This window comes from Ambystoma mexicanum, chromosome 9 (genome assembly GCF_040938575.1).
Source record: "Ambystoma mexicanum isolate Mex_15411 chromosome 9, UKY_AmexF1_1, whole genome shotgun sequence".
In the NCBI taxonomy this organism is placed as follows: Eukaryota; Metazoa; Chordata; class Amphibia; order Caudata; family Ambystomatidae; genus Ambystoma; species Ambystoma mexicanum.
In genome coordinates, this window is record NC_090931.1 from 1,522,279,258 (window position 1) to 1,522,351,346 (window position 72,089).

At 48.8% G+C, this 72,089-nt stretch overlaps 1 protein-coding gene across 1 annotated transcript; it reads right to left on the minus strand.

Moving 5' to 3' along the window:
- Positions 1-6,796: 6,796 nt before the first annotated feature.
- LOC138487554 (putative zinc finger protein 286B) lies at positions 6,797-34,415 on the minus strand. The gene is made up of 2 exons (XM_069614035.1): positions 33,662-34,415; positions 6,797-9,913 (listed from the first exon to the last, which is right to left on the minus strand). The coding sequence occupies exons 1-2, from the start codon at positions 34,413-34,415 to the stop codon at positions 9,105-9,107; spliced, it is 1,563 nt and encodes a 520-aa protein (XP_069470136.1). The 3' UTR covers positions 6,797-9,104.
- Positions 34,416-72,089: the final 37,674 nt, after the last annotated feature.

Here is a 72,089-nt window from a genome sequence, read left to right on the forward strand (position 1 = left end):
GGTCTGCTATCAGCTCTCTCCGACTCACAGGGCCGCATTACGACCCTGGCGGTAAGTGTTTAACGGCGCCGTAAAAGGCTACGGCGCCGTTAAACACTTACCGCCTGATTGCAAGTTTCCTTGTGCGGGATGGCGGTTTAACGCCTGCTTTTTGCAGGCGTTAAAAGCCATGCCGCAAAGGGACCTTGGTGCTAAGTACGGTGCCGCAATTTGCGGCACCGTACTTAGCGCCTTTCCCCATTCCCATTATGCAATATGGGGCAATAATGGGAATGGGGAAGGGCAAAATGGGAAATGGGGATTTACCGCGCCATTCAACTTGGAATGGGGCGGTAAATCCGCCATCCACCATGGCGTAAACGTAGTTTACGCCATGGTGGTAAAGTACGACCCAGACGGTAACTTACCGCCTGGGTCGTAATGAGGCCCACAGGCTGTGCTGAAACCGTTGGCTTGTCTTGCTTCTGGAGTCAAGGACAGCACCATGGTAGCCAGCATGCCTCCCCGCCTGGGTTTACACTGCGGTAGGCCCCTGTGCACCTTTGACATCTGTTCCACCGCACACCAGCTGTAAATCCCAGTCTTATAATTCTTTCCACAGACGCTTTGCGGGTATGGGTTGAAAAAGGCACGGGCACTTCCATCCTTGTCTTCTTCTCCTATCTCGCTGCCTTTCTTCTCCATTTGAACTGCAGGTCTGGAATAGCTGCTTCCTTATACGTTCGCCTTGCTCGAAGTGTGCTCTCGTGCTCCGCCTTTTATCCCTGTGGGGAAGGGAAAGGACCATCAGGTGTGCGTAGTTTTTGTCAATTGCCAGACTCTGCCTTACCCTTGTGTTGGGATATGTCAGGTAAATGGCTTGGGTGTTAGTACGTTGTTTGTCACTATGTAAAAAAAGTGTTTGTGTTGGAAAAAGGGTGCGGGGTGGGTAGAACTTCTGCATATACTACGTTGTAGGATGGGGAAAAGGTGTTATAAGAAAGGGGGTACCGCATCTCACCCGTCGGTGTCCCACTTCCACTCCCAGAGGACCCCATCCAGGTGATCCGCCCGCACTGGTCCACCCCCAGGAACTGGATCCAATAGCGATGGCTGTGTCCTGGCCACCTGGATGACAGATCCCCGGAGACTAGTCAGGGAGACACCTTCAGGTTTCTCACACAACCCCCCTGCCCCCAGGATTGTTTTTATCTTGTGAATGTCCCAAAAAGTCAGGATAGTAGATATGAGCGTGAAGACAGCCTGGTAAACAAAGTTGCCCATTGGTTAAGGTCCAGGAGGGGCTGCCTTTTGGTAATTCACAGCAATATTCTGTCACGTAAAAGACTTATAGAGCCCGAGGCAAGGACGAAATGAAATTATCCTGAAAGACCCTAGCCTGGTAAGGGGTATTCAAGAAATTGAATAGCGGTTGCTACCTCCCACTGAGCTGTCGATAATGATTAAGATAACCCCTCCTGAATGGTATTATGCACCGCAGCAATTAAGCTTGGGGCGCACTCATGGTTGGGGTGGTAAGCCATATGGCTATGTAAGAATGCACCATCTGCCCTCTTTACCTTCTCGCAAGTGGATTAGCATATCGAACAAACCTACAGGCAATTCCAGCCATAGAGTGGGCCCAGTGATGCATTATCTCAGAGGGGGGGAATCCAGCACAGACTGTTACAGCTTAGTGGTAGTGCTTCGCTGATACCCAAAAATTGAAGGCCTGGGCGTCCTGGGCAGGGACAGAGTCATGTTCCACCTGCTCTCACCCCAGCAATGGATTCCGGGGTGCTGCGAGCAACCTTGAACTCTCAAATAATAATAATAATAATAATAATAATAATAATGGGTAAAATAATCAGGCTTTAATATAGCGCTAACTCGCCCAGAGGCATCAAAGCGCTGGATAACCGTTGATATTATCATCCGACAGCGTGGTCCTCAATTTATCGACCTCAGAAAGATGAAAAGCTGAGTTGGCCCTACCGGCTCGGGTTCTATCATGGAATATTGCTGGGGTAGACAAGTACCTCTCCAATACAGCCTGGCTTACTTTTGTTCGGGACTTGGGGGTGATTTGTCTTCAGGAATCTTGGGCTCTGGAACCCCTGTACATTCACAGGTATGTGACTCTCTTTAAAACAGCAAGTAAGGGGGTGAGAGGGCGCCCGCCTGGGTTTGGTGACTTGGGGCAATGTTGCCCTGTTTAAATCGGTTACTCAGATCGATATGGACTCACCAGATGCCTTAGTGATTCGTCTAAAATTATGGGACGATTCACTCATTTCATTGATCAACTTCTATAACAGGGTTTCATCGGGTAGGGGTTTGGAACGTATAGAGAGGGTTACAAACAAAATGCTAGACTGGATAAGTTCACATAGACCTTTGAAGATTTTAGTGATGGGGGATCTCATTCTCCAGATTCAGCCTCTTTGTAGTCTGATTGACATCACGTTCGAAGAGGATAGTCATTAGGGATTGGGACCTTCGAGTTTGGCTTTCCCGCTGCGACAACACAAACATGCGGAAGACGTGGCTGTTTTGCTTATGTCTGCTAACCTGAGAGCATGCAATGGCCGTTTCCTGGGTGACTCCCCAGCAGCCTCTACTTTTGATAACTTGGCTGCAAGCAAAATCGATGACATCTTTGTAAATTTGGAGGCCTGGGACTTAGTGAAGGCATTCTCTGTTCATGAGAGAATTGAGAGCGATCATAACCCCCTCCTTTTGGAGTTGTGGGAGCGCTCGGGGGTAGCACGCGGAAGAAGGCCGACTGGCCCAGGGGAAGGCGCAGTCATTTGGAAATTGTGGGGTATGCCAGGAGAAATATTAGATGGGGGGAGTTGATTTAGGGGGAGTTTTGCCATCAGATTATGAGAATATAATTGAATCCCTGGAGGATCATGCAGTGGCAGACCTGTGTGATGCGGTCTCCCTAATATCCCTGCATGAGCCAATTACGGCTCTCGTCGGTCAGAAATTTTCTAAACCAGCAAAGGCTGTCTGTAACCTTGCAGAAACAGTAAACCCCTGCTATGATAAGGACTGTAGACAGGCTAAGGGGAGGCTTATAGCAGTTGTGAAGGGTCCTGGCATATAAACAGGTGGTAAAGTCAGGCTGGCCAGAAGGGAGTACCGGAAGACGCTGAAGGACAAAAAGAAGGCGTAGCACAAAGGTGTTTGGGAAAAACTATTGCAAACAATAGGCAGTGGGGACTCAAAAGGTTTCTGGGCTATGATGGGGGTGGCTAAAAAAACAGGGCCCAATCTTTTGCAAGGCAGTATCCCGGAACAGCGGTGGGTAGAACACTATGGGAAACTCTATCATGTTGAAGTGGCAGTGCCACTGGAAATGAGCTACTTCAGAGTGGGTGCTGGAGGTGCAGAAAACTGTCTCCCACTAGTACTCACAAATAATGAGGTTGGACGAGCGCTCCTCAATCAAAAATTGGGCAAGGCCCCAGGACCGGATAGGGTCCCGATAGATTTCCATAGAAACAAATCTACTGTTTGGGTCCCTTATTTGACAAAACTGTTTAATGCCACTCGGAGTAAAAACGTGGTGCCTGTGTCTTGGACCACTGAGTAAGGGCAGTCAGCATGATCCATAGACCATCTCATTAATGGACGCAGGAGGGAAAATATTTGCTAGGGCACTATTATTCCATCTAGACGTTGGGCTAAGAATAATGGCATCATTGACCACCGGCAGGCAGGATTTTGTGAAGGCTTGAGTATGATCGACCAAAGCCTCCGCCTGCGGCTCGTATGTGATAAATAGTCGGTCCTCAGAAAGGTTAGTGTATATGCAGTTTGTGTGGACTTGTGCACCCACTTTGATACTGTACCGAGGCATCAGTTGTGGGAGGTGTTAGGGCATTTGGGCATTCTGGAGGCTCTACTATCTGTTATCCAGAGCCAGTTCTATGTAATTTAATCGACAGTCTTTTTTTCAATGTGTTTTTTAATGAATATTTTCCAATTAAAAAACTCATTGAATTACTTTTTTTTCTTTTTGGGTGATGTTTCCTGCAAACCCTCATCCCCTATTGTTTTTATCTATTTCCGACACCCCCGCCCCTTAAATACACTTTCCTGCCCACCCCCTATATTTTTCGATGAGTTTTTTGTTGCTAGATTTTCGGTAAAAAAGCCATCGGAAAAAAGATGAAAGGACATTGTACCCCAGCGCCAATACATTAGAAATACTGCAGTTGTCTGGTTGGGAACTGACAGGAGTACAACGGGTAACATAGAAATCAAGAAGGGCGTACAGCAGGAGTGCGTACTGGCCCCGAAATGTCTGTATTTTTGCCAGTCGCGGACAGTGTTATATTGGGTTTGCTTGTGCATCTACATAAATACACAGAGGCGATGATGGATGTTTTGTCACAGCAAGGGGGTATCACAATGAAATGGGCAACCCATGTCAAAGGTTCGTTGGGGGCCCCTGGGGATGTTATGGCTCCTCATTCTAAGGTCGTGGTAAAGAGGGCGGTGTTGATCAAAGTGGACCGGGATGTAGTCCTGAAATCTCGGGCTTCTGAATCCTTGGCTCGTTATCGTACCATAAAAGAATTGGTAGGTTCTGAAGATTACTTGAATTATATTACCCTCAACCAAGTAAAAAAGCTATATATTTAAAGTCTAGGAATTTTGCCTACTGCAGCATTTTAACATAGATGGAACATTGAAGTGTCTGCAAAGTGTATCTCTGCCATCTAATGTTCTCATGCCCTGACACAAAACCATTGAGGAAACGTTTCCTGAGCAGCTCTTCGTAAATCGTGGCTGAAGGACTACTAGGGAAGCCATGGCACTGTGCTTAGACTCAGCTGAGGTACCTGTTGTGTTCGCAACTAGTGGCTGCTACCTTTAGTGGGTATGGTGGGTTCACTCAGAGAAACCCTCCATAGCTCAGTTGGAAAGATATTGGGGCTCATTACGGGTCTGGCGGTAACCCTGCCGGTGATACCGGCGGGCTGCCGCCAGACCCGAAAGAAATTACTGGCGCCTGACTTCCCGGTAACACCGGGGTATCACAACCCCGGCGTTCCGGAAAGTCAGGCGCCAGCAATTTGTAATTCCCCATTCCCATAGAGTCGCATAGGACTCTATGGCAATGGGGAACAAGGAAGCATTGGCACCGTTATTAACAGTGCCAGTGCTTCCGTGAAGGTCTGCCTACCGTGGCCGCTGTGCCCGGCAGTGTCAGACCTGCCAGGCACATCGACTCCGGCAGGCAGACCCGTAGTATGCCGGTCCGGTAACAACGGTACCGGTAGGCTTACTGGACCGGCCCACTTGTAATGAGGCCCATTGTGTTGTTTTGGTTTGGGAAGGAGGCATGTATCATATTTTAGCTGTTGTTATGATGAATTGCTGATCTGATTAATTGATGTTTTATATTGCATCAAGTATGTTTCATATTATTGTGTGATGTATTGTTGCTTTTATGACATTAAGTCGAAATAAAGCCTATGAACAGAACTAATGTGAAGCCACCCACATGACACGGTATGCGCACCGTCGCTTGGTGATGTCACCGAAAGTGCAGACTAATGGATGGCGGCCATATTATATGTCTAGAGTGCAAAGATGTTTCATTGTGGGTGACTGAAACTTCATAACAAAATATTCAGTTTACAGAGTAACGCTTCAATAATTCTTACTAATGCAGTGCAGAGAGATACAACAAATTATGTAATGCAATCTAAAGAATTAGTAAAATATTTTGCAAGGGCATTGATATAATTCCAAGAATCCTCATCACATTATTTGCAATCACGTGTTGTAACACAATTGTTTCAACATACAATGCAAAGCGATAGATTCAACATCAAAATCAATTATGGCTCAAAACAGCTTAGTCATTACCCTGTAACGTATTGACCTGATCAATTCAAGATAAACAGTACGGGAGCTAGTGGATACAATATCAAATGATATTACATAGTAATAAGGTCCTATTTTACAGACAGATCACATGCGTTATGCATATATCAAACAACGTTAAGGTTAGCTATAAATCAAGAAGGCTTAGTCATGTTTCTGGGCCTACCATGCAATAACATCATCCACCTATAAAGGACAATACAATAAATATAGCCTCAGATGATGTCACACATATCGTCTACATGCAATAACATCATCCACCTATAAAGGACAATACAATAAATATAGCCTCATATGATGTCACACATATCGTCTACATGCAATAACATCATCCACCTATAATGAACAATACAATAAACATAGCCACAGATGATGTCACACATATCGTCTACATGCAATAACATCATCCACCTATAATGGACAATACAATAAACATAGCCACAGATGATGTCACACATATCGTCTACATGCAATAACATCATCCACCTATAATGGACAATACAATAAACATAGCCACAGATGATGTCACACATATCGTCTACATGCAATAACATCATCCACCTATAATGGAGAATACAATAAACATAGCCTCAGATGATGTCACACATATCGTCTACATGCAATAACATCATCCACCTATAATGGACAATACACTAAACATAGCCTCAGATGATGTCACACATATCGTCTACATGCAATAACATCATCCACCTATAATGGACAATACATATACACCCTGATTCATGGAATTATTTGCGTGTAATACGCACATTTGCGCACTATTCCGCCCGAAAATCCCTGTTTGAGGTATGGGGATTTTCAGGCAGAATGGCGCGCAAATGTGCGTTTTAATGCGCAAATAATTCCATGAATCATCCTCATAGCCTCAGATGATTTCACACATATCATCTACAAGCAATAACATATTTCACCTATAATGGACAATACAATAAATATAGCCTCAGATGATGTCACACATATCACTTACATGCAATAACTTCATCCACCTATAATGGACAATACATATAGCCTCAGATGATGTCACACATATCATCTACATGCAATAACATCTTCCACCTATAATGGACAATACAATAAATATAGCCTGTGATGATGTCACACATCGTCTACATGCAATAACATCATCCACCTATAATGGACAATACAACAAACATAGCCTCAGATGATGTCACACATATCATCTACATGCAATAACATCATCCACCTATAATGGACAATACATATAACCTCAGATGATGTCACACATATCTACATGCAATAACATCTTCCACCTATAATGGGCAATACAACAACCAGTGGTGTCTTGTCAAATAAAAGGGCCTATACTAAAAAACCTAGTGCCAATCCTTACCTCTAAATACAAAATAGTGTGGGAAATAATGTTATGAAAAAGAAAGAAGTGTTCAAAAATGATGTCATGTTTTCAGGCCCTTCCTTCCCCACGTTTTAGCACAGGACAAGGCGGTTCACTGGAGCACAGCACAGTCTCTGGCTTCTCAGCACAAGGTTACTGTTCACTCATCAGCATCAGAGACTCCAGAGCGTAAGTCTCCTTGCTTCTCAAAGTCTCTTCACTCATAGGGCCTGATGCACCCAAATATACAAGTTCTTTTTCCCCTTTCAGATTTCCACAAGTATCTACTTCGGGTGATTCAGTATTCACCCTGGATCCCCCTCAACTGGGCTCAGATAGCTTTAGCACACAGTTCCGCTCAGGCTTCACTCTGCTGGGCTCGAGCCTGTCTTTTCGCCTTTCACTTTTTACACAATCTTCGCAAGTTCTTCCTTTTTCAGGTGACTCACGGTACACCCCGGACGCCCCTCTGCCGGGTTTATATCCCTTCTATACCATCATTCTCCCTCAGCCGGGCTCGGACCAATGTCAATTTTACATCAAATATTGAAGACTTTCTAATGTGCACAGGGTTTGGCTTGACCCGCTGCAGGACCACTTCGATTTCACAATTCACGTCAGCACCCTTCCGGAAGGATACCTAACAGAAAACTTCGAATGAGCACCCACGTGATGCCGGAACTCTCTGTCTATGGTATAGTATTTTAGCTTCAAAGTTAATTCACTCATCTGCTGTATTAATAATCTTCTTCATACGATGTTGCTGCTTGTAACCTTGTTTTCCACACAGACCAGTCTGGTATCCGTCTCCCCAACTCACCGGCTGTGCTGCTTTGTTGTAAGAGCCAAGCATAGTACCACTGTGACAGTTCGCCTCTCGTCTTGACTATCAGTGCCGGAGAGCCCCAGGTACCTTCCGACACACAATGCAGGATTCTTTAGCTTCAATTCCGGGTCTTACGCTTTCTACTTTTGAAGGCTCATGAAGGATGCGGTTTGTCAGTGAAAAGGTTGAAATCCTCTTCGGTCTTTCCGTCTTCCACCTTCTTTTAGACTGCCATCTTGGAACTGCTGCTTCCTCGTGTGCTTTGCCTTGCTCAGAGTGTGCTTTCGTGCTCTGTATTTTATCCGTGTGAGGAAGTGTGATGGAAGTCAGGTGTGTGTAATGATCAGTAATTGCCTGACCTTGCCTGACCACTGTATTGGGACATGTCAGGTATACGGCTCGGGTGTTAGTCCGTTTTCGCTCACGTTGAGCTGTCCATGAGAAAGTGTTTGTGTGGAGAAATGGGGGCGGGGGGTCAAACTCCTAGGTATCTCACCGGGTAGGATGGGGTGAAGGTGCCACGGGGAAGCGGATACCGCATTTCACCGTCCGGTGTCCCACTTCCACTCCCCAAAGACCCCCCCCCCCCATCCAGGTGATCCTCCTGCACTGGTCCACCCCCAGAAACTGGATCCAAAAGCGATGGTCGTGTCCTGGCCACCTGCATGACAGATCCTCGGGACCAACGGGTGAGACACCTTCAGGTTTCTCACAGTTCTCTGACCTACACCTTGGGTAGATGTCCTGTTCTCCTTCAGGTTTACTGGCTTTATCTGCTGAGATACTCGGTACACTGAACCCTGCCGAATGCTGTAGATTTTCATTACATTTCCAAGCACAACACAGTGATCCATGATACTGGCATTCTGATTCTCATACAAATGTACCAGGCAGAGTAAAACAAGGTGTACCGCATGGGTTGTTGTTGGAGTCTCACTTGTTGTTGGGATGTCACTTGAGCTGGTCATCAATTCTTCAAGCACCCCATGCCACCTCCCCTACCTTCCCCAGGCCTCATCACACTTCATGCTCTCCTAAGGTTTGTTCACAGGATGGATCTTCTGATGCCTGTACACATTCTACCACTGAATCAATCTTCTCCCTTGCATGGACCTTCTGATGCCAGTTTAGACTAGAGTAGTAACTAAAGCGTTTTTGACACACTGTGCATTCATAGGGCTTCTCCCCTGTATGGAGCCTATGATGGCGCTTTAGAGTGGAAGAGTTTGTGAATGCTTTCTTGCATTCTGTGCATTCATAGGGCTTCTCCTCTGAGTGGATCCTCTGATGATAGTTCAGATTGGAGCAGGAACTGAAGCATTTCTGACACACTGTGCATTCATAGGGCTTCCCCCCTGTATGGATCCTCTGATGATAGCTCAGATTGGAGCAGGAACTGAAGCATTTCTTACACACTGTGCATTCGTAGGGCTTCTCCCCTGTATGGATTCTCTGATGACGCCGCAGGGCGGAGGAATAAGTGAATGCTTTCTTGCACTCTGTACACTTATAGGGCTTTTCTCCTGTAGGGATCCTCTGATGGCAATTCAGATTGAAGCTGGAACGGAAGTGTTTCGGGCACACTGTGCATTCATAGGGCTTCTCACCTGTATGGATTCTCTCATGGTTCTGCAGATTCAACCTCTTTGTGAAGATTTTCTTGCATTCCGTACACTGGTATGGCCGCCTCCCTGTATGGATCTTCTGATGGCTGTACAGGTTCGACTTATGAGTGAAGCTTTTCTCACGCTCCGTACACTGGTATGGTCGTCCCCCGTATGAATCCTCTGATGAGTGCCCAGATTTGCGCTTGTAGTGTATGTTTTCTCACAGTGATTACACTGGTATGGTCGCTCCCCAGTATGGCTCTTCTGATGCTGGTACAGATGTGATTTGAAAGTGAAGCTTTTCTCACACTCTGTACACTGGTACGGTCGCCCCCCAGTATGGATCCTCTGATGACTGTACAGATTTGAGCTTGTAGTGAAGGTTTTCTCGCACTCTGTACACTTGTATGGTCGCTCCCTAGTGTGGATTCTTTGATGACTTAGCAGACTTGAGCTCTTTGTGAAGGTCTTGTCACACTCTGTACATTTGAGTGTTCTCTTTCTAGCGTGGGATGCCTTCTGTGTAGTTCGACTGGCTCTGCCCGTGAAGCCCTCGTCCCTCACACTGCATGTCGATACTTTCTTGTTTGAGTGGATCCTCTTGTGTTTCATGAGTTGGGAGCGCTCAGTAAAGCTCTGATCGCAATGTGTGCATTTTTCAGGGCTTCTTTGGAGGATTTCAGTAGTGACTCCATTTTCTGTTGAAAGAAGCAAAGGTTCCAGATATTATTTTCTGTTATTGCGCAACTTAAAATTCAACATACCAAGAGTAGCGCTGTAAATGATTGTACCCATCCCCCAGTAACACACTGAGCAATCTCGAGGGAATACCTTTGTCTCCCTGGTGATAGAATATCTTCTGTTGTGATCAATATAATACAGAAATCTCTGCCGACTTCACACTTACTCTTGTGCACTTAACCCAGGGCCCTGCAGGAATAGACTTGTTTGTTCCACCCCACCCACTTCCCTCTGTATGCAAGCTTGACCTAAAATGTAGTAGGATAGTTTGTTCGTTTGTCCTGTTGTCCCCGTCCCCCTTTTTTGTCCCCCCTCCCTAGCTCGTTTGCAACTATAAGACTTCATGCACTTCCACTAGAAGAAATGCCGTCAGACCTAGTACGCTAGTTTTTTGTATAAGCGCTGTATAAATAATTACAATTACACGTTATTATAATCTAAACATGCATTTTAAAAAAGTTTAATTCTTGTTAAACCTGGAAATCTGAATAAAAAACATACTTGATTTCAGTAATAATTTTAAAAAAAATTAGTACAGGAGCAAACATCAATGAGTGCAGAAGAACACATTAATGAGTACAGCAGAAAACATTAATGAGTGCACAAGGAAACATTAATGAGTGCAGAAGGAAACATTAATGAGTAGAGGAGCAAATATTAATGAGTGCAGAAGGAAGCATTGAGTACAGCAGCAAGCATTAATAAGTGCAGAAGGAAACATTAATGAGTACAGCAGTACACATTAATGAGTGCAGAAGGAAACAATAATGAGTACAAGAGCAAACAATGAGTGCAGAAGGAAACATTAATGAGTACAGGAGCAAACATTAATGAGTGCAGAAGGAAACATGAGGACAGGAACAAACATGAATGAGTGCAGAAGGAAACATTAATGAGTACAGCGGTAAACATTAATAAGTGCAGAAGGAAACATTAATGAGTACAGGAGCAAACATTAATGAGGGCAGAAGGAAACATTAATGACTACAGGAGCAAGCATTAATGAGTGCAGAAGGAAACATTGAGTACAGGAGCAAGCATTAATGAGTATAGCAGGAAACATTGAGTACAGGAGGCCATGCAATTGGCAAAAGACGCCTATAACAAGACCTATAATTTAACATAACAAACCCGATGAAATGTGACCATCCCGTCTACCAAACAGCATCGATTGAATGGGAACGACCTAGTTACAAATCTTGCTTTCAATATTTTGTTTAAGTGTGGTTATCATATATTTTGTATTTTTTTTAAACGATTCCTAAAGGAATGTGGATCTTATTTCAACAATTCTGGTTTCAGTTGAGGAAATGCACATTAAGAAGATGCCAATGGGAAGACTGAGCTGCACCAATCAAGAGGAAAGGCTGCAGGGGCGCGAAACACACACTCACAATGGGCCTCATTAGGACCCAGGCGGATTTCGCGGTGCTAAATGCACCGCGAAGCATGGCGGAAAGCCGCCGATAGCGCCATGGGGGTTGGCGGATTTACCGCCCCATTCCGACCTTGGCGGGGCGGTAAATCCCCAATCCCCATTCTGCCCTTCCCCATTCCCATTTTTGCCCCATAGGGTATAATGGGAGTGGGGAAGGAGTTAATTACGCCACCGTAAAATACGGTGGCGTAATTAACAACGAGGTCCCGTAGCGCCATGGTTTTCTCCGCCTGGTAAAACCAGGCGGAAAAGGCCGCCATGGCGCTACGGGAACTCGTAGTATGGCGGAGAGGTACGCCATGCACTACGCTGGCGTGAAACCCTCTCCGCCAGGGTCCTAATGAGGCCCAATGAATACAGCACGTACCTCTACTGCACAATACTGGCACCCTTACATCACGCCTCCACAAATACATCCGAAAATCCCATAGTGTGGCTGGAACATGACCTCCACCAGGCAAAAGACTAGAATGTGAGTGAAACCTCCACACAAAGAAACACCGTGCAAGTGCCTCGTGTGGAAAAGGAAGCAGGTGTTCCAAGCTCTCAAGAGCATACCGGAAGTACATAAAGACAAGAGAAGGCCAGGTGCGCATGCCACCCTCTAAAAGACCAACCGAAGGTCATGTATGAATAACAAGAGATGCCCCCCACAGAAGTGTGATGACAACATGCACACCACAGACAGACACTTGGAGCTGACCCAGAAAGAGCGTGCCACGCAACAGTCACTCCCAGATGAAGCCACCCCATTGCTGGCCCTGTGCCACCGTCTCTGACGCACCTCCCCATCCCAGAAAATCCATCCAAGATGAATTGCTGGCGCCATAGAACTGCCAATATACATCACCCTGCAAACTGCTGGGCCGGATAGGCCTGCACACCGGCAGCTATCCTGAATGAGAGGGGACCACCTGGCTGGACACTCGGAGGTGGCAGCGCCACAGGCAGCCAACACTTCGGCCTCGACATCCTGCCCAAGCCACCATTGAAGAGGTGCATTACTGCATGTCCAAACCCATAGGGCAACACCATGACCTGCCATTCAGCAAAGCACAACCAACAGGCCTGCCAAATTGCACTGTACCTTCCCCAGCATTATACTGCCAGGAAATCAACATCACCCATAATGCAGTGCGTGTCTCCATAAAATACAGAATGAGGCCCGGTGGAGCAGCACCAGTCCATCAAGATCAGTGTTCCATGCAGAAGGTGACAGCTGTTGATAAGCTGTGTTGAAGACACAACACCGCTCCTTGGCCAGCAGAGCAGCACCAGTCCATCAAGACCAGTGTTCCATGCAGAAGGTGACAGCCAAATTGAAGACACAACGCCACTCTTAAGCCCGACGGAGCAGCGCCAGTCCATCAAGACCGGTGTTCCATGCAGAAGGTGAGAGACGTTCAGAAGCCGTGTTGAAGACACAAGGCCGCTCTGAGGCCAGCAGAGCAGCACCAGTCCATCAAGACCAGTGTTCCATGCAGAAAGTGACAGCCAAGTTGAAGACACAACGCCGCTCTGAGGCCCGACGGAGCAGCGCCAGTCCATCAAGACCAGTGTTCCATGCAGAAGGTGACAGCTGTTGGTAAGCCATGTTAAAGACACAATGCCGTTCTGAGGCCCAGCAGAGCAGTGCCAGTCCATCAAGACCAGTGTTCCATGCAGGAGGTGAGAGCTGTTGATAAGCTGTGTTGAAGACACAATGCTGTTCTGAGGCCAGCAGAGCAGCATCAGTCCACCAAGACCAGTATTCCATGCAGGAGGTGCGAGATGTTCAGAAGCCGTGTTTAAGACACAACGCCGCTCTGAGGCCAGCAGAGCAGCACCAGTCCATCAAGACCAGTGTTCCATGCAGAAGGTGACAGCTGTTGATAAGCCGTGTTGAAGACACAACGCCGCTCTGAGGCCAGCAGAGCAGCACCAGTCCATCAAGACCAGTGTTCCATGCAGAAGGTGACAGCTGTTGATAAGCCGTGTTGAAGACACAACGTCGATCTGAGGCCCGGCGGAGCAGCGCCAGTCCATCAAGGTTAGTTGACCCAAGGTAATAGCAGCACTCTAAGTGTAATCACTATACTTAAAAATCCCACCGCTGTACACCAGTGTTAGGCAGAATCCTGTGCAGTACCCTTAGGGACCACTACACAAGATTAGGACTACAAGTGTCAGTACAATTTCACCTTTGGTACAAGCCCGTACTACACAGAAAAGGTGGTGGCAGTGGCTGAGCAGCCAGACTTATCTCAAGAGCAAATGAGCAGTAGTAGAGATTACACAAAGGACTACAATTACTGTGACTCAAGCAAGTACTGATTCAAGGTTTCAGGTAAAAAATATAAGTACATTTATTTTTAAACCATCTGTTCATAAAACACTTCACTTCTATTAAATCAAATCACACTGTAAATACACTACACACAACCAATTCCTCTTGTTCAGGCAAATTCAAGGTAAGTACATTAGGATTTGACAGACCAGTATTGTGAAACAAAGACGTTACCGGCGGTACATAAGCGATCACTTTTTGACAGTAATGACCGTTCGGTCTTACTAAAGAAACGCGTACCCGTGGAAAGAAATGCCACCGAAGTCAAACACGCTTAGCACAAAGAATTAAAGCAAGGGAATAGTTAGGAAAAATCATAGGCAATACTTTTGTCAAGGCAATAGATTCAGAGGACTCGCTCTAGGATGCAGATAAAGTCAATAGGCCTGCGCCAGTGTCACAGGAGCAGATGCTCTGTTGACGAGGATCACACGTTAAGAACAGTTCGAGATTCAAGATGCCAGGAGTACTTAGATATCGTCAAAAGGAGGCAAAAGTTATAAGAGGGAAGGAAGAAAGGTCAAGCCTTCGTGGAGGAAAAGGGTTCCCCCCGATTCCGTAAGGTCGGACAAAGAGAACGACCAAATGCAAACAGTACCTTATTCCGCTGAAGAAAGCTGGTGCCACGGCAGTTGTTCCTGGTAGTTCCTGCAGACTCACGGTTCCTGAAGCTTCAGTCGTGGGGACAAGACGGAGGACATCTGGAGCGATCTGCACTACCCAGGGATGAGGCCAGCAGCAGCAAAAGCAACAATGAATAAAAGGTGCGCTCCTTTAAATCAGGAGAGGGCTCTTCTGATGGCTATCCGGACCACTACAGCACTGTGCAGTGATTTCGACCCAGAAGAGGATTCTCTGGCTGAAGAAAGGTGAGCTGGTTGATCCCACCAGGCTCAAGGGAAGAAGACTCCAGACTGGATCTTCTCTTGTTGTTGAAGGGTAGATAGCTCAGGACTGCAGCAGGGCTTCACTGGGACTCGGGGTTGCAGCAGCAGTCTTCTTCTCCGCTTCTCTTCGGTTCTTTGCAGTTCCAGTGGCGACTCTGACTTCCAGCACAAGAGTCCTGCCTTTATGCCAAAATCCCCCATTCACACAGCCAGGCTGTCAATCACTCAGCAGGGGGGTTGTCCATCCCGGACAACCCCCTCAGCCAATAAATACAAAGTGCGACTTGGGTCTCAAAGGAGACCCTATGCAGGGGGTGACTACACCCCTCCCTCACATTCAGCCCACCTAGACACCCAGGCGCCAAAAGGAGGGCTTCTCTAGGGAAGACCGCCAAACGACGGTGAACAAAGGAGGCAAACCTGGTTTGCCGCGCAAAGTAAAACACAAGAAAGATTTTAACAAGAAGAAATGGCAACGAAACCCAACCGGAGCCAAATTAAAACCAATATGGTCAAGCGGGTTTCATGTTCGAAGCTACTATATTAGTCTAAAACATTACCACGTTATGTAATATAACCGCGGTAGAAAAGTTAGGGTAGATACCACTGCCACCAGCCAAGTCTTAATGTTAAGGGAGCGAAACAATGCTCCAAGAGGTACAGATAAAAAGGGATACGAGTTAATCCTTTCCAATACTCCATGTAAGATGGGGTGTGCTGGATCTGTGGTAAATGTGACTATATAAAGTTAATGGCATCTTTACATGTTTCTGGGGGATAGTAGTCAGCTCCAGAAAAATTGAGTCATTGGGAAGTCTAAAAGGCAACCCTGTGTCACTGCACTGAAGGTGCTGTGTAACACACAAATAAAATGATGATGCCTAGGGAGTTCGTGAGACTCCATAGCCCATGAGCACAAAAAGTACAAGACACACAAAAATACACTGTAAGAGTGGGAAAAGGTTCACACTCTTACCAAGTGGAAAAAATAAACCCCAGAAATCCAGCAAAGCTGCTGAGGGACTCACTAGGTAAGGGAAATTAGCCATAGAATGAGAATTCTCCCTAACACTCGCCAGACTAAGGGACAGGAGGATTCAATCCACTCCTGGATGAGTCTCATACCTCTAGTCGGTTATAAACATCCTAGAGAGACCATCAGCATTTTGGTGGTGACTTCATGCTCTGTGTGCTCAATGATAAAATCAAACCCTTGCAGGCAGATTGACCATTTTAGTAGTTTAGGGTTTTCCCCTTTCATTTGCATCAGCCATCTAGTATGGTCTAAACTTCTTCAGTGACCACACAATAGCAAAACATTCACGTCCTATTGTTGCCCACCTTGTCTCAGGATCCTTTAACTTCCTGCTGATGAAACAAATGGGATGTTCCCTACCTTTCTCATCCAGTTGACTAAGGACTGCACCTATACCTGCATTAGAGGCATCTGTTTGTACAATGAAGGGTTGGTGGTAGTCAGGAGCAGTTAGGACTGAAGCTTGACAAAGGGCTTTCTTCAGGCCTTCAAAGGCTTGAGTGCACTCCTCATTCCATCTGACCTTTTTAGGGAATTTTGGAGAGGAGATGACATTCAATGGAGAAGCTATGGACCCATAGTTCTCTATGAAGTTCCTGTAGTACCCAGTGAGACCTAGGAAGGCTCTCACTTGGGTTTGAGTAGTAGGGGTGGCCCAGTTTTTTACAGCTTGTACTTTGCAAGGCAATGGCCTTATTTCACCGCCTCCTACCTCATGTCAAAGGTAGACCACTTTGCTCTGACCAATTTGGCATTTACTTGCCTTTATGGTCAGATTGGCCTGTTCAAGAGCCTGCAAAACATACCCTAGGTGATCAATATGTTCTTTGCATGTAGGGCTGAACACTGCAATGCCATCCAAGTATGCCATGCAGAAGTCCTCCATCCTATTCAGAACTTGATTGACCATCCTCTGAAATGTAGCAGGTGCATTCTTTAGTCCAAAAGGCATCACCTTAAACTGGTAGAGGCCTGCTGGGGTGGAGAATGCAGTTTTCTCCTTGGCATGGTCTGTCAGGTCTATTTTCCAATAGCCTGACGTTAGGTCAAATGTGCTGAGGTACTTGGCTGCACCAAGTTTATCCACTAGCTCATCTGTCCTAGGTAAAGGATGGGCATCAGTCTTGGTGACTGCATTTAGAGCTCTGTAGTCCACGCAGAATCTTAACTCCTTGGATCCTGCCTTTGGTACAAGCACAACTGGGCTAGACCATGGACTAGTAGGGGGCTCTATAACCCCGAGATCAAGCATCTTGTTGACCTCATTCCTTATATGGGTTCTTACATTGTCTGACATTCTGTACCCTCTGTTTTTCACAGGCAAACAGTCACCAGTGAGGATATCATGCTGGCCCCAAGGGGTCAAGCCTGGTGAAAGTGAGAACAGGGAGGCAAACTGATACAACAGTAATTTGCATTCATCCTGCTGGTCAGATGGTAGACTGGAAGAGAGATTAACTCCTTTCATTTTCTCATCTAAAGGTAAGCCTCTGAGGAGGTCAGGCAGAGGTTCACTCTCCTCCTCCTCTTGAGCTGAAGCAAAGCTCCTATCTCAGGTCTAGAGACATAAGCCTTTAAACGGTTGGTGTGAAAGACTCTGGGAGCCTCCTTAGGATTGCCTAAGTCCACCAGATAGTTCACCTCTCCAAGTTTACCCACAACTTTGAAGGGTCCTATCCACTTGTCCGGCAAGGCCCTCTGCCTTGTGGGGACCATAACTAGAACCAGCTGGTCTTGAGTAAACTCAACCATGTTAGCTTTCTGGTCATGCCAATGTTTGACCAGAGCTTGACCAGCCCTCAAGTTACCACTTGCCTCTGGCATCATGTGTGACATTGGGCCTCATTACGACCCAGGCGGTAAGTTACCGCCTGGGCCGTGACTTTACCACCATGGCGTAAACTACGTTTACGCCATGGTGGTTGGCGGACTTACCGCCCCATTCCGACCTTGGCGGGGCGGTAAGTCCCCAATCCCCATTTACCCTTCCCCATTCCCATTTTTGCCCCATAGGGTATAATGGGAGTGGGGAAGGCGTTAATTACGCCACCGTAAATTACGGTGGCGTAATTAACTCCATGGTCCCTTAGCGCCATGGATTTTAACACCTGCTAAAAGCAGGTGTTAAAAGCGCCATGGCGCTAAGGGACCTCGTACTCAGGCGGTAAGGGTCGGCGCTGTTAACGCTGCCGTTAACCCCTTACCGCCTGGGTCGTAATGAGGCCCATTGTCCTCCGGAGACCTATCACATAGTCAGTCACTCTGACTGGCTTGGGGGAAGGAGCACTCTCCAACCCCTCCTTAATCAGGGCCAATGGACCTCTGACTGGATGGCCATAGAAGAGAAGTTCAAAGGGACTGTAACCTACTCCCTACTGAGGGACTTCTCTATATGCAAAGAGAAGGCATGGCAGTAGAAGGTCCCACTTTCTTTTAAGGGGTTCTTCTAAAGCACCTATCATGCTGTTCATAGTTCTGTTAAACCTCTCCACCAATCCATTGGTTTGTAGGTGGTAGGCAGTAGAGAACTTGTAAGTGACTCCACAGGTTTTCCACATGGCTTGCATGCAGTGGGACATAAAATTTGATCCCCTGTCAGATATCACCTCCTTAGGAAAACCTACTCTAGTAAATATACCAAGTAGGGCCTTAGCCACTGCCGGAGCCGTAACAGTTCTCATAGGTATGGCTTCAGGATACCTAGTAGCATGGTCTACTACAACCAGGATAAACCTGTTACCTGAAGTCGTGGGAGGGTCAAGAGGACCAACAATGTCAATCCCAACCCTCTCAAAAGGGACTCCCAGCACTGGGAGAGGCACCAAGGGTGCCACATTCTTGGCTCTACTCTTGCCAGAGGTTTGGCAAGTGTGACAGCTCCTACAGAACTTGTCTACTTCTGAACCCATCTTAGGCCAGTAGAAGTAAAGTGAGAGCCTTTCCTTGGTCTTTTTGAAGCTTAAGTGACCAGCCAAAGGTATCTCGTGGGCTAACTGTAGGAAATTGAGTCGGTTCCCTAGGGGTACTACAAGTCTTTTGCAGTCCCCAGGGGTTGACTCAGTCGGTTCACTGTAGAAGAGGCCATCTTCCCAGTGTAACCTATACTTCCCAGGTTCTTCCCCATTGAGCTGAGAAGCTGCCTGTAGGCGAAGACCTTCAAGAGTAGGACACTCTCTTAGTCCTCTGCTGAAGTCTGCTCTGTTGGGTCCACCTTCTGCCAGTAAAGACTGCAGCTCAGGATGTTCAACAGGGTTAAGATCTCCAACCAGAGTAAGATCTTCTTCCAGATCTGAGTCCTCAGTATCTGGTTGAACCATACAGGGTTGAACCTCACACTCAGCCTCAGCTGGTGGAGGAGTCACAGGTGTGACTTTGGACAGTCTCTGTGATGTCCTTGTAGGCACAGGGGTGCTTGCTGTTTTCTTGCTGGTAGACTTGGGTTTCCCCTTTGTCTCTTTTTGTCTTGCAATAGTAGTAAGTCCTGTGGACTTGGGGTGATAGTTTCTTCTATCAAGTCCCCAGGAGAGCCTCTCAAGGTTCTCTCCCTAGCAGACCTTGTGAGCTCCTGCTTCCTTTTACTGGGGGGTCTTGGGGTACTAGACACAACTCCAAGAGTTTTAAGGTCATTACCCAACAGGACTCTCCCTGGTACATTATTTTGCACACTTACAGGTATTCTAACAGTCATGTCATTGCACTGGATGAGAGCTGGTAACTGGGGAACTATTTGTACAGGGCCTCCAGCTAACATGGTTAGGTGTTTGGGTGCCTTAGCAACATCCTCTACCTTGAAAAAACATTCATCAACCACAGTTATGCTGGCTCCAGTGTCTCTGATGGCAGGGGTCTCCTGACCATTCATAAGAACACTATCTTTATAATACTCTTTAGTGTTATCTGGGATTGAGTTATAGACATCTAAGTTCTGTTGTTCCCAAAGACCCAAGGACACTAAAGAAGCACTAGCTGAGACTCTCATGGGTTCATCAGCCAGCAATTGAAAGTTACCACTTGTCATAGGTACTTCTTCCACCTGGGAGAAGGCTAAGGAGACCGTGTGGACCCCTGAAGGTTTACCCTTACATCTGGGATCCCCTTTCACATGGTCAGTAGCTTCACAAACAAAACATTTACCAAAGGTCCTACTGAATTTAGGCTTACTCTGACCTCCACCTGGTTTAGCACCAGATGGTATACAAGCCTGATTCGGTTTCCCTTGTGGCTTACCCTGGTTCTGTTTGGGGCCCTCTTTTGGATTGGAATTATTGGAATTCTCCTGGTTATCTTTCTTTGGCTGCTTTCCCTCATCCTTCTTCTGAGTTGCCCCAGAATCCTTGTGAGTGGCCCTGTTGGCAACCCACAAGTCAGCAGCCTTAGCTAACTTCTTAGGATCTATCTCCTTTGAATCAGCCAAGTGCTGTCTAAGCTCAGGAGAGCAGGCATCATAAATTGACTCCAACATAACACGATTCCTCAAACGTTCATAAGTGTTCACTTTGTAACCCTTAACCCAACCATCTAAGTTTTTCAAACAGTCACACATCCAGGTAGCCCAAGGGGTACCATCATGCTTTTTGAGGGTCCTAAACCTCTTAAGGTACTGGGAAGGGGTCTTCCCAAATCTAGATATCAAAGCTAGCTTCACACACTCATAATCCTGCTTATCCAACTTCCCCAATTCCATGACAGCATCACTTGCAACAGGGGGGAGCCTAGAGAAAAGCCAAGGAATCAACTGATTCCCTGAGATACCCTGAATCCCACGATTGTCCTCAAACATTGCTAACCAATCCAAAACATCAAGTTTAGTCTCATACATACCAATCATTTCCTTTGGCATACAGGGCCTCTTAGGACTGGAAGACCTAGAAGATCCTGGGAGAGAAGCATATTCTACAATTTTTCACCTCTAAAGCATGAGCCATCTCCATTTCTCTGAGCCTTAATTCCTGATGTTTCATGGCAGTTTGTGCATCAATACGTTTCACTTTCAATTCAAGTCTCATTTTCTCAAGTGCAATAAATTCAGGAGTGAGTGTAGGACCTGTTGGGGTCCCTGTGGACAGAGGTTGTACTTTCTGAGCAGGTAAGGGAGTTGTAGTGTTTCCTAACAAGGACTCATCTACTTCTTCTAATCCAACACTCTCAGAATCAGAAACATCAGTATCCACATTTGCTGGAGGGGTAGGCCCTTCTGACCCACTCCCCAGACTTTGTTTTACCAATAACTTAGCAACCAGTTCAGATTTTTTTCCTTTACCAGAGAGGCTCCTCTCTCTAAACATGGTTCTGAAAACCTCAGCAGTATAGTTTAAGAGACTCTCTTCACTGTAGTTTTCCATATTTGACATGATTTTTCAGTTAACGGAATTAGTGGTGTTTAGCCTTGTGGTTAGTTGACAAAAGGTAATAGCAGCACTCTAAGTGTAATCATTATACTTAAAAATCCCACCGCTGTACACCAGTGTTAGGCAGAATCCTGTGCAGTACCCTAAGGGACCACTACACAAGATTAGGACTACAAGTGGCAGTACAATTTCACCTTTGGTACAAGCCCGTACTACACAGAAAAAGTGGTAGCAGTGGCTGAGCAGCCAGACTTATCTGAAGAGCAAATGAGCAGTAGTAGAGTTTACAAAAGGACTACAATTACTGTGACTCAAGCAAACAGTGACTCAAGGTTTCAGGTAAAACATATAAGTACCTTTATTTTTAAACCATCTGTTCATAAAACACTTCACTTCTATTAAATCAAATCACACTGTAAATACACTACACACAACCAATTCCTCTTGTTCAGGCAAATTCAAGGTAAGTACATTAGGATTTGACAGACCGGTATTGTGAAACAAAGACGTTACCGGCGGTACATACACAATCACTTTTTGACAGTAATGACAGTTCGTCTTACTAAAGAAACACGTACCCGTGGAAAGAAATGCCACCGAAGTAAAACACACTTAGCACAAAGAATTAAAACAAGGGAATAGTTAGGAAAAATCATAGGCAATACTTTTGTCAAGGCAAAAGAATCAGAAGACTCGCTCTAGGATGCAGATAAAGTCAATAGGCCTGCGCCAGTGTCACGGGAGCAGATGCTCTGTTGACGAGGATCACACGTTAAGAACAGTTCGAGATTCAAGATGCCAGGAGTGTCACAGATTTCCCCCTTTCTCACCTGACTTCGAAGTTTGCTGGAATTCTTGGAAGGAGTCTTCTTGCGTACGGATTGGGTTTTGTACAACCCGAGCGAGCGTCTTCAGGTTCCAGCGTGCATTCAGCGTTACTTGGAATCTCCGGGAAGTCCAGGAAACGAAGGAGGTGTACTCGGAGGCGGGTACACGAGATCCAGGAACCAAGGCAGAATAAGGAGGAAGGAAAGGTAGAGGGGGGAATCGAGGGTCGGGGAACCAGGAAACAAGAGATTAGTTGCAGCGAACTACGGAGTACACGTCTAGCCACTGCAAGCGGTAGCGTTGAGACGCGCGGGGCCATAGGGGCGTGGTCTCTTTATAGAATGTGCTACGTCTGACGTGGAGGCTGGTGGAGAGTGTTCCACGTTAGGCGGCCATGTTGGAAGTACTAAGGAGTGCAAGCCCCGTTGTGTCAGGGACCAGGAAGTCCAAAAGGGACGCGTTCTATGGATCATGACAGCATGCCTCCGCCGAAACCCTGTCCCACCAGGTTTGCCCGGGTGTATAAGATGATACCTTCTGAGTAATCGGGGGGGGTATTCAGATTTGAGAATGGTTCCCAGGTGCGTTCACTAGGAGGATATCCTTTCCACTCAACCAGGTATTGAAGTTGACCCCGTTTATATCTGGAGTCGGATATTCTGGATACTTCATATTCCAGTTGGTCGTACACAACCACGGGGTTGGGTCTAAAGGACTTCCGGGAGGACTGGATGTAAGGTTTTATTAAAGAAGAGTGAAAAACTGGATGAATCTTCTTCCAGGAGTCTGGTAATTTGAGTCGGAAGGCCACTGGATTTATGATTTCCTTTATGGAAAAGGGGCCATAGTACCGGGGAGCCAATTTGTTCGGTCGTAAATGTCGAGGTAGTAGTTTCGAGGACAGCCAGACCTTATCACCCACTGCATAGGAAGGTCCTGGTCTTCTCTTGGAGTACGCATAATGCTTGGTGTGAGTTCGGGCCCTTTCTAAGTGTTCTTTGGCTTCCTTGTGTACGTTGATGAGAGTTTCAATCCAGGAGTCGACTGTTGGTACTGGTGTAGGATGTGGGAGAACGGAAGGTAGAACCGAAGGGTGGTATCCATGGCTGCAAAAAAAGGGCTGGTCTTGACAGCCGAGTGATCAGAATTGTTGTAGGTGAATTCAGCCACAGGTATTAACAGTGATCATTCGTCCTGTACCTTGGTGGCGAAACAGCGACGATATTGCTCCAGGGTCTGGTTCACACGTTCAGTAGCTCCGTTAGTCTGTGGATGATAACCGGAAGAGAGGGCACGTTGGATTCCTAGTATACGGCATAAGTGTTTCCAGAATTGAGAGATGTATTGAGGTCCTCTGTCTGATATGATCTTGGAAGGGAGTCCATGAAGTCGAAATATGTGTTCCAGGAAGATGCCAGCGAGTTCTGAAGAAGATGGTAACTTGTACAAAGGTGTAAAATTAGCCATATGGATGAATAAATCAATGGTGACCATGATAGTCATGAATCCTCTGGAAGGTGGTAATGTAACGCTCACCTGATTCCCGTAGAGGCGCCGGTCTTGACTGGGCGTATACCGTATCTTCAAAGGTGATGTGTAACACACTGCTGGCTCTTTGGGCTGGACCTCTGTGCACTGTATGTCTGACTCGAAGGGTAAGATGTCTGCAGATAGAAAATATGGGATTAAGGAACTGGGTTATTGAATGTCTCTCTCTTATTCCCTTTCTCTTCTCCTGTAGAACCCCAAAGGTTAACGCTCTCACCTTAGGTAAGTGAACGCCGTGCTCTCCATCTGCCTCGGGGCAGGGTGCTGTAACCAGTTTCTTCACTGGATAAGGGGAGCAAGCCTCTTGACTTCAGAGGACTGCTGTCCGTCGTTTACTGCACGAACGGTAAGTTTCGAGTAATTCTAATGTCTTTAAAGTCTTTAGTAATGATGTTTCTTGTTTTGCAGGGTTCCGGCGATGGCGGATGACGGGCTGAAGTGAGTTGAAGATGGAGCCCGTGTGATGAATAGAAGCGCCTGGAAGCACGTAAGTAAGCGCTTGTTGCCTGCTTCTCGATGCGCTCTAACTGTCTTTTTATTTTGCAGGTACAAGTTCGGAGCGGCTGCAGGGTGCCGGAATACCCACTGGGTTAGATGTGGAAAGGAGTAATGGCACGTGAGTATTAAAGTTCCCCAATGTCTTTAAACGCACCTTGTTTTGTCTTTCAGATGCGGGATGCAGCGCCGAAGGCCTCCGGAGCGTGCGAAGAGTTGGTAAGCTTTTGTCTTTCAGATGCCGGAATGCAGTGTGAAGACCTCCGGAGCGCACGAAGAGTAGGTAAGCCTTTGTCTTTCAGATGCCGGAATGCAGCGTGAGGCGTTGGTGACAGCCGATGGACCAGGTAAGTGAAGAGCTGTCACTGAAGACCGTAATGCTAACCTGTTCTTTCTTGTCTTTATAGGTGTTGCTGAAGACTGGATTCAGGATGGTAAGCCTTTTTCCTTAGGCCCAGGATCAGATGCAGAAGACACGATGAGCGTTCTGCTGCAGAGGATGCAGAATAACGCAAAGCAAGATTCATCCATCGGGTGTGGTTTAAATAGCCTACTGTAGTGCTTAGGTGTCTCCTTCCACAGCCACGCCTAGGTAAGAAAAGAGTTCCTGGTTTTACAGAAGAGTTCCAGTGTTCTGAATCTAGGGAGTGGCTCCTGCCCCACCCAACAGGAAATGTAGTTCCAAACAGAAGAGGATCAGAGGCTCAACTGGCAGGCAAGTAAGCAGCATGGTCTGCTGCAGGTAAGTCCACCCAAGCATTATGAGCCCGGCGCTTCCAGCGCTGGGACTGGGCATATTTATGAGCCTGGTGCCACTGGCGCCAGGACTGGGTCCAAAAGGTCCCAATTGGGACTGGTTGGCACTCGGAACCTGGGTTATGGATCTGCTTCCAAGGGAGTTGGGAAAACCCTGACCTTTTGAAAGCAGAGATCATGACAGTACCCCCCCTCAAGGCCCCTCCCAAACCGGGCTTCTCCGGGGGTTTTGGCTTGTCAGGAAAGGTTCGGTGAAATCTTTTGATTAGGCGAGGAGCGTGGACATATTCAGCAGGTTCCCAGGATCTCTCTTGGGGGCCGTAGCCTTTCCAGTCAATTAGGTAAAATAGTTTAGATTTGGAGATCTTGGAGTCCAGAATGCTTTTGACTTCAAACTCGAGTTCTCCATCAACTAGGATAGGTTTTGGAGATTTAGTTAGTCGGGTTTGAGGTTGCACGGGTTTTAATAGAGAGACGTGGAAGACCAGATGTATCTTCATGTGCGGGGGCAAGTCCAACTTGACCGCTACTGGGTTTACTATGGTAGTGATGGAATAGGGACCAAGGTATCTTGGGTTGAATGTGCGTGGCCCTTTTAGAGGTAGATATTTGGTGGATAACCAGACTTGATCCCCTACTTGATATTGAGGGGCTTCCTTCCGATGTTCATCTGCTCCTTTCTTGTATTGTTCTTTAGCCCTTTGAAGGTGAGAAACAGCTTCCTTAAAGGCTTGGGTGATTGTAGAATGCAGGTAGTCTACTGCTGGTGTTTCAAGATCTTGGAGGGGATCCAACTCCGAGGTTCGAGGGTGACTGCCGTACAAAAGAAAAAACTGGGTTTTCCCAGTTCCCGAATGGACAGAGTTATTGTAGGCATATTCGGCTATCCAAAGGATGTCTTTCCAAGTTTTTTCAGTTTGTTGCAGCATGCAGCGTAAATACTGTTCCAGAGTTTGATTGGTCCTCTCTGTTTGTCCGTCGGTCTGAGGGTGGTGACTGGTCGATAGTCTCACATCAATTTGAGCGGACCGACAGCAACTTCGCCAAAAATGAGAAATAAATTGACTACCTCGATCCGAAATTAGAACCGAAGGAAAACCGTGCAGTCGGACGATGTTTTCGAGAAATTCTCGGGCCAGAGTTGCTGCTGTTGGCAAGCCTTTGAGCGGAATGAAATGTGCCATCTTGGAGAATAAGTCCACGATTACTAGAATCGTATTGTATCCGGAGCATGGAGGTAGATCGGTGATGAAGTCCATAGAAAGCGTATGCCAAGGGCGAGGTGGGATGTCAATAGGGCGTAAGAGGCCTGCTGGTCTTTCCTTTTGACTCTTGTTTTGGGCGCATACTCCACAGGACATTATAAAGTCTCTGATATCTTTTTTCCAAGACGGCCACCAGAAGTAGCGCTTGATCTTTTCTGAGGTCTTGGCCATACCGGGATGTCCTTCCATTAAAGAATCGTGATAACAAGAGATTACTTTTTTCTGTAAATCTGTGCTGGGTAGGTATAATCGTTCTTGGAAATACAATAAGTTGTCCTTTACTGCAAAGTCCTTTCCCTGCAGATGCCAATTCTGTATGTCTGCTGGAGTTACAAGTTGCCTGGCTTTATCCTTAACTTCCTCTATGGATTCTGTGGCGATTACACCCAGAATTCTTTGTTCGGGAATGATTGGTACAGGTTTAGGGTTGATCAAGTGTTCTTCCACTCCCATCCGAGAAAGGGCATCAGCTTTACCGTTCTTTGTACCAGGTCGATAGGTAATTATGAAGTCAAACTCGGCAAAGAATAATGCCCAACGGAGTTGTCTAGAGGATTGGTCTTTTGCGGTTTTCAAATATTGCAGGTTTCGGTGATCCGTAATCACAGTAACGGTGTGTCGGGCCCCCAGAAGATAATGCCGCCAAGCCTTAAAGGCAGACTTGATAGCCAGAAGTTCCTTGTCAGTAATCGTGTAATTGATTTCAGGAGGCGAGAATTTGCGGGACCAAAATGCCACGGGATGCAACTGATTGGTTACCGGGTCCTTTTGTGATAGAACTGCCCCCATGGCAAGGCTTGACGCATCAGTTTCCACGATGTACGGGAGTTCGGGGCGAGGGTGTTTTAAGATTGGTGCAGAGATAAATTTACTCTTCAAATCCTGGAAAGCTTGTTCCGCCTCGGTAGACCATTCAAAACGTTTGTTTTTCTTTAACAAGGCAGTGATGGGCTGGACTATTCGAGAGAATTCGGGGATAAACCTGCGGTAAAAGTTAGCGAAGCCTAACATGCTTTGCACACCTTTTACGGAGGATGCTGATGGCCATTTGAGAACTGCATCGACCTTCTTTGAATCCATACGCACTCCGCCAGGTGATAATATGAATCCCAAGAATTCAACTTCAGTCACGTTGAAAACACATTTTTCCAACTTAGCGAAAAGTTTGTGTTGACGCAATCTTTCGAGGACCATTTTCACGTGTTTCCGATGTTCACATTCCGATGAAGAATAAACGAGGATGTCGTCAATGTAAACAACAACACACACATCTATGAGCTCTCTGAGGTCATCGTTCATAAAATATTGAAAGGAGGCCGGGGCATTGCAAAGTCCGAAGGGCATGACCGGATAATCAAATAGCCCATACTTGGTGCGGAAGACCGTCTTCCATTCATCGCCCTCTTTTACTCGTACCAAGTGGTAAGCTCCTCTAAGATCCAGCTTTGTATATATGCATGCTTTTCTGACTTGGTCCAGGAGTTCAGGGATCAAAGGTAACGGATATCTATTCTTAAAGGTGATCTGGTTCAGGGAGCGATAATCTATACAAGTTCTAAGTTCTCCTTCCTTTTTTGGAAAGAAGAACAAAGCTGAAAAAGCAGGGGACTTGGAAGGACGAATAAACCCATTTGCCAGGTATTGATCCAGGTATTGTCGAAGGTGAAGGTTCTCAGGCTCGGTGAGGGCATAAATTCTACTACAAGGAGGAGTAGATCCAGGTATCAGGTCTATCTGGCAGTCATAAGACCTATGAGGAGGTAGAGAGTTAGCCTGATCCTTCCGGAAAACATCTTGGTATTCTAGGTATTCAGGAGGTAACTGGGGAGTCTCTGAAGAAATTGCTGCCAGTGCAACACCAGGTGGAGGGTGACAAGTAGAGACACATTCTGGAAACTGGACCGTTCTTGCTCGCCAATCGATCAGAGGATTGTGTTTCTCTAACCAAGGTATTCCCAGAATAATCTGAAACTGAGGGGCCTTGATCACATCGAACACGATCTTCTCATGGTGTCCATCTTGACTTACTAGCGTCACCTCTTGAGTGGTATGCGTTACTGGCCCGGAGGCTATCTCCGTACCATCCACCGTAGTAATGACGTCCTTTACAGCCTTGGGTCAAAGAGTTAGATTCATCCTCAAAACCATTTCATGATCCACATAATTGCCGATGGCACCGCTGTCGACGTAAGCTTCAATTGCATGTAATCGATACGGATTATCAGGGCTAATGAGGACCATAGGTATCACGAAATGCGAGGTCACGGAACTGGTTTTCACGCTCGGCAAGAGGACCTCTATTCTTGTCGGGCGAGGTCGTTTCCCTGCTCAGAGTTTGTAACTTTGGTAACTGTAGCTCCTACTGCCTTCTTGGCAGGTTTCACCGGACAGTCTCGAAGAAAGTGCCCTGAGTTTCCGCAATAGAGGCATAATTGCAACTGTTTTCTCCTTTCCCACTCCTTTTGTGTTAGAGGACCTTTCAGACCCCCTATTTGCATGGGTTCCCCGGAGTCTACTCCTTTGGAAGGAGTTGGCGGTTTGGAAAATACTCGAGCATCAAACTTGGAACGATCGGCCTTCCTGTTCTGCAGTCTGTGATCTATTTGAACGACTAAGTCTATATAGTCCGAACAATCTTGTGGGGGATTCACTACTTGGGCTAACACATCTTTGAGCTCCCCACGTAGACCTCTATAAAACAGCGTAATCCTTTTGTCCTCAGGCCATTGAGTTTCCACTATCAGTCTGTTGAAAGATGCAATATAAGCCAAAAGGTCTTGATTACCTTGTCGCAACGAAAGAAGCTCATTGTCCAAGGCCTGCCCCTGTGAATGTCTTGCGAACAGTTTTTCCATACTGAGCTGAAAAGCTTGAAAATCATGGAGGACCGGATCATCTTGATTTACTAGAGGGATCGACCAGTCTGCCGCATTGCCACTAAGGTACGAAAGCACGAAAGCTACTTTAGCTTGATCAGTAGGAAAGGCTGCTGGCCGGCATAAGAAATGCAACCGGCACAGATTGATAAATACTGCAAACCTCTTTGGGTCACCAGAAAATCGTTCGGGCGGAGCCAGAGGTACATTCCCAGGTAGGTTGATCTGCACTGGATTCATAGAGGATGTAGAAGGAAGATTTCCCCCAGATGCGGGTAACGAGGTCTGTCCGGCTTGTGACTGTAGCAATTGTCTAGCGAGATCATCTGTTCGCTCCTTGGAAATAATCAGTTCTCTTCTTAGAGCGTTCGTTTCCTGACGGGCTGCATGCACTTCTGCCCTTAGTTCCCCAAGTAACTGGGCTAGCTGGTCGGTATCCGAGGTTTCCATAGCGCCTGGACGGGAGTTTTGTGGTAGGCTTTGCGTTCTGTAACGCTCACCTGATTCCCGTAGAGGCGCCGGTCTTGACTGGGCATATACCGTATCTTCAAAGGTGATGTGTAACACACGGCTGGCTCTTTGGGCTGGACCTCTGTGCACTGTATGTCTGACTCGAAGGGTAAGATGTCTGCAGATAGAAAATATGGGATTAAGGAACTGGGTTATTGAATGTCTCTCTCTTCTTCCCTTTCTCTTCTCCTGTAGAACCCCAAAGGTTAACGCTCTCACCTTAGGTAAGTGAACGCCGTGCTCTCCATCTGCCTCGGGGCAGGGTGCTGTAACCAGTTTCTTCACTGGATAAGGGGAGCAGGCCTCTTGACTTCAGAGGACTGCTGTCCGTCGTTTACTGCACAAACGGTAAGTTTCGAGTAATTCTAATGTCTTTAAAGTCTTTAGTAATGATGTTTCTTGTTTTGCAGGGTTCCAGCGATGGCGGATGACGGGCTGAAGTGAGTTGAAGATGGAGCCCGTGTGATGAATAGAAGCGCCTGGAAGCACGTAAGTAAGCGCTTGTTGCCTGCTTCTCGATGGGCTCTAACTGTCTTTTTATTTTGCAGGTACAAGTTCGGAGCGGTTGCAGGGTGCCAGAATACCCACTGGGTTAGATGTCGAAAGGAGTAATGGCACGTGAGTATTAAAGTTCCCCAATGTCTTTAAACGCACCTTGTTTTGTCTTTCAGATGCGGGATGCAGCGCCGAAGGCCTCCGGAGCGTGCGAAGAGTTGGTAAGCTTTTCTCTTTCAGATGCCGGAATGCAGTGTGAAGACCTCCGGAGCGCACGAAGAGTAGGTAAGCCTTTGTCTTTCAGATGCCGGAATGCAGCGTGAGGCGTTGGTGACAGCCGATGGACCAGGTAAGTGAAGAGCTGTCACTGAAGACCGTAATGCTAACCTGTTCTTTCTTGTCTTTATAGGTGTTGCTGAAGACTGGATTCAGGATGGTAAGCCTTTTTCCTTAGGCCCAGGATTAGATGCAGAAGACACGATGAGCGTTCTGCTGCAGAGGATGCAGAATAATGCAAAGCAAGATTCATCCATCGGGTGTGGTTTAAATAGCCTCCTGTAGTGCTTAGGTGTCTCCTTCCACAGCCACGCCTAGGTAAGAAAAGAGTTCCTGCTTTCCAGAAGAGTTCCAGTGTTCTGAATCTAGGGAGTGGCTCCTGCCCCACCCAACAGGAAAAGTAGTTCCAAACAGAAGAGGATCAGAGGCTCAACTGGCAGGCAAGTAAGCAGCATGGTCTGCTGCAGGTAAGTCCACCCAAGCATTATGAGCCCGGCGCTTCCAGCGCTGGGACTGGGCATATTTATGAGCCTGGTGCCACTGGCGCCAGGACTGGGTCCAAAAGGTCCCAATTGGGACTGGTTGGCACTCGGAACCTGGGTTATGGATCTGCTTCCAAGGGAGTTGGGAAAACCCTGACCTTTTGGAAACAGAGATCATGACAGGTAATTCCACAATAAAGTCCGTAGCGATGAATTCCTAGGGCCTTGTCGGTAGCGTAGGTTGAAGTAGGAGACCCGCCGGTCTCTTGTTATCATGCTTGTTTTGATTGCAGACTGCACAGGCTTGAATGTACAGTTGAATTTTCATTCTTGACCACCAGAATTGTCTTTGTATTAGATGGAGGGTGTTGGTGATACCACGATGTCCTGAGTGAAGGGTATCGTGACAGAGGTTTATAATCCGTTGTTGTAGTTTCTATGTGGGAATGACCAGGCCATTATCCTTGAACAGATACCCGTCCCTTGTTCTAAGCTTCCATCGATTCTTCCCCGTAAAGTCCTTCCAGATCTCAGAGGACTGGGTTTGCATCTGAATGTCTTCCAGGAGGCTGATTGCTTGGGCTACAAAAATTGTGTGGCGAAACATCTTTGGGAAGGACCGATCTTCAAGAGTTTCGTAGTCGGGACGTCGGGATAAGGCGTCAGCAATTATGTTCTGTGATCCGGGGACATGATGGATCTGGAACTGGTACTGGGCTTGACGACTATTCCTACATTCCAGAGATTGTAGAACTTGAAGATTTCGATAGTCCGTACGGACATGAACAGGATGTTTTGCTCCCAGAAGTAGATGACACCATTCTGTGAAGGCTTGACGGATGGCTAACAGCTCCTTTTCCAAACGGAATAATGAGTCTTGCTGGGAGTCAGGGTTCGTGAAAGATAAGCAATGGGATGTTCTAAATTGTCCTCGAATTCCTGCTTTAGAACTGCTCCTATGGCATAGTTGGAGGCATCCGTCTCCACTAGGAAAGGTCGATTAATATCAGGTTGAGCCAGGATGGGGGCTGGTGTAAGCTCTGTTTTCAATCGTTGGAATGCTTTATCTTGGGCTGATGTCCAGAGAAAGGGAGTATCTTTCTTCAACAATGTTTTGATCGGTTGCATCTCAGAAAAGGAAGGTATGAATTTCCGGTAAAAATTGGCTAGTCCCAGGAAGGATTGAATCTGTTTCACGGTAGTGGGAACAGGCCAAGATAGTATGGCTTTTACTTTTGAGTGGTCCATTCCAATTCCTTCTGGACGAAGGACAAATCCTAGATAGTTAACAGTAGGGACATGGAAAAGGCATTTCTCGGGTTTAGCCAGGAGCTTGTGTTCAAGTAGCCGTTGTAAGACTGCCTTAACATGTTCTTCATGCTTAAGATGGTCCTTGGAGCATATCAAGATATCGTCCAGGTAAACTATGACGAAGAGGAACAGCATATCGGAAAACACCCTGTCCATGAAACGTTGGAAGACCGCTGGGGCATTGGCGAGTCCGAAGGGCATGACCAGGTATTCAAAGTGACCAAAGGGTGTTCTAAAGGCTGTTTTCCATTTGTCACCTTCCCTAATACGGATCAGATGATAGGCACCCCTGAGATCCAGTTTCGTGAAAACTACAGCTCCTCTCACCGCTTCCAGGATATCTGAGATTCAGGGCAATGGGTAGCGGTCCTTGAGGGTGCATTGATTTAAATCACAATAATCAAGACAAGGCCTAAGCTCCTTGGTGACTTTCTTGGGAACAAAAAACAACGAAGCTCCAGCTGGAGATTTGGATGGTCGTATGGTGCCATTTTCAAGGTTGGTATCCAAGTATTCTCGGAGGGCCCTTTTCTCTGGTTCGGATAAAATGAACATCCTTCCAAAGGGAATCACTGCTGAGGGTTCAGTATCAATAGCGCAGTCTTCAGGTCTGTGAGGGGCTAGGGCCTGAACTATGGCAGTTGAAAACACGTCAGTGTAATCCTGATAGGCCCTAGGAACCTGGATGATATTTGAAACCATGAATGGGCCTTGCTGGTCTGACAGCATACTTTTGGAAGATGTCGACGAGGAATCCAGGAATAGACAGTGAGACATGCAGTGCTCTGAACCAAGAAACAAGGATCCTGCTGCCCAGTTAATGTATGGGTTGTGCTTCTGTAACCAGGGCATACCCAGTACCATTGGGTAATGAGCTGACTTTATGATGTCAAATTTGATCACCTCTCGATGATGGTTTAACGAGAGCTGGATCTCTTTGGTTTGTAGAGTTATGTGTCCTGAAGAGAGAGGTCTTCCATCGATAGCCTCTACAGGTTGCATGATGCCTCGAGTTTCATATGGAATGTGGTGGTTAAAGACCCAATCTTGATCTATGAATATCCCCATGGCTCCACAATCCAGCAAAGCCAAAATGGGGTAGGTTTCATTCTTGGATGGCCTGTAATATCACTAGATTGTTTTGTCCAGGAGAGTTCAAGGATGGAATAGATGTGGAGCAAACATCTCTCTCCCGAAGCCTTGCTCCATCTAGGATCGGGAGCTGGCGCTTCCCGAACGCCGTGGAGGGGCTAGAGGACACTCTCTCACTAGATGTTTATCTGAGGCACAATACATACATAACCCCGTGTGGATCCTTTGCATCCTTTCTTGCGGGAATATGGGTCCACGGAAAGCCCCTAGTTGCATGGGTTCTGGATCATTAACAGAGACAGGAGTAGGATCAGACTTCGAGGAGGTCTCTATAGGAATTTTCTGCAAGGGCACCTTGGTTTTCTTCTTCTCTGCCTTCCTTTCCTGGATACGAAAGTCTATCTGCATAGCGAGATCCATAAGGGTCTGGAATGAACCTGGGCGAGCCACTCTGGCTAGTTCATCTTTGATGTCTTCATTTAGCCCTCTTCGAAAAAGAGTAGAGCAGGCTTCTGCGGACCAATCCGCTTCTTTAGCCAGTTGTTTAAAGCGTGTTACATACGTAAGCATGTCCTGGGAGCCTTGTTGGAAATCAAGTAGACGTTCCTGGGCACTAAAGACCTGTTCTGGGCGGTCAAACATGGCCTTAAGAGCCTGTATGAATCCGTCGTAGTTATCCAGGAGGGCGTCCCCAGAATTGACAAAAGGTGTGGCCCAGGTTAATGCATTCCCGGAAAGGTGCGAAATTATAAAGCCCACCTTAGCCCTGGGGGTAGAAAAGTAGTAGGGCTTAAAGGTAAAGTGGACTAAACAGGAGTCAAGGAATCCACGAAGGGTTTTTGCAGACCTATCGTAGTTATCAACTATGCCGCCCAATAGTATGCTTTCCTTTGTAGCGGAATCACGGGACAAAACTAATTGTTTTAACGCGGCATTCTCCGCTTTCAGATTCTGTACTTCAGTCGTTAATTCTTGCATGCCGCGCATGAGATCTTGAACGGCCGCCTCCATGTCCGTATCGACTTCGGTTGTTGGGCGTCTCAATCTGTCACAGATTTCCCCCTTTCTCACCTGACTTCGAAGTTTGCTGGAATTCTTGGAAGGAGTCTTCTTGCGTACGGATCGGGTTTTGTACAACCCTGAGCGAGCGTCTTCAGGTTCCAGCGTGCGTTCAGCATTCAGGGGTACTTGGAATCTCCGGGAAGTCCAGGAAACAAAGGAGGTGTACTCGGAGGCGGGTACACGAGATCCGGGAATCAAGGCAGAATAAGGAGGAAGGAAAGGTAGAGGGGGGAATCAAGGGTCCGGGAACCAGGAAACAAGAGATTAGTTACAGCGAACTACGGAGCACACGTCTAGCCACTGCAAGGGGTAGCGTTGAGATGCGCGGGGCCGTAGGGGCGTGGTCTCTTTATAGAATGTGCTACATCTGACGTGGAGCCTGGTGGAGAGCGTTCCACGTTAGGCGGCCATGTTGGAAGTACTAAGGAGTGCAAACCCTGTTGTGTCAGGGACCAGGAAGTCCAAAAGGGACACATTCTATGGATCATGACAAGGAGTGCTTAGATATCGTCAAAAGGAGGCAAATGTTATAAGAGGGAAGGAAGAAAGGACAAGCCTTCGTGGAGGAAAAAGGTTCACCCTGATTCCGTAAGGTCAGACAAAGAGAACGACCAAATGTGCACAGTACCTTATTCCGCTGAAGAAAGCTGGTGCCACAGCAGTTGTTCCTGGTAGTTCCTGGTAGTTCCTGCAGATTCACGGTTCCTGAAGCTTCAGTCTGGAGCAATCTGCACTACCCAGGGATGAGGCCAGCAGCAGCAAAAGCAACGATGATTAAAAGGTGCGCTCCTTTAAATCAGGAGAGGGCTCTTCTGATGGCTATCCGGACCACTACAGCACTGTGCAGTGATTTCGACCCAGAAGAGGATTCTCTGGCTGAAGAAAGGTGAGCTGGTTGATCCCACCAGGCTCAAGGGAAGAAGACTCCGGACTGGATCTTTTCTTGTTGTTGAAGGGTAGATAGCTCAGGACTGCAGCAGGGGTTCACCGGGACTCGGGATTGCAGCAGCCGTCTTCTTCTCCGCTTCTCTTCGGTTCTTTGCAGTTCCAGTGGCGACTCTGACTTCCAGCCCAAGAGTCCTGCCTTTTATGCCAAAATCCCCCATTCACACAGCCTGGCTGTCAATCACTCAGCAGAGGGGTTGTCCAGCCAGGACAACCACCTCAGCTAATCAATACAAAGTGCGACTTGGGTCTCCAAGGAGACCCTGTGTAGGGGCTAACTACACCCCTCCCTCACATTCAGCCCACCTAGACACCCAGGCGCCAAAATGAGGGCTTCTCTAGGGAAGCCCGCCAAACGACGGTGAACAAAGGAGGCAAACCTGGTTTGCCGCGCAAAGTAAAACACAAGAAAGATTTTAACAAGAAGAAATGCCGATGAAACCCAACCGGCGCCAAATTAAAACCAATATGGTCAAGCGGGTTTCATGTTTGAGGCTACTATATTAGCCTAAAACATTACCACGTTATGTAATATAACCGCGGTAGAAAAGTTAGGGTAGATACCACTGCCACCAGTCAAGTCTTAATGTTAAGGGAGCGAAACAATGCTCCAAGAGGTACAGATAAAAAGGCATAGTAGTTAACCCTTTCCAATACTCCATGTAAAATGGGGTGTGCTGGATTTGTGGTAAATGTGACTATATAAAGTTAATGGCAACTTTACATGTTTCTAGGGGACAGTAGTCAGCCCCAGAAAAATGGAGTCATTGGGAAGTCTAAAAGGCAACCCTGTGTCACTGCACTGAAGGTGCTGTGTAACACACAAATAAAATGATGATGCCTAGGGAGTTGGTGAGACTCCATAGCCCATGAGCACAAAAAGTGCAACACACACAAAAATTACACTGTAAGAGTGGGAAAAGGTTCACACTCTTACCAAGTGGAAAAAATAAACCCCAGAAATCCAGCAAAGCTGCTGAGGGACTCACTAGGTAAGGGAAATTAGTCATAGAATGAGAATTCTCCCTTACAAGCAAGACCAGTGTTCCATGCAGAAGGTGACAGCTGTTGATAAGCCATGTTAAAGACACAATGTCGATCTGAGGCCCGGCGGAGCAGCACCAGTCCACCAAGACCAGTATTCCATACAGAAGGTGAGAGCTGTTTATAAGCCGTGTTGAAGACACAACGCCGCTCTGAGGACAGCAGAGCAGCACCTGTACATCAAGACCAGTGTTACATGCAGAAGGTGACAGCTGTTGATAAACCATGTTGAAGACACAATGCAGCTCTGAGGCCAGCAGAGCAGCACCAGTCCATCAAGACCAGTGTTCCATGCAGAAGGTGACAGCTATTGATAAGCCGTGAAGACACAATGCCGCTCTGAGGCCAGCAGAGCAGCACCAGTCCATCAAGACCAGTGTACCATGCAGAAGGTGACAGCTGCTGATAAGCCGTGTTGAAGACACAACGTCGATCTGAGGCCCGGCGGAGCAGCGCCAGTCCATCAAGACCAGTGTTCCATGCAGAAGGTGACAGCTGTTGATAAGCTATGTTGAAGACACAATGCCGCTCTGAGGCCAGCAGAGCAGCACCAGTCCATCAAGACCAGTGTTCCATGCAGAAGGTGACAGCTGTTGATAAGCCGTGTTGAAGACACAACGCCGCTCTGCGGCCAGCAGAGCAGCACCAGTCCATCAAGACCAGTGTTCCATGAAGAAGGTGACAGCTGTTGATAAGCCGTGTTGAAGACACAACTCCGCTCTGAGGCCAGCAGACCAGCACCAGTCCATCAAGACCAGTGTTCCATGCAGAAGGTGACAGCTGTTGATAAGCCGTGTTGAAGACACAACGCCGCTCTGAGGCAAACAGAGCAGCACCAGTCCATCAAGACCAGTGTTCCATGAAAAAGGTGACAGCTGTTGATCATCACAGCCGGTGAGTCGAGGGGAGAGCCGATTAGAAACCGAACTGTGTTGAACAAAAGCCACAAAGTAACAACTTAAGGGAAGTTCAAAGAACTATTGATCAGGTTGATCCTGCGTTTGTTGAAACTACTGATACCAGAACACCTTAGGAGAGCTGCAAAGAGAGGTCGAAGTGGTCATACAGGGGTCGTGCAAAATCCTCTGTACAGTCGAAAGTCTTTGATCGGCAAACGATTAGAAACCCAAGGAAGAAAAGGAACTTTAAAATGGGCAAGAGTGAACCCGACGGAGGGAAGCCTACAGTAAAGTGTTTAAATAGACATTAAAATTTGTGAATATGAAAGGTGGAAATATCTTTGCATACAAGCCACAGTGAACCCGACGGAGGAAGGCTGATATCTGAGAAGAGTCTGAGCCCGGAAGAGGGGGACCCAGGGTTGATCAAGTATTACCCAAAGAGAGCTAAACAGTTGAGTAGGCTCTGAGCCCCGAAGAGGGGGACCCAGGCGTGAAGAACCATCACCCCATCGATATGTGAATGTGATAGAGGAATCTTTTGAATACAAGCCAGAGTGAACCCGACGGAGGGAGGCTGATATTCGAGAGGGGTCTGAGCCCGGAAGAGGGGGACCCAGGGGTGAGGAAACATCACTTAAAGTGAAACCAGAAGGGAACGTTTGTAGAACTTGCTGTTTATAATTTTGAACCTGTCAGGCCCTCTAAAGCAAGAAAATTAAACTACTGAAGGTCCTGATATCGCTAAGAACATTTGTAGATCTGAGCCCGCAAGAGGGGGATCCAGGGGTGAAAAGTCATCACCCGAAGTGCCTACAGAAAGGAACTTTTTGATTGTTATTTTGAGTACATCTGGTCTGCGGTGGCAAGAGACTTTTGTAGATAAGAGACTTATCCACCAAAGGTCCTGATACCGGAAGCAGAATTATCGCCTCGTGCTGGGAAGGCTCGAGCGTGTGCTGTGCTCAGGAGTGCCGCCTTGTCCTGTGCTCAAAACGTGGGGAAGGGAGACACTGGCTACCACATCCTGACACTTCTTTCTTTCTTTCTTTCTTGTGAACTCTATCCCACACTCTTTCTATATTTAGTTGTAAGTATTGGCAATGTTTTTTTTTTAGTATAGGCCCTTTTTACTTTGACAAGACGCCACAAGGACTGCCTTATTTTTCATTTGATGGTCGAAGCTTGCTCTCATCTTAGATTTAGGTTTAGATTAGGTGTTTTTCCAATGTGCATACAGTTTAATAAACACCCTTGAACGGTGATCATTTGTGTCTGTCTTTACTGTTGCCACCATGAGTTCCTTACAGTACCCGGCACCACCTAGTAAGCAGGAGCTAGAAGCAGCTCCTGGGTAGCCATCATTCAACTTTCTCTCCCTCAACACTGATAAGACAGAAGTCCTATTCTTTCCTTCTAACACGCTTCCCCCTCCATCTCCCCCTCCATTTATCCACTTCCCCCCTTCTCTTCTCCCCATCTCTGCTCATGCTTGCAATCTAGTCTCCACTTCGACTCCTCCCTCTCCTTTTCCCACCATCTTTCACTTACCTCTGGCGCCTGTCGCTATCATCTCTTCAATATTCATAAGATTCGTTCCTCCCTCACCTTCCATGCCACTAAACTCTTAATCTCTTCCCTCATCTTCTCTCGTCTTTTCTATTGCTCTTCTCGCCTCTTTGGACTCCCTGCCTCTCATCTTGCTCCCCTCAAATCTCTCTACCATTCCGCTATCCGTACCCTTTGTCTTCTTGCTCCTCATGACTCCATAGCCTCCTCGCTTTCATACCTTGGCTGGCTTCCCTTTCACTCCCAACTTAAATTCCAATTCCTCTATCTCGTTTTTAAATCTCTCCATGACCTCACCCCCCTATCTTTCTTCTCTCCTCTCATTCTACATTCCCTCCCGATCCCTCCGATCTGCTGATCTCTTCCTACTCACTGTTCCCCCGTACCCATGCGCCTCTTCGCGTTTTCGTTCCTTTCAGCACCTGGCCCCCCTACACTGGAACTCTCTTCCTCTTTCTATCTGCTCCATCCCCACCTACTCCTCCTTCTGCACCTCCCTGAAATCTTTTTCTCCATTCCCCACCCTGACCTCCTTCCGTACCTTCACTTCTCTCTCGCTTCCCTCATTTCTCCCTCTTACCCACCTTCCCTACCCTCTTCATTCCCTCTTATGCCTCCTCCTACCCCCTTGAAACTTCATCTATATTCCCCATCTTGACTCCCTCTTCTCTTACTCCTCCCCATCCCTTCACCTATTCACTGACCTAGATAAATTGTGCTACATACTGTTTCAATGGTTTGTCTCCTGTTGTAATTATGCTTCTATTTTATTATTCTTTGTACTCTGGTTGTTGTTATAATGTAAAGCGCTTTGGCGTAAAGCGCTATATAAACTTAATAAATACAAATACCTAGTAAGCCGGAGCTAGAAGCATCGCCTGGGTATCCGGCATCACCATTTAAGGAGGAGCTAGAAGCAGCTCCTGGGTATCCGTTATCACCTCGTAAGCAGGAGCTAGAAGCATTGCCTGAGTATCAGGCATCACCGTCTAAGCAGGAGCTAGAAGCAGCTCCTGGGCATCCAGCATTACCTAGTAAGCAGGAGCTGCAAGCATCGCCTGGATATCTGGTATCACCTAGTAAGCAGGAGCTAGAAGCATCGCCTAGATATCTGGTATCACCTAGTAAGCAGGAGCTAGAAGCATCGCCTGGGTTTCAGGCATCACCATTTAAGCAGGAGCTAGAAGCAGCTCCTGGGTATCCGGCATCACCATTTAAGGAGGAGCTAGAAGCAGCTCCTGGGTATCCGTTATCACCTCGTAAGCAGGAGCTAGAAGCATCGCCTGAGTATCAGGCATCACCGTCTAAGCAGGAGCTAGAAGCAGCTCCTGGGCATCCAGCATCACCTAGTAAGCAGGAGCTGCAAGCATCGCCTGGATATCTGGTATCACCTAGTAAGCAGGAGCTGCAAGCATCGCCTGGATATCTGGTATCACCTAGTAAGCAGGAGCTAGAAGCATCGCCTAGATATCTGGTATCACCTAGTAAGCAGGAGCTAGAAGCATCGCCTGGGTTTCAGGCATCACCATTTAAGCAGGAGCTAGAAGCAGCTCCTGGGTATCAGGCATCAACATGTGAGCAGGAGCTAGAAGCAGCTCCTGGGTATCCGGTATCACCTCGTAAGCAGGAGCTCGAAGCATCACCTGAGTATCAGGCATCACCGTCTAAGCAGGAGCTAGAAGCAGCTCCTGGGCATCCAGCATCACCTAGTAAGCAGGAGCTGCAAGCATCGCCTGGATATCTGGTATCACCTAGTAAGCAGGAGCTAGAAGCATCGCCTAGATATCTGGTATCACCTAGTAAGCAGGAGCTAGAAGCATCGCCTGGGTTTCAGGCATCACCATTTAAGCAGGAGCTAGAAGCAGCTCCTGGGTATCCGGCATCCCCATTTAAGCAGGAGCTAGAAGCAGCTCCTGGGTATCCGGCATTACCCAGTAAGCAGGAGATAGAAGCATCGCCTGGGTATCAGGCATCAACATGTGAGCAGGAGCTAGAAGCAGCTCCTGGGTATCCGGTATCACCTCGTAAGCAGGAGCTCGAAGCATCACCTGAGTATCAGGCATCACCGTCTAAGCAGGAGCTAGAAGCAGCTCCTGGGCATCCAGCATCACCTAGTAAGCAGGAGCTGCAAGCATCGCCTGGATATCTGGTATCACCTAGTAAGCAGGAGCTAGAAGCATCGCCTAGATATCTGGTATCACCTAGTAAGCAGGAGCTAGAAGCATCGCCTGGGTATCAGGCATCACCGTCTAAGCAGGAGCTAGAAGCAGCTCCTGGGCATCCGGCATCACCTAGTAAGCAGGAGCTGCAAGCATCGCCTGGATATCTGGTATCACCTAGTAAACAGGAGCTAGAAGCATCGCCTGGGAATCAGGCATCACCATTTAAGCAGGAGCTAGAAGCAGCTCCTGGGTATCCGGCATCACCATTTAAGCAGGAGCTAGACGCAGCACCTGGGTATCCGGTATCACCTCGTAAGCAGAAGCTAGAAGCATCACCTGAGTATTAGGCATCACCGTCTAAGAAGGAGCTAGAAGCAGCTCCTGGGCATCCAGCATCACCTAGTAAGCAGGAGCTAGAAGCATCACCTGAATATCATGCATCACTATCTAAGCAGGAGCTAGAAGCAGCTCCTGGGTATAAAGGCATCACCATTTAAGCAGCAGCTACCTGTGGGGATCGAGGAACTAGTGCATAGTGTGAGAAACCAAAGGGTGTGGGTGTCTCACTTACTAGTCCCCAGGGATATCTCTCTCTCTCTCTCAGGTGGCCAGGGCACGGCCATCGTCTTTGGAGCCAGGAACTAGGGGTTGACAAGTGCAGGAGGATCACCTGGGTGGGGGATCTTCAGGGAGTGGGGGGTCAGGCAACCGATGGTGTGATGCAGTATTCCTCCCTTTCCCGTGCGCCTACCCCATCCTATTTTATAGGATTCTCCCACCTTCCACCCCCCTTTCGACACAAACACTGGGCTGAGAAAGAGGACAACTGATAGTAAAGAGGCTAACACTTACATATCTCATTGGACATGTCCCGTTAATCAGGTCAGGCAAAGTCAGGCACTTGACCTTAATCACATACATCTGATACATATTAGCTCCCACCAAACGGATAAACGTAGAGTCACACTCTAAGCAAGTTGAGACACGAGAAGGAGCAGATCTTCTGAGGCGAAGGCGAACCCACTGGAGCAGGACGACCGATCGAAGGACCAGAGCGAAGGGTAGGAAACCCTGAGATCCCTGCAGGAGGTTGTTACCTCAAGGAAACCGTGAAGGATACGCGGAGAGCACCAAATTGTGTTTCAAGGACACCAGCGACTCTCGCGGGTGAACGACAGAGTTGAGGAGGCGAGGCCAAACATGTGGTATTAACCTTGACTCGTGAATCAAAGCTGCAGAGAAGTGAAACAAATGCACACAACCAGTGAGTTGGCGAAAGACAGTTTGTGTCATGGAAAGAGCGAAGCAGCATCAGTGTACCTCACAATTGAAGTTTGCTCACATGCTGATCAGACGCAAAAGAATGCAAACCAGTAGTGAACTTTTAAGTTACTGAAACTGTGAAGCCAGTGATACAGAGTAGCGGAGTGGTCCAGCGAAAGGAAATAACCCACTCAAAATGTTCTGCAAAATGTTTGATGTCTTGTTATAAAGCGGCAAAGTGAACAAACTCTGATATATGCAATGGTCAAGATTAACCCAGACAAAAGGGGAAGTTAAAAGGTCATTGCTTTAAGAGGAAGATTTCTTTTGAACTTTTCTAATTGTGGTATGGAACTACCAAGACGAAGAGAGACTGGGGCAAAAAACATAAGAGAGAGCTGAAGTGAAAGTCGAAGTAGTCCTACGGAGGTCTATGGTAAAAGCCTTGCACATTCTAAAGTCTTTGAATCAGTGAAAGGTCTGAGACCGACTGAGAGACCAGAAACATTAAATAAGTTAGGGTAAGGTAACCCCTAACAAATTTGAAGAAAAAATGGGGAAGACTACCCCTGCAAGTGCAGTGATTTTTGAGGTACAAGCCCAGCGGAGGGAGACCCACGTGAACTGTTGATGCCCAGAGAGTTCCGAGCCAGACATAAGGAGACCCACGTGAACTGTGGAATGGCCAGAGAGGTCCGAGCCAGACATAGGGAGACATACGTGAACTGTTGATGTCTTAAGAGGTCCGAGCCCGACAGACCCACATGATCTTTTGTTGAACTGTGAAAGAACTTTTAGAAAACTGGATAAGTGACTTTACCGTGGAAGCCCAAGCAGACCTCGACCCGCGTTCTGAACTGCCTTTTTTGATAACCTGAGCCAGTGTGTCATCCAGTTTACGGAGGCCGCCTTACTCTGTGCTGTCCAACGTGGGGAGGAGAGCTAACTCAACAACCTTGATCCGTTATGTTATAACACTGACTATCCTTTGCATACACATTTCCCTGTTACACACTTTTTGTATAAGAGATAGGGCAGGCATTAGGTTTTGTTAGTATAGGCCATTTTGATTTGACAAAGACTGACTAGGACTGTTTTCTCTTTATTATTTGATGGTAGAGACGACTCCCATCATAGATATAGGGCAAAGTAGGAGTTTTTCCAAACCCCCAAAATGTAATAAAGATTTTGAAACTTGTAACTCTTGTGTCAGTGTCATTCTTGTGATACCATGCTTCCCTTACAATAGCAACATGCAAATCTAACTTCCACATGAGGTGCGCATTGCAAGCTTTTGTTATTACATATGAACCATTATGCTTTAACCGTATGCAGCATATTTGTAATGCTCTTTTATGGACATTCCCAAGCACAGAGTTGGCCCAGCCTCCTTGCATAATAAATCGACCAACCGGCTTGAATCACAACTCGTCCGCAAAGAGAGGACCCACAAACAATCCTTCTCTTGTCCTGCACCCACCCTCTGGAACTGGCTCCGGTGTCAGATCGGAATGCCCCCACAATACTCCAATTTTAAAAATCTCTCAAAACATGGCTCTTTCAACAACACTTGACCAAGGACTAATTCCAATGGACACACAAACGGATGCACAGACCCGACAGTACTGCACTACTGTCAAAAGGTGCCAGCCCGATTGCTGGCCACTGTGATGAATCAAGGGAATTAGTTTCTTCTCCACAGGGGGTGGGTGGCTCGGCGTTTGAGGCTAGGGAGGTGAGCCCGCTTTGCAAGATCCTCCATAGGGGTCTGGGCAAGTGGGACCTCACTGGGACAGACTCCCCCATAGGGGACAAAGACTCTTGTTTCTGTGAGGACCTCCCTAATCCATTTCCCATAGTGGCATATATGGGACTGTCAGATATGAAGAACACTATAGAAGCCAGGGACTTTGCAGAAGACAAAACTAAAATATAAATTTGCAAACAAGAAAAAGGATCTGTCTCTTTAAGAAGAGACCTCCATAAAACGGAGACGAGTAGACTGAAGATGGAACACACGCCGAGGAGAAGGGAAGTCCAGACGTGGAGAGCGGAAGCAGGGACAGCCCCCTGATGGCGAGCAACCTGTGAAAGACTTTCAGAAGTGGCTTGAACACGAGAACAAAACGCTGGAGGCCCAGCGTTTATACGCAGTGAGAAGTCGAGGAGACTGGAATCCAAATCCTGGTGGTGGCGTGACCACAATCCTTTCGTGGTGGGCAGAGTACCCATCAACGATGCTGAAACCACAACGCAGAGGAAAGAGCGAGACATCCGCTTACAATGCCATACCTGGTCCCGGAGAGAGAGAGAGGACTGAGAATGAGACACCAGCAAATTTGTGAAGAGAGAGAAGCGCAGCAAACGAAGAGAACCCGAGCCATTACAGACCCCAGTGTTGTTCCCCTGCAGAAACAAAGGTAACGGGTAGAACAGGAGAACCGGGAGGCTGTCGGGGAATCATTATGAAGCAGGAGCAACTAGTTCCAGTGGCATTGAATTTAAAGTCGATAAAGTGGAACTCTAAATGTGAGAATGAATCCCAAATAAACCTGAGAGATCTCTACCACTGGGGTACAAATACCCTGGGAAGAGGGGCAAACATCCCCCTAAAGTCAAGACTTAAAGAGTAGAGAATATCAGAGAGAGAATTCTATGAATGGGAAGAAAAGCCAAGGGAATCACTTAAGGGAAAAAACACAGTGAATCCCTTAAGGGAAAAGATACTCAGAGGAAACCACTGGAGGAGAGGGGGAACCCTAAGACGCAAGAAGGCATTTCACAGCTAAGAAGGTATATGTTACCAAACTCAAAAGGGTATAGCAACCTGAATCAGAGAAGAATAAAGAGATGTGACGATCCATCAGATGTTGTCACTTCTCCCCGACGGGGAGCACATATCCATGAGGCCAAGATGGTGAGGACGCTACACAATAAACCACCTGGGGGTGGTACAATGCGGGAGGATCTCATGAGGAGGGATACCCTGCTACCCCTGAGGAGAAAGATGAAAACCAGGGTGGAATTAGGCACAATATCCTCAACCTAACCTTCACAAACACTGTACCATCTTTTAGCCAACCTCCATTTGCTAGCACTTCCATTTGCTATTGTGGTATTATACCATTTACTGACACCAGTACTGAGACGAAGAAGAATACCTAGGAGGCAGGTACTGACACGAACAGCAAGAAACATACTTGTAGGGACCTTAAAAACCGAAGTAGAGGGTCTTGACACAACGTCAAACCGTCCCCGGAGCAACAGCGTTTGTGGAAGCTGTTCGGCGTGGGAGATTGAAAGGGCTGGAGACCGGGACGCCGTCAGAGGAGGAGACGCATCCCTACCAAATCTGACACAAGACCCTGCAAGAAGTTGGCAAGGTAGTTGCAAGGCCTCCAGGAGGAGGTGGACCGTGCGGTCCATAACAGGTGCTGATACTGCAAGGAGCCAAAGGCTTTGGAGCTGCTGCAGTGACCCAGAAGGTGTCAGAAGCCGCCGAGGACCAAGACAAGGCAAGTGCAAAGCACATGGGGAAACAGGGGCACGCACTAATCCCCTAATTTCAAAGAAAGTATGAGTGAACTTTGCGTGTCAGTCATAGTACCAGAACCACTGACCAGCAGAGAAGGGTCAAGTACCCCAATGTGAGAGAGTGTGACTTTTGCATCCGAGGATGTCTTCCTTGTGTTGGTGATAGCCACTAACTGTCAGATAACGGTTGAGGACCCCAACGAAAGAGAACAAGATAGAGATGTGTGTTATCTTCCTCGTGGCAGTACTTGGCAGGGAAGTAAACCAAGTGGGTCAAGTCAAAGAAGAGGTGAAACCAGAGTTGGTGTTATAGGTTTGAAGCCTGACAGAAAGAAGACCAGTGGAGGGGAGTCCTTCCCCCCAGATGTGATGAACTGAGAGCAAGCTACCAGGAGAAGATAGTCATTCTCCTGGTACCCAGGAATGGCAGTAAAGTCCAAGAAGGCCGGGGGAAGGGAGTCATTCCCCCAGACTGTTTGAAAGAACAGATAACTCAGACCGGCAGGGTAAGGGGGTCATTCCCCCAAGCTATCTGAAAATGTACATCAGGATAAGGGAGTCATTTTCCTGACCCACCAAGAGGGAGTACCAGAGTGTTTGGTACTCTACTATCAGGGGGAGGGAGCCATTCCCTCTGATAACACGTGAGAAGTACTGTTTGGAACATTATTAGCACCTAGTATAAATCACCTTCAAGTATTGCTGCATCATCTATAAGGCAGGTCACCCAGTTGCCTCGCGGAGAAACTCTGCATCTCCGGCAGAGAGCGCACCACCAGAAGCCAGGACACGTGCAGAGTTGAAATCCCCTGCTGTAAAAAGGAAAGCACCAGAAAAAAAGCTTTCTCTGCCTGCGCCTCAAGATTATGGAGCCTCTTCCCCGTCGGCATCACACTCGCCACCACGCTCCTACAATTCAATAAAGAACTCAAGACCCACCTCTTCAAGGAGTCTCTCCGCCTCAACACCTATGCCATCACGTCGCCCCGCACGCCACCTAACTTGCTAGACAACGACGCCCTACTTTCTCCTCCCAGCCACCCGGTACAGGTGTACTTCTCCTCTGTCCCCCTCTGTATCTTAACCCCCGCTGTATATCTGTTCTGTTGTTACCATTGGACAGCGCTCTTTTATGCATCTGTAATGTTGTCCACCTCTGTAAAGTGCTCTGTTATGTATCTATATGGGTGTATACCTCTGTAAATCACTCAGTTGCTTCTCAAGGATAGGTCCATGCTCAATAAATACAATAATAATCATAATAACAATAATAAAAATAGCAGGGGATGGAACTATTCCCCATGACAACGTGTCAGACACAAGAGTGTTTTTGTTCTGAATAGAACTGTTACAACAAACCATGAACTTAAACACATGAGAAGATAGCCATTCTCCTGGGATCGGCCAGAACAATACTACTTTAGTTATAGTTTCTTGTGTGAGGATCAGAAGCAAGGTTTTTGTTGTGGTGTATACTTGTCCTCGTGGGTGAGAGCTGTTGGAATGTTGAGAGCGTGAATGATGTATGAGGAGCCATTAGAGAGAGGGAGAGATTCATACTGGCTGGCTGGGACGCCGGTGTTTCTCGCACAAAGCCTACAAACTTGGTAATAAAGGCGCTTGAGCATACAGATGACTACAGTGTGATACATTCATCCTTCATTACCACACTGCCAATGTGGAGGGGGAGGAGGCGGCGGAACGTGTGAGGACATGGCCTCCCAGTGTATCGTCCCATCCGGCAGTGCCAGGCATTGAGCGGGCGCCTGAGGCGGAGTTGGAGTGCTTGTGTGGATACCGGAGTGAGCCGGACTGGTGTCGTAGGAGCGAGCCGGATTGGCACTGAAGCAGGCCTGGTTGCTGCCTGGGGCCAGTGTCATGAGCAGAGGGGTGATGGGTCAGAACGTGGACCCTGCCCCGTGTCAGAAACTGGCAGAGGACTTACGCGCTAATTGCGAAGGGTGCCCTGTGTTTTGTGGACAGTGTATCCAGTGTCGAAGGAGTTCCGGTGTGTTTGGAACAACGATCTTGCCTGACCAGGGAGTGTGAGAGGACTGGGAGTGCGGACTGGGTACCTGCTGCACTTTCCGTCATGGGGGACGCTGCACGGCAGCATTTGCAGGAAGAATGCTCCGACAGTTGGCTCGGTAAACAGCCTGCTGCTTCCCCAGAGCCGACGACTACAATGATGACGTCGGCTGCCGTGTGTGACGTCCCGAGTTATGTGTAGCGCGTATGCGCGAGCCTCGTTGTGGCCCGCGCATGCGCGGCAGCAATAAAGTGCGCCCGTGCGGCAGTTCCCGCCGGGACGCGGACGAACCAACATCGCGTCCCGCGTACTCCTTGTGTGCCTGCATGGATGCGTGTGTGTGTGGGTCCCCGGGGCATACATAACAACTGGCGACGAGGCGGGATCACTGCCGCAACGTGCGCCCAGCACGTGGGTGCAGAGGAACAACAAATCCGCGTTGCTACGCAGTGACACGGAGCGGACCCAGCGGCAAGACTCCACGTGGAGTGGCAGTAGCGGCCTGAGAAGGTGCTCGTGCGCTGCCACTTCAAGAAAACACGACGAATTTTTGGAACTCCGACCGCCCCCAATAATCTGGGGACGATCACAACGACGCAGACAGCACAACACGGTTGCGCAGAGACTGAGAACCTGGAAAACAGCAGTCTGAGGTACGTGGAACCCCACCCCAGTCAGGTTTGCGGCCTCCAAATTACTGAGAGGTGCCTGTGCGACCTGTGAGGATGGCGGAAAGTGATGGGGAACCAGAAACTGCGACACGAGTGATAAGGACTCAACAGGGGTCGCTACTGCCCATGCAGGAATTTGATACTTCCGGCCCCCCGTCCAAGCTAGGACCCCGGTGGCTACTATGGGTGAAGAAACTGGAAATGTATTTTACAGCCACAGGGACCATCGATGATGACTTGAAAAGAGCGACGCTCCTATATTCGGCGGGGCTGGAGGTGATGCGCATATATGAATCACTCAACCTGCGTATAGTTACATACACAACGGTAAAGACTGCATTGGAGAATCACTTTATTCCCCAGTCAAATGTAGACTATGAAAGATTCCTGTTTTCCAAGGAGAAACAGCGGGAGGAGGAATCCCTTGACCAATTCTGTGCAAGGCTGACACTAATGGCTAGCGCATGTCGCTGGGACAATGAAGAGTCGATGATACGACACCAGGTCATCCAGGGCTGCAGCTCAGGCAAGCTGAGACGGCAAATATTGAGGGAGCCAGGATGGTCACTGCAACAAATCCAAGATAGTGGCCGAACCTATGAGCTGGCAGAGTCCAGAGGAGCGACCATGGACGCAGCAGTTCATCCCAGCACACGGGATGTAGCATATGCCATGAACAAATGGCCCAAGTCAAGAGACAAATGGACCCCAAAGTCATCCGGTAACAACACCCCTACCACTTCTGGATCTTCCTGCAGGTACTGTGGATATGACCTGCCACATACGGAGGAGTGCCCAGCCAAGGGTAGGTCCTGCGGAAGGTGCAACGAACCAGGACACTATGCACGCATGTGCCGTGCCCCCGCTCCTGTGCCGGCGCAAAGAGGACCCGCGAGAGTACGAGGTAGCGGCTTCAGGAGACAGCGGAGTATAGCGGCGCTGGAGCTAGAAATCCAAAAGCTACAGCTCGCCGAGGAAGAGGAAGAAGACGAAGAAGAGGAAGACGAGGTCTTCTTCATCTCGAACATTGCATCGGCGAGCAAACGGAAAAGACAGCCCAAGTGCGAAGTGAACATACTGGGGGTGCCAACTCAAATTCTCATCGATACAGGGGCATCAGTGTGTGTCCTCGCGGAGGAACACTACTTGAGACTCCCAGGCCCTCCAACACTGGACAAGTCCATGGCAAACATTTTCACGTTCGGGGGGGATACCCCGTTGCCTCTCAAAGGGGTATTTGTGTCGCCAGTGTCAAAGGGGGAAGTCTCGATCAAGGCCAGATTCTTCGTCACAGATGTCAGCCCACACTCCATACTCAGTTGAGCTGCATCTGAGGCACTAAACCTCGTCCACTTCGCATACGAGGTGTATCAGATAGACATTGAGACACTGTTGAACAAATTCTCAGGCATCTTCGAGGGAATTGGGAAATTGAAAGCGCCCCCGGTGCGTCTCCACATCGACGAATCAATCAGGCCCACAGCCCTGAAACACCGGCGGATACCCTTCCACCTCAGGGAAAAGGTGGAGGAAGAACTCCGATCTCTCGTCAGCATGGACATCATCGAGAGAGTAGAGGGGCCGACGCCATGGGTCTCCCCGATTGTGGTGACGCCCAAACCGAAACAACCCGGGGCGGTCAGAATATGTGTGGACATGAGACTGCCCAATGCAGCGATTAAGAGGGAAAGACATATAACACCGACCCTCGATGACATCATTGGAGAACTACAAGGCGCCAAGGTCTTCTCCAAACTGGACCTGAGAGCAGGGTACCATCAGCTCGAGCTCCACCCTGACTCGAGATATATAACAACATTCACGACGCATGATGGCCTTTACCAATTCAAACGCCTAAGCTTCGGGTCTCGTCAGCCGCCGAAGTATTTCAAAATACCATCAGAGGGGCCCTAGCAGGTCTCAAAGGCGTGTTGAACATGAGCAACGACATCCTGGTGTTCGCGGCCTCGGAATCGGAACACGTGAAGAGGCTGGAAAGCACTCTCCAAAGACTGAAAAGTCTAGGCCTCACACTACATCGGCAAAAATGCGAGTTCTTCAAGGACCGCGTAGGTTTCTTTGGCTTCATCTTCCATGCAGCGGGTGTATCCCCCGACCCAGCCAAAATCAAGGACATCAGGAACGCTGCCGCCCCACAATCCCCCACCGAGGTGAGAAGTTTCTTGGGGATGGTAACATACTGTGGGCGGTTCATCAAAGGGCTAGCGTCAACGGCAGAGCCACTCAGGGCGCTGACGAGGAACGACACAGCATGGAAATGGGGCACCGAGGAGCAAGAGGCATTCCAGACCCTGAAGACCGCCCTGTCCGATGGCGACACCATGGCGTATTTCAACCCTAGGGTGGAATCCGAGGTGGTGGTAGATGCGAGCCCGGTAGGGGTTGGGGCGGTACTACTGCAACCGGACGAGCGTGGCAATATGCGTCCTATTGCATATGCGAGCAAGGCCCTCTCCACCACTGAAATTAAGTACTCACAAATCGAAAGGGAAGCACTAGCCATCCTGTGGGGCTGCCGCCATTTCCGCCTATACATTTTGGGCAAGCCTGTTGTGGTTGTGATGGACCACAAGCCGTTGTTACCGATACTAGCCGGTGTGTCATCGAAACCACCACCCAGGATCGAACGGTGGATGCTGGCGCTGATGGAGTATGGGGTGAGACTGATATACAGGCCAGGCACAAACAATCCGGCAGACTATCTATCACGTCACCCCAACAAAGAGGATCCGGATACGGACATTGGCGCGAGCGACTGTCACGGACTGCTGTGTCAAGTGGTGGAAGGATCCCTTCCGACGGCGATATCAAGGGCAGTCGTATCGACGGAATCGACCAACGACGAGGTCTTCGACATCGTCCGAAGGGCAATAAGGAGCGGTGACTGGAAAAAGGTGCTGCGGGACAATTCGCGCCGACTAGAAGCGGCCCAGAGGGACCTCCAAGCGCTCTGGAAGGTGCGAGAGGACCTCTCCATCTCAGACGACGGGCTCATACTGAGAGGCCACCAAATTGTCGTGCCAAGGACGCTGAGGACCCGGATGGTAGAGCTAGCGCACGTCGGCCACCAGGGAGTGGTCAAAACAAAGGCACGATTAAGAGCCAAAGTATGGTTCCCGGATTTGGAGACAATGGTAGAGAACTTTGAATCCTTCTATTCTCGGCCGGGATTCCAGCTGCCTTGTCCTAGTCAGGGGCGTGGCAGCCAATGAGGATGCTCGAAGCGGGGTAATCCCCACTCCGAGCCTCCCCACGGCTGAGAGGCTGCCTTCGTCCCCCGCCGGGGACTGAGGTAAGCTTTTTTTTTTTTCTTCCCTTCCCTCCCTCCTCCCTGCCCTCCCCACCCCACTTACCTGCTTGCTCCTGCGTCCCCGGTGGGGGACGATAGGAGCTTCCAGCAGTGTGGAGACTCGTAGCGCAGCCATCCCCGCTCCGCGCATCCACACGGCTGGAGGCTTCCATCGTCCCCTGCCGGGGACGCAGGTCCGTTTTTTTTTTTTTTTCTTCCCCTCTCCCCCTCCCTCCCTCCCAACCCCACTTACCTTCTGCTTCTTTTTCTTTTTCGGGAGCGGACGCGCTGGGAACACTTGTGTTCCCAGCGCTTCCGCTCCCGATGGCCGCCATGGAAAGGGAAAACGGACTCCGTTTTCCCTTTGCATGGCAGCCATTTTCTTGGTCGTTTTTTTTTTTGTATGTTTCTGTCCCGAAACGCTGCAGCGTTTCGTGACAGAAAAAAATGCTTTTAGTGCCACGGTCACGCACATAATGCGGGCCGGGGTACTAATAGCAATATGACCCTCGCGGCGGGGGCATTACCGACTCAGGTAATGCCCCGGGGCCTTCGTTGAGGCCCTCGCTTCGCTCGGGTTTATAACTATGGGCCCCGGGGCATTACCTGAGTCGGTAATGCCCCCGCCGCTCGGGTCATATTGCTTAATTATTTTTCATTCTCGTTGGTTGGTGCCCGGTTGATTACATGTTGTTAGTGGGTTTTTGGTAGAGTTTGAGTAGGGGTTTCCTTGGTACCTGTTGTTGGGCCTCTCTTGGGGCAGTTTCTGTTGATTTTTGCGTGGGTTGATGCTGATTGGCATGGTTATTGGTTTGAGTCTGGTTGGGTTGCCTTGTGTGTAGTAGTTCTGTTGTCTTTAGGGTGTTGGTTATTTGCTTGGTAGGTGTTGTAGGCGTACCGGTCGATTGCGTGGTGGCCACACATTGTGGGCAGGTGCAGTGGTTTGTGGAAGTGTTTTTTCCATTTTTGGCTTCTAGATGTTCCCTTTTGTTGTGTTGTTACCGACGGAGTGTTTTAGAATTGCCTAACAGGGGGAGGAGTGTTATGAGGAGTTATTAATTATTAGGTAGGTGTTATTAGGTATCTACTTGTTATGGTTTGTGAGGTATCTATTTTTACGGTTCTTACGGGGGGAGAAGTGTTGTGATGGATACTTGTACTCGTGGGTGAGAGCTGTTGGAATGTTGAGAGCGTGAATGATGTATGAAGGTTCGGTAGGAGCCGTTAGAGAGAGGGAGAGATTCATACTGGCTGGATGGGACGCCAGTGTTTCTCGCACAAAGCATACGAACTTGGTAATAAAGGCGCTTGAGCATACAGATGACTACAGTGTGATACATTCATCCTTCATTACCACAGTTTTCATGACACAGGACAGTGAACATTTTAAGTTGACAGACATCCTAACAGTCACCTTAGATCTTTTAGTAGAGGTTGGGAATCCCCCTTCCTAGAGATATGGATAGGTAGATTTTCTTTTCTCTTTTTCACTGAATGCAAGTCTTTGCCCACAAATATGCCACCTTTGTGTCAGCCTCCTCCTTCTGCACCCTTATTTAATTATTTAAAGAATTCCTTCTTCTCTATCGCCCAGCACCCAGACTCACTGCGTTTACGTATCACAGAATGAGATTTGAACACACAAGAATGCCTCAAGGGTACTGTGAGGGACCCAGCATATTTAACAGAGTAATACAAACTCAAAAATGAACTGGCACACGCACCAGTACTAGCTGCGCCCAATTCTAAAGAGAAGTTTCACTTGTTTACCCATTCAGATGGCAAAGTCATGACAGCCGTGCTGACACAAAATAAGGGACAGGGACACAAAATAAGGGACAGGGTCACAAACCACTAGCCTATTACAGTGGGACACTTGACCCTGTGATGCACGGATACTTTCCTTGTGAGCAGGCACTTGCTGCTGCATTCGCAATTGACAAAGCGTCAACAATAATAATGGGGTGCCCAGTAATTTTGCACATGAAGCATGCACTATTCGCAATACTAGAGAAGAGCAGATCAACATTGACAACTCAGATATCATCAGGGTACGAGATTATACTGACAAACCCTGCAATAGAAGTGGTGAGATGCAGCACGATATACCCAGCTGAATTCATTGCAGAACCAACAGAGGGAGATTACATACATGATTGTGTAACATCATGTATAGACATGAGTGAAGGGAACCCCTGGTAAAAGAGGAAGTGATTGAAGGGGCGGCATGATATTCATTGATGGTAGCTCAAGTATAAAACCAAATACAGGACAGGGGCATTCTGGATCAGCAGTGCTGGCACACAGACACAGTATTCATAAGGAGGGAGAATTGATAGTGTTTTCCCAAACATGACTGCCAGCAACCTATTCTACACAAGCAGCAGAATTAGTGGCAATAGAAACGCTCAGCATTCCAGAAGGGCATGCAGTAAACATCTTTTACGACTCAGCATACGTGACATCCACCGTACATTTGTGTCTAAAATGGTGGGAAAGGAGAGGATTCAGAGATCAGGAGAAGTGCAGCGCTTTCAGGTGAATTATTGGAAATGTTGTCACTCTCAGTAGAATTGGCAATCATAAAGTGTAAGGCACATACAGGAGGGCAAGATTTTATTTTACTGGGTAATGAAAAAGCATACAGAGCAGCGTAAGAAGCAGCATATCTGCCAGAAGGAACACATGTGCTGTTCCCTGGCGAGAAGGAGACAATACCACTTGTAGCGTTGATGAAAACAAATAAAGGAACGGATGCACCACCAGAAGGCTTTAATGCAACCCCGATAGTTCAGATAATAGAATTTACAAGTGGAAGCACCAGGCGATGAAAAAGAGCTGTGGAAGAAAAGAGGATGCCCTCTGTCGCCAACCGATTAAATTTGGCAGCATTACAGCACAGGCAAAGTAGTGATGCCAAAAGAGTTGTTGAATTTGCCTCTGGAACAGCTCCACTGCCTGACCCACGTGTCAAAAGAACACGTGGCTGCAGGGATAAATGAGGACTGATTTGTGCCAAATGTATTCGAGTATGTGTCTGAATTTGTGCATAATTGGATGATTTGTCAAAACTGTTTGCCAGGTCAAACTTTAAGAGTGGTACGCGGAACATTATCGTGACCAGAGGGGCCCTTCTGGCACTTGCATATCGACTATGTCGATATGCAAAACAGATGTACCTCTCATAGGTATATGCTTACTGTGGTGTGTCTGTTTTCATGTTGGCTTGAGGCTGCTCCATGTGCCCATAATGACACCTGTTCAGCTGCATAATTCCTGGTGAAGGAGGTGTTCCCGAGGTGAGGGATCTGTGAGAAACCTGAAGGTATCTCCCTGACTGGTCCCCGGGGATCTGCCATCCAGGTGGCCCGGACAAGCCCATCACTATTGGATCCAGTTCCTGGGGGTGGACCAGTGCGTGAGGATCACCTGGATGAGGGGTCCTCTAGGAGTGGAAGTGGACACCGACGGGTGAGAGGCGGTACCCCCTTAGTTAGAACACATTTTCCCCATCCTACCTCGTCGGATACTCAGAAGTTCCACACCACAGCGACGATCGCACCGGAGTTCTGGTGTAGCGGGATATAGCGGCCAGATGGATCTTGATAGAGGCGTGCACCAGCCCAGCCTTGGCCAGCGACAGCAAGTACGGCAGCACTTGAGGGGCTGTAATCCATACAGGGTTTATTTTCTGTGCACGGCACCAGATGGTGAACCTCTTCCATTTATGCCTGTAGCACTTAAGAGTCGAAGAAGCCCTGGCCTTGGCAAGCACCTCCTTGCAGTCCGCCGGGATCTCGTATCCACTAAACTCTAGCGCTGCAGGAGCCAGGCCTGCAGGTTCAGCGATGATGGGTTGTGGTGCAGGATCGCGCCTCCTTCCCTGGCGAGAAGATCTGCGTCCGCCGGAAGCTTGACTGGAGGGGACGTTGACAAGTTGAGAAGGTCCGGGTACCATTTCTGCCAAGGCCACACCGGTGCGAGAAGGATCATCCTGCACCGGGACAGTCTGAGTTGACTGATGAGTCTTAGGAGCAACGGCAACGGTGGGAACGCATAGAGAAACAGGCCGTCCCAGGGGAATGAGAAAGCATCCCCCATGCTCCCCGGCAGGGGAAACCTGCTGGCGAACCTCCAGCACTTGGTGTTCGTCGCCGCCGCAAACAGATCGATCTGGGTTTGCCCCATCGTCAAAACAGTAGGTCCACCTGATCCTGCCACAGTTCCCACTCGTGGCAAGAGCGCAGCTCCCTGCTGAGTGAGTCGGCAACGGTGTTCTTCACTCCTGCCAGATGAAAGGGTACCAGGAACATCCTCTGAGTGATGGCCCAGTGCCATAGGTCCTGCACTTCCTTGGAGAGAGCAGGGGATCTGGTGCCCCCCTGCTTCCGAATATAGAACATCGTCATGGTGTTGTCGGAGAAGACCCGCACCACCTTGCCCTTGAGGGACGGAAGGAATGACTTGAGGGCCCAAAACACCGGCCAGAGCTACAGGATGTGCAACGACTTCTCCTCCGGGAGCCAAAGGCCTCTTGCGTGAAGATTTCCGTTGTGTGCGCCCCATCCCTCCAGGGAGGTGTCCATTGTCACCGTCTCCTTATGTGCCGGTGTCTGGAATTCTGTGCCCGCTGCTAGATGCACGCGGACCCCCACCAAAGAATCGCCCGACAGAATGTCTCGTTGAGGGCGATCCTGTCCTTGAAGCTTCCCTTCGTCTGCATCCAACGGGCATCGAGGAACTCCTGCAGCGGCCGCATCCGCAGTCTGCACAGCCGTACGAGGTAGATGCATGACGACATCATGCCGAGCAGGGACTTGATGGACCTTATCCTGGCGACCTTCATGGCCAACAGCCGTTGTACCTTGCCCAGGATGGCCTTTATCCTGTCCTCCGACGGCACGGCTAGGCGCACCACCGTGTTGAGTCTGGCTCCCAGGAACTGGGCGTCCTGCGATGGCTCCAAGCAGGACTTCGCATAGTTTATCGAGAACCCCAGTTCTGTGAGCAGGCGGACGGTCCTCGCTGTGTGTTTGTTAGGGAGAATTCTCTTATAAGGCTAATTTCCCAAACCTAGTGAGTCCCCCAGCAGCTTTGCTGGATTTTTGGGGTTTGTTTTTTTCTCCTCCTAAGAGTGAGACCCTTTTCCTCCCACCCTTAGGCATGATTTGAGGTATGTCTTTGACTTTTTGTGTGCTTATGGGCTATGGGGTATTTTTCTCCATAGGGTATCACCTGTTTTATATGTGTGTTACACAGCACCCTCAGTGCAGTAACACAGGGGTGTCATAGTGACCCCCAAACATAGACTCCATACCCTGGGACTGACTACTGTCTCCCAGGGCATGTAAAGTCACCATTGACTTTACTAGTCCAAAATTGTGAACAGAACCAGTACAAACCATCATATTGTGGAAGTACTGGAAGGGGTTAATTCGATTGCCCCTGGGTCTGCTTTCAAGGGGCCACTGTGCAGTCCCCCCTTGTTGAGTTTCTGGCTGGTGGCAGTGGTTACCACGCAAAATATTCCACAGGAATATTTCCTATGGGAGTTTCCCATTGGTTTTAAACTCACCACTTTTTTGGTGCAATGTTAAGATACCGCCGGTTTATTTATTTAATATAAAATCACAGAGTGGGTCTTTTCGCCAGAACTCATTTCTAAAATGGCGTTCGTGTCCGTCTCTGTAACTCCAACCAAGGTCGGGCCCTTTGTTCCACTTTTTGGCGGGCCTTTCCACAGAACCCCTCCAAATGGTGCCACTCTGTCTGGGTTCCACAGGATTTGTGGGTGGGGGTTTTGGCACCCTGGACTGCGTTGCCTTGGCAACCCAAGTCGCACTCTGTTCTGATTGGCCCAGTGGTGAGCCGCACGGCTCACCACTTTGCATGTATGAGTGACAGCTAGGCTGTTTGAATGGGGGTTTTCTGCATAAAAGCTGGGCTTTTGGGACTGGGACTTCAGAAGTCGCCACTGGACCTAAGAATCCGAAGAGGGAAGAAGCTGAGCCATCTGCAACAATGACACCACCGGTGGAGCCCTGCTGCAACGACCTCACCACTTTCCCAACGACAAGAGAAGATCTTCTGCTGGACGAGTCTTCTTCCTTTGAGCTGGTGGGATCAACCAGTTCACCTCTTTTCGCCTTCAAGGACGTCTCTTGGTCGAATCGCGTGTGCCAAGCACCCCGGCGGCCGGATAGCCAAGCTTCACCACTTTGACCGCGAATAAAAGGAACGCACCTTTTAACCAACGAACTCCGCGGCTGGTTTCATCCCTGGGCAGTGCAACGACTCCAAGTTTCCTCCTCGACGAGATCCTCTCTTCTCCTGGTCGAAACAACAAACTGCACCCGCTGCCAGGAACAACTGCCCCCGCTGGAGCTTCCTCTCTCTTAAAGGTACTGTGTTCCACCTGGCCTCCCTTTCTACGGTTTGCTAAAGGTGACCCTTAAATCCTTGGCTTTCCAACTGGGTTGGCCCCCAGACCTTCTAACTTTACTTCTTGAACCACCCCAACCTCTTTTGAACATTATGCAAAGACTTTTAGTGCATTTTTAAACTGTGTGATCTTGGGCACATTCCGCCTTGCTCCATTCAAAGTGGGCCTGGCCTATGAACTTTGGCTCTACAGTATACTCTGCCTTCACTAACTTGCTATGGTCTTATAAAAGTGTTGGGAACTGTTTTTATTCCATGAACTGTCTTTCTCTCTCCCTTTAACCAAATTATTGGAGTGCCATCTAGGTTACGCGCTCACCTCTGTAGTAACAAATAGTGGTGTTTTGACCTAGACTTGTTTAATAATTATTAAGGGAGGTGTGTATACTTTACCTCACTGTGTTTTAACTTGCTTTTGGTTTAGAGTGCTAGTGTATTTACTAAAGTGTGTTTTAAATAAATGATTATATACTTTTGATACAAAGCTCTGGTCAGTGTTTGTTTGCTCTACTGTGTTTTTAGCCCTATTGTGTATACTCTACATACTGCCCTGCTCTTCTTGAGGGAAGTCTGACTGCTCAGCCACAGCTACCAGGTAAATCTGGGTGGTTCAGACTGCTACCAATTGGGTTTACTGCTTACTCCTGTAGACTTAATTAATTTTGCAGTGGTCCCCAAGGGAACTGCACAGGATTCTGCCTAACAGTGTTCGACGGTGAGTTCCTTTGACTTCGCTCGGATGAGCCAATCGCCCAGATACGGGTAGACGTGGATGCCCGGCATGCGCAGCCGCGCCGCCACCGGTGCCAGGCACTTGGTGAAGACCTTTGGGGCCAACATCAAACCGAAGGAGAGGGCCCTGAACTGGTAGTGCCGTCCTTGGACCACAAAGCGCAGAAACTTTCGGTGCCCCTTGTGAATAGGGATGTGGAAGTAGGCATTCCCCAGGTACAGCGACGACATGATGTCCCCTTCTTCCAGCTGTCCCAGCACGTGCTGAAAGGTGACCATCCGGAATTTCTGAGATTTTATGTATTTGATGAGGCGGCGGAGATCTAGGATGGGCCGCCAGCCGCTGGTCTTCTTTCGAACGAGGAAGTACCGTGAGTATACTCCGGAGCCCCAGAGCCTCTTCGGGACGAGCTCTATCGCACCCTTTTTTAGCATTGTTCGTACCTCTAGAAGTAGTTGAGGAATGTGGTTTTCTTTCCTAGCCACGGGTGGAAAACAGGGACACTTCCTTTGGAACTCCAGAGTCTGTCTTTGGGCCAGGGCATCCAGCACACAACGGTCGGTGTAGATGGATTTCCACGCGCCAACGAACCTCGCCAGCCGGCCTCCCACCGGGGTGCTCAGGTGGGGTCCGACGTCACGGCCGGTTCAGTCCTGCTTCGTTGAGGCCTTAACGTCTTGGGCTCCTTGGAGACGACGATGTCTGCCAGCCTTGTTGCGGCAACTGTAGGCTTCCTGCAACGAAGATCGGGCAGCCTGACGGTATGAGGAAGAGCTGCCGCCGAATCCTTTGGAGGCACCTTGTGACCTGCCTCCGGAGGGCCAAAAGGACGGCTGTCGTTGATGGAGCCTGTCCAAGGCATGGGCCGTCTCAGTGTCTGCCTTTATGGCCTGCAGTGACTCGTCTAGTGCCTTGCCGAACAAGTTGTTCGCGTCGAAGGGCATGTCCAGTACCCTCGTCTGAACGTCCTGATGGAAGTCTGTGGCCCTGAGCAAGCCACGCTGGCAAAGGCAAACGCTGTTGCCCATCTGGTGGAAGCCGGTGTCGGCGATGTCCGTGGCCACTGTAATGCCGTGGTCCGAAGCCACCTCGCCTTCCTGTAGGATTTCAATGGCATCTGCCCTCTTGTCGTCTGGGAGGAAGTGCAGGAGGGGGGCAATTTTAAACCACAGCTCCCTATCGTAGAGAGCCACAACAGCGAGAGCGTTGGCCGCCTTAATGGTCGTCGCCGCAGATGAAACGACCCGACGTCCCATGGTATCCAGCTTCTTCCCCTCGCCGTCCGGCGGGGAAGTGGAAATCGACACCGTAGTCCCAGCAGATTTCTTCTTGGCAGCCGCAGAGACCACTGAATCCAGGGACGGCTGCGCTCTGAGGCACATTGGTACCAAGTCTGGGACCCGATACTTTTTCTCGTACCGGTCTCTCTTCGCCGGGGCCGAGGCTGGGTTCTTCAGGAGGGCCAGATCCTCGTCCCAGATGTCGTCCAACAGCGGGACCAAGAGCACGGTCTTCCTCTTGGCCTCTCGTTGCTGATAAAGGAATCCCTCCTTCTGCTCCTTGGGGCATAGCTGAAAAAGCTCAGAGGCCCTAGCGATCATGGCGTGAAACAAGCCAATTTTGTCGGGAGGAGAAGCCCGGGGTGGGGGCGACGGCAGATCTGCTCAGTCGTCGCCGCCGTCGTCCGTCCCCGTCTCGTCCCTCAGAGCAGGGGATGAAGGTGAAGGATGGAAGGCTGGGGTGGATGGACTCGCCTTCGCTTGGGTGAAGGGCTTCCCGATGGTCCAGGCGCCGCTGGATCGTCTGCCAGAGGCAAAGGCATCCTTGTTCTTATTTCTGAACACAGGGTGTGCAGGGCCAGCAAGATTTCCTCCGACCTGTCAGTCGGTGGTTGCAGCAGCTGCGATGGGAGCGGCGTGGTGTCCGGTTCCTCGTCGATCTGCCGTTCCTCATCGGCTCCCCCATCGCTCTCTACATCCGCCTCGTCGGGGTCCTTCCCATAGGACCTGACCTCGAAGAATCTCTTGTCCAAGACTGACTTGAGGCCAGCCAGCTCATCCTCGGAGGAGATATCCGAGTCCAGCAGGACTATTGTGCCTCCCCCTTCTTCTCGGCCAGGGGTTTCACAGGGGGTCTTTTCGATGGGCAGGAAAGACGATTCCCTCCGGGAGGGCAGGGAAGCTCTTGGCTTTGAGGTTGTCTCCACTCGGGCCGCATCTGCGGGTTTCACCAGGGACGCTGCCACCTCCTCAATCGAAGTCTTAGCTGGGTGTATCTGGGCCTTCACGACCTCTGGCGCGTCTGAGGCCTTCACCGTGGGGGGAGGGTCACCGCCTCCATCCCCCTTGGCTTTCTCCGTTGGGGTCGACCAGGGATTCTCCCGAAGCTTACCCAGGTTTTCTGACTTCCTCTTCGTCGAGCCAGAGCGTTGGCTCGTGGTTGACGGCATTGGCGATGCTGTGCCCGGCCTGGCAGCCGCAGAGCCCGTACCAGTGGCGCTCCCGGTGCCCGCAGACTCCCTGTGCTTTGCCTTATGTTGGGCCCTCGTCGCCGGAGCACCCTCAAAGGTCTTAGAAGACCGCTCAGACTTCTTCTTGGGCTCACCTGCCACCGGGCTTTTCGCCTCCAGCCAGTCAGCGAGCCGTTTGCGACGGTCCTTCATGGTATGGGCGGACATGTCCTTGCAGAACGCACAGTCCTCCTCCACGTGTGACTTGTCGGAGTGCAGGCGGTAGAGGCACCGGGAGAGCTCATCCTCCTTGAAGACGTTCTGTAGTCCACATCCTGGGCAGATCCTAAATAGCTTGGATCGAACAGCCGTCTAGTCTCCTTTGTGTCTGTTTGTTTATTTATTTGGTATGGCGCGCAAAACCCAGAGGTAACAGGGCGCAACAGAGAACAGGAAGGTAAGAATACATAAAAGCTTAGTTACAGGATAAGGCACAGGTGAGTATAAAGCATAGCATTACATTTCGTAGAATCTGGTGAGTATATATATATATATATATATATATATATATACAGTTAATTACATTACGGCAGGTCAGTTAACCCCTACAGTGCCAAGGGCGAGATATCTCGTCCTTGGAATTGCACACGCAGTGCCAAGGACGAGATAGCTTGTCCTTTTTGGCACTCTGTTTTGAGCTCAAAACTGTAATCCAACCCCCGGGCTATATGAGGGGGAGGTCCCCCCTCACTGCCAGGGGGCTGGATTACCTTCAGTTTCACGTCGGCGTGCGTCATGCACGTTGACGTGAAACTGAAAGTAATTTTCACTGCAGCAGCCATTTCGGGCTGCTGCAGTGAAAATATAAGGTGAGTCTTCACCTTTCTCCCCCTCGACCTCCGGCTGTATTTGAAGCCGGAGATCGAGGTGGGTATCGTTGGAAAGAGGAGATCCTCCCCTTTCCAACGATACCCTTTGCGACAGCATTGCTGCCCGCGGATCGGGCGCAGAGCGCTCGATACGCGGGCAGCAATGCCCACTAGACACCAGGGATGTCTTTGAATGCGAGGGGGGGAGGTGGGGGCTGCTTACAGTAAGCAGCCCTCGCCCTCCCCGACCCCCAAAGCATGGGGGCACAGATATAAAGACCCCTGGGGGCAGACAGGACACCATCTGCCCCCAGTGTAGGGGGCATAAAAAAAAAATGAAATGGATGGGGGGTTGGGTGGGGGGACTGTAAAGACTGGAGGGGGGTGTCTGTACTTCTGCTCTCTATATGGTAGAGGAGAGGCATAGAGGACCCCAGCCAAAATTCTCTATTATTGGTACGTGGTCGAGCAATCAAGGCCTAGCTTCTCAGGAGGTGATGCAGGCTGGTTCTTAAGTACAGTGTACCCCAAGCCCCCACAAAGGAATGTCCACACACTGTATTACTGAAAACACAGTCTTTATATAATTAATATTCAAAGGTATGTACACTATCACAATAACTCACTTTGTGCTTAGAAATCAACAATGGTAAATATATACAGTTCTAAAGTCGTACCACCAATATTATCAGATCTCATTAAAGTGCATCAACTATAGATTTCTGCCCCCAGGCAGGAGTACATGAGGTGGCCCCCATCCATTTGGGGGTAGGGGAGAGGGCCACCAGGAAGAAGTGAGCAGGCCCCCCAAAGGATGGGGCCTGCAGGTTAGGGCCCCCCCTGGGGGCAGATGGCTGATCATCTGCCCCCAGGGAAGGGGGCAAAAAAAGAATCAAGGGTAAAAAATGTGATGGGAAGGGGGAGGGGGTTTGGGGGCCCTAGCCACCAGAGATTTTTTTTCGGAAAGGGTGTCCTTGGAAAAGGGAAATTCAGAGACATTTCCCTGTGTCCACTCACCGAAACACGTCGCCAACAACAGATGTCATACCTTCTCACGTTCCCACTGGTGTCCCGACGAAAAAGGTACCTCACATGTGTGGGTGCACCTACTGGGGGCGCAAAAGGAAAAGGGTAACCCGCTGGTAACCCCAAGCCTTTCGCCACAGCACAATTTGTTCATGTGGGCAACCTACAGATTTGGGCCTAGGGTGTCGAAGCCAGCAAGGAAAACAGGGAACCCCATGCATTTCCCAAAAGAGGACACCCATGGGAATGCACAGAGGTCTGACTTGCACGAAGCGGCCAAGAATTTATTACCCAGAACCCCAGACAAAGTAAACATTGTGTTTTTTCCCCACCAAATATCACACATTGTCGGGGATTGTGGCTAATAAAAACTGGGGCAATTTGCCCAAGGCAGACCTCTGTGGATTCCCACGGGTGTCCTCTTTTGGGAAATGCATGGGGTTCCCTGTTTTCCTTGCTGGCTTCGACACCCTAGGCCCAAATCTGTAGGTTGCCCACATGAACAAAATGGTCAGGTGCGAAAGGCTTGGGGTTAGCAGTGGGTTACCCTTTTGCTTTTGCGCCCCCGGTAGGTGCACCCACACATGTGAGGTACCGTTTTCATCGGGACACGTGTGGGGACGCGGGAAGGTAGGCCATGTGTTGTTGGCGGTGTGTTTCGGTGGGTGGCCAGAGCGAAATGTCTGAGAATTGTCTTCATTTCCAGCCAAATTCAGAGACATTTCCCTGTGTCCACTCACCGAAACACGTTGCCAACAACAGATGTCATACCTTCTCGCCTTCCCACAGGTGTCCCGACGAAAAAGGTACCTCACATGTGTGGGTGCACCTACTGGGGGCGCGAAAGGAAAATGGTAACCCTCTGATAACCCCAAACCTTTCGCCACAGCACAATTTGTTCATGTGGGAAACCTACAGATTTGGGCCTAGGGTGTCGAAGCCAGCAAGGAAAACAGGGAACCCCATGCATTTTCCAAAAGAGGACACCCGTGGGAATCCACAGAGGTCTGCCTTGTGCAAATTGCCCCAGTTTTTATTAGCCACAATCCCCGACAAAGTGTGATATTTGGTGGGGAAAAACACAATGTTCACTTTGTCTGGGGCTCTGGGTAATAAATCCTGGGCCGCTTCACGCAAATCATACCTCTGCAGATTCCCACGGGTGTCCTCTTTTCGGAAATGCATGGTGTTCCCTGCTTTCCTTGGTGTCTTGGACACCCGAGGCCCATATCTGTATGGTGTGCGGAGAAAGTGTGAAATTCAGGTGTCGAAACTGACTTGGGGTTACCTATGTTTTAGGCTTTCCCCTTTGTGCCCAGGTAGGTGCACCAACACATGTGAGGTACCGTTTTCATCGGGGCACCTGTTGGAACGCGGGACGGTAGGCCATGTGTTGTTGGCAGCTTGTTTCGATGGGTGAGCCGAGTGAAATGTGCGGAAAATGTGTTTTTTTCCCCACATTTCGGACTTTGCGGCGGTGTCTGGGTAATAAATTCTGGGCCGATGTGCGCAAATCATACCTCTGCGGATTCCCACGGGTGTCCTCTTTTTGGAAATGCATGGGGTTCCCTGTTTTCCTTGGTGGCTTCGACACCTGAGGCCCATATCTGTATGTTGCGCTTGTCTGGTGAAATTGTCAAATTGAGGTGTGAAAACAGACTTGGGGTTATCTGTGTTTTAGGCTTTCCTCTTGGCGCCCAGGTAGGTGCACCCACACATGTGAGGTACCATTTTCATCGGGACACCTGTGGGAACGCAGGAAGGTATAACATTTGTTGTGTTTGTGTGGTTTTCATAACGTTTTAACCCATTTGCTGGTGCCCTTTGTCACACAACCCTTTCATTTCCCAAATGTGACCTACATTTAGTCGCTGCTTTAGGCACCATACACTTTTGTAACCTGCACAAGTCACCTACCCTTGAAAAGGTCTGCCTGTGCTCTTTAAAAACATGGATGCTTGCAGTTCCTCACCACATTGGTTTTCCCGATTTACACATGCTAAGTGCGTCTGTTCAGGCCGTGAGCATAACACTCTTGTGTACCATGGCTCAGTGTTTGGCTTGTGGTATTGCTTGTTTTGTAAAACACTACAAAAAATGTGTGCTGCAAGAGTCGGGGGAATGTAGCGGAGCATTGCTTTTCTCAAAATTCATAGAAGCCATTGCCGTACCAAGCCAACCATGTCCAACACATACCTTTCTTTTCGGTCATTTTCCTTCTTTTCCCCCAATCTATGGCAGTTTCCCCTACCTAGTTGTTGCCTGACCTACGCAAATTACCCCTTCCTAAACTTGGAATTTTGTCTACTTTTCAGAAATATATGCCTTTCTGTCCTCCAATTCGGCTTTCCTACCCTTTTCTTCCATTCCGTCCATGCATGTCCAATTGGCAAAAATGGCCAAAATCGCCTACCTCTCACAAAACGGTTGATAACCACATCAAAACAATTTTTTTCGTTTCCACTCAACCTGTTCTTGAAAGCCAGGAAACTGGGGAACTCAGCACAGCAAACCATGTGTTCCTAGCTCTTACAAGGAAAAAACCACAGGCTTCTTTGTACATCATTTTTTTGACCTTTTTGCTTATTTTCTCTCACCCCCCCTACAGCAACCTAGGATTCCTGGGTGGCGTTACGACTGCCTACATGTGGGGAAAAAAGGAGCCAAATTTGGCAGAGATATCTCATGTAACAAAAAAGTTACAAGCCATTGAAAGGCCACATACCGAAATCACCAAAAAATGCCCTGGCACTGGGGGGGAAATACCCATGGCAGTTAAAGGGTTAAGGAATGTACATATATACAGTCAGGTTGGCATGGTTCAGTCAAGGGGATTGTTGGATCGTAACCAGGAGAGAGTGTTTCGCCTAAAGCTGTAGTAGGATTGGTCTGTTCTGATGTTGAGTGGAAGAGCGTTCCAATGTTGAGCAGCCATGACAGGGAAGCTACTGCCGCACGTTTTCTTTTGTCTGAATTTGGGTACCTGAAGGCAGTGAGAGTTAATCATTCTGGTGGGGCGGGTGGACGTTTTTTTTACTATTCTGGCTGCGAGATAGGGGGGTGCTGCATTGTTTAAGCATTTGTAAGTGAGTGATGCTGTTTTGAGTGAGATGCGGTCACAGATTTTGAGCCATTTGTGTTCTCTTCTTTTGTTGGAGATGTGTTCCTTGGAGGGTAAGTTAAGGGCTGTTCTGAGTGCATTGTTTTGCAGTGTTTGAAGTGTGTTGGTTATGTATTTGAGCCTTTGTTGGCTCCTAGGTACATGGCATTACAATAGTCAAGTCTGGATAGTATTAGGGCATTAGCGATGTTCGGCCATGTCAACGCGGGGTAGGCCTCAAAGATCTTCCGGAATCCTCCAAGAAGTGAAATTCGAAGGAAAATTCGCCCTTGAGGGTGTAGAGATTTCCGAAACGGGTCCCAGTTAATCGGAAGAAGAATCGGTGGAGCTTGAGGCCCGATTTGACCGAAAAAGTAAGAGTAAACTCTTTGAAAAAACGCAATACGCAGTAAAAGCTCGACAGCTAAGCACGAGGGACTCCCAACACTTGAACATGCAGTAAAAATCTGAAGATGGCTGCCTGAGGAGGGGCTTAGGTAGAGGGCAGTCATTGGCTGGGGGCAGTATGACCCAGAGACCAGTGATTGGTTATTAGGGGAAAGACCGTTCAGAAACCAAACTGAAACAGATTTTTTCTTTTACCGAGGATTCCCAGCCTGACGATGGGGAATATTCATGAGCATGCAAGTCCATGCCAGACCCCATGCTGGAGAAATAGAATAAATCAAGCAATAAGTAAAAGTGCGGCCACCTGGTGGCAAGTGTGGGGGTAAGGGCAGACATCAGGTGTCAAGTGCTGGTAGGGGACTGAAGGGATGCAGAAAACTGTCCCCAGGAGCGGGGTTTGCCAGGGAGGCAGTGAAGGTGTACAACTGGCGGGGAAGGGGACCTGGGCCTGAGATCAGAGGGTGGCCAGGTGAGAAGTGCAGTTTCAGTCAGGAGTTTAGCAGGGGAGAGGAGGAGAGAAAGCAGAAGCAAAGAGGAAGGTTTTGAGGTGCTTCCGGAACCAGAGATGGTTCGCCTCAAGTTTCAAGGAGGCAGGGAGGCTGTTCCAGAGGGAGGCCCCAGCCGAGGAAAGAGATCTACCACCAACTCGTTGCTTGGAGAAGCGACTGACCCTGAGGGAGTTGGATGCGGAGGAGCAAAGAGCTTGAGAAGGAAGATATTTAGGAAGAGAGAGTTGAAGGTATTGAGGCCCCATGCCCCAGAAGGCCTTGTGGACAATGTAGAGGATTTTGAACTTAATCCTTGCAGCAACTGGGATCCAGTGCAGAGATTTCAGTCCTGGAGAGATACGATCCCTGGGCTTGAGGCCAAGGACAAGTCTTGCAGTCCTGTTCTGGATGAGTTGCAGAGGGCGGAGAGTAGAAGCAGGCAGATTTAGAAAGAGGCTGTTGCAGTAGTCCAGCCTAGAGAGAACCAGAGCTCTGGAGACAGTGAGCTTCTGGGGGAAGGAGAGGAAAGAAAGAATACCTCTGAGGAGGTGCAGCTGGTAGTGTGACTTCTTAGAGATGTCAGCGATGTGAGGAGAGAAGGAGAGAAGGAGAGTGTGGAGTCGAAGATGACCCCAAGGTTTCTAGCCTCACAGGTGGGAGCAGGAAGAGGGCCAAGAGAGGCCAGCCAGAGAGTGACATGGAGAGGAGGGGGTAGGTGTGCCGATGAGGAGACTCTCAGTCATACTGGCATTAAGGCAGAGATCACTGGTGGCACACCACTCCTGGATAGCAGATAGATAGAGATGAGAGAAGGAGAAGAAGTGGCGGAACGGAGCCTGAAAATGAGTTGGGTGTCATCCGCATAGCACTGAAAGTTGGGGCAGAGAGCGGCAATGCAGTGGGCAAGAAGTGCCAGGTATTGGTTGAACAGCCAGCGAGAGAGGTTAGACCCCTGGGGAACACCACAGGTAGAAATAGAGGTAGAGGAGAGGAAGGACCCAAGTTGGACCTGGGAGGGTCGATAAGAGAGGAAAGAGGTCATCCAAGCCAGGGCCTGATCGGCGATTCCCAGGTTATCACAGAGACGATTGAGCAGGATGGCATGTTGACTGTGTCAAAGGCGGAAGAGAGATCAAGTAAGATGAGGACACAGGGGGTGTTGGAATCGAGGTTGGAGAGCAGGTCTTCACAGATGTTGAGCAGAGCAGTTTCCGTGCTTCTGGCAGCTCTGAAGCCAGACTGATGGTCATGGAGACAACCAACCAATTCAGTGTGGAGATTAAGCTGGAAGATGGCCAGCTTTTCCAGGAGTTTGCCCAGGAAAGGAGTGATGGAGATTGGGTGATAGTTGGCCGGGCAGGAAGGGTCGGCAGAGGGTTTCTTAATAAGAGGGTGCACAAGGGTGTGCTTCAGGGGGGAATTGCTTACTTCAATTACATTTGGCACTTCTCAGATGGCCGCCTCGCCTTCTTTGTGGCCTTGCAGTGTGTCTGAACTGCCTTCCTTTTATCCCGATTTCTGATTGGCTGCAGAGTGTTTCATCCAGCAAATTGGGGACTGGCAGGCTTTGCCGGCCCCTCACCAAAGCCTCACTCCTAAATCCCCTGTCCGCTTCAGGTACGCGTCCCACACCCCCCGGTCGCCTGTGATGCTGTGTGTGCCCTGCACCCCCCGGTCGCCAGTGATGCTGTGTGTGCCCCCCACCGGCCGCCTGTGATGCTGTGTGTGCCCCACCCCCGGTCGCCTGTGATGCTGTGTGCCACCACCCCCCCGGTCACCTGTAATGCTGTGTGTGCCCCCCACATGCCCCTGGTCGCCTGTGATGCTGTGTGTGCCCCCCACCACCCTTTCTTGCCCTCGTTGTCCTCCACCTCCCCTCATCCCATTATCCCAAGCCTGATAGTTCACCCCCAATTATTTGTTTTGCATTTGCATGCTGCTGCCGCCTTGCAACATAGGCTAGACACCACGTATTTTGCCCACTATTTTCACTTTTGCATCTGTGTGCTGCTGCTGCCCTGTAACATGGGGTAGGCACCATGTATTTGCCCACTGTTTTCACTTTTGCATCTGTGTGCCGCTGCCGCCCTGGAACATGGGGTAGGCACCATGTATTTGCCCACTGATTTGACTTTCACATCTGTGTGCCGCTGCCGCCCTGCAACCTGGGGTAGACACCATGTATTTGCCTCGCATCTGTATGCTGCTGCTGCCCTGTTCCCTGTAACGTGGGGTAGGCACCATGTATTTGCCCATTGCTGGACTTTTGCATCTGTATGCTGCCCTGTAACATGGGGTAGGCACCATGTATTTGCCCACTGATTTGACTTTGCATCTGTGTGCTGCTGCCGCCCTACAACATTGGGTCAGGCTCAATGGATGTGATCACCATGTAGTTCTCTTTTGCACTTTGCGTATGATGTATTAGCTTTGCACGTTCCACGATGTTGTAATTCACTTTTTACGCTTCCTTTTCTGTAACCTGAAGCACTGAAACCAATTTCTTAAGTTTAAGCACCTAGATACCTCAGGGTTTTGCGCGCTATATAAAGAAACAAAACAAACCCCTGACGGCCCTTTCCCTTCCCCACAGGGAGCAAGGCTGAACACATGAGGAAGCAGCTATTCCAAACCGGCAGTTCATGCGGAGGAGAAAGGCAGAGAGACCAGGAGGAACGACGAAGAGGGAATTGCCCTTGACCTTTAAAACTCAGATCCGCAAAGCCACCGAAAGGGAAAGCATAAGACCGCTAAGTCCAGCTGGCGTGTGGTGTGACAGTTGTCAGCGGCACACAGGGCCCTCCCTCGCAGATAGGCAAAGCGGAGAGAACCGATTGCTGCCGTGGTGCCGTCCTTGACTCCCTAGACAAGAAACTCCAGCAGTTCAGCACAGCTGGTGAGTCGGAGAAGACAAGTAGTAAAACCGAACTGTGCTGGGCCCAAGGTTGCAGGCAGCAACCTTGTTGAACTAAGAACTTGTGTAATTGAACTTTAAAGGAACCCTAGTAAAAGGTTCAGAAGCAGAGTGGTCAAGGGGCGCCGGGACCGTCATTCGAAAGACTGACTGAAGCCTTTTTTGGGTATGGTTGTTTTATTGAAACTACGAAAACCAAGAGGCATTACAGATTGAACTGGGAAACTGGCAAATGTGAACCCGACAGAAGGATGCCTGCGAGTTGAAGGTAAAACAGTGATATAATTGTGAACATTGTGACGACAACCCGGCTGAGGGATGTCCACAATGGATAGTTGGTTAAAAAGACATTGAGATTGTTGAATGATACGTTTTTGAGTGAAAGGCCGTAGTGAACCCGATTGAAGGAGGCCCAAAGTGAAAGAGCAGGATCGGAGCCTGGCTGAGGGGGTTCAAAGAAGCAAAGAGCAATCGCCCAACGTGAAAGATTACCAAGGAACTTTTGTTTTGTTTAGTGTTTATGGTTCAGCAGGCCTTCTAAGGCAAGAGACTTTGCCAGAAAGAGACTTGGCCCCAGAAGGTCCTGGCATCGTTGAAAGGAACTGGAACCTCGTGCTGGCGAGGCGCAGGAGTGTGCTGTGCTCAAAGGTCCTGCCTTGTCCTGTGCTAAAACGTGGGGAAAGGAGACTTCCGGCTATAACATCCTGACTTATCATTTGTGAACACTTCTTTCTTTTCTTGTGAACATTATCCCACACTCTTTGTGAAATTAGCTGTAAGGATTGGCAATAGTTTTTTTTTTTTAGTATAGGCCCGTTTATTTGACAAGACGACACTAGGATTGCCTTATTATTATTTGATGGTCATTGTCACAGCGACCCGTTGGTCCCTGTGGCATCGATGGCGCAGAGGGCACTGAACGCTTCATTCCTTTCAGAGGACTAGAGGTATGAGTGCTCCATCACATTGTTATTTGATCTACAGCAACGTCTAGTCTACAACCAAGATGGCCGTCTGACTCACCGAGTTCTTCATTTACCGGCGAACACTCAACGCGCATTGCTTTGCAACCCTGTTACCTATTGCAGCCTTTGGGTAAGACGCTAGTGCTATTTTTCTCTCCATGCATGCCTTTGTCCCATTTACTCTTCTGTGCTACCGTCCTGCCTTTTGAACCTCTCCCGCTTTCGATCTCCCTTTCTCCTGGATCCCTGCTCTCAGCGTCCATTCTCTGCTGCTGCAATCTCCCCTACTCTGGCACAGGTTCTCAGTTCTCCCCCTTATGTCTGGACTCCTTCCTTCTCCTTTCGCCTGGAATCGCTCTGTGATTTGTATTCTTTGGATCTCTCTGCTTCATCCCACATCAGCCGCATCCACAGCCAGCAATTGAACCACCCGCACACACCACTTCACTTGATAGAGGGTTTTTGTGCCTTTGGGCTTATCCCTCAAGACTTTAGGCACGTCCTGCCTGGCCGCCACAGTGTCCAACCAGTGGTCATCTACAGGAGACCACTGTGGCGTCGGGCGAGGATAGGCCCTATCTCTTCCAGGAGCGGCTTCGAGATAAGACCAAGACTAAGAAAGGGAAGGCCAGAACGTCCCGGAAGGATTCCGATTCGTCAGACTCATTTGAGAGTTTGCCTGTCATGATGCCTGCCCCCGGGCATCCAGAACAAGTCCATCAACCCAGGAAGCAGGCATCATGACATCTGGAGCAAGCCCAGCAACCCCTGTTAGGAGCCATCTGGGTACAGTCCTGGCGTCTG

Bases quoted from the DNA above. Each gene is read 5' to 3' on its own strand.
- LOC138487554 (XM_069614035.1), bottom strand. From the start codon at position 34,415: ATGGAGGCGGCCGTTCAAGATCTCATGCGCGGCATGCAAGAATTAACG. The intron at 9,914-33,661 runs GTGGACCCATAT...AATCACTGTGAG, and splicing joins CATGCAACTAGGGGCTTTCC to AAAACATACACTACAAGCGC.